Source organism: Hylaeus anthracinus, unplaced genomic scaffold (genome assembly GCF_026225885.1).
Source record: "Hylaeus anthracinus isolate JK02 unplaced genomic scaffold, UHH_iyHylAnth1.0_haploid 11982, whole genome shotgun sequence".
NCBI lineage: Eukaryota > Metazoa > Arthropoda > Insecta > Hymenoptera > Colletidae > Hylaeus > Hylaeus anthracinus.
Window position 1 is genome coordinate 1,983,689 of NW_026534330.1, and position 72,089 is coordinate 2,055,777.

At 42.7% G+C, this 72,089-nt stretch overlaps 1 protein-coding gene across 1 annotated transcript; it reads left to right on the plus strand.

Annotated features, from left to right (window-relative positions):
* Positions 1-11,564: 11,564 nt before the first annotated feature.
* LOC128885895 (uncharacterized) lies at positions 11,565-48,412 on the plus strand. The gene is made up of 7 exons (XM_054140229.1): positions 11,565-13,834; positions 14,383-14,613; positions 31,041-31,154; positions 32,071-32,157; positions 42,910-43,110; positions 43,328-43,522; positions 43,976-48,412. The coding sequence occupies exons 1-7, from the start codon at positions 13,525-13,527 to the stop codon at positions 44,689-44,691; spliced, it is 1,854 nt and encodes a 617-aa protein (XP_053996204.1). The 5' UTR covers positions 11,565-13,524; the 3' UTR covers positions 44,692-48,412.
* Positions 48,413-72,089: the final 23,677 nt, after the last annotated feature.

The following is a 72,089-nucleotide window of genomic DNA, read 5'->3' on the forward strand; positions in this document are numbered from 1 at the left end:
GGTACGTATACGGAACTGAGACGTTACGGATATGTGTAAATTAGACCTTAATTATGAAAAGTAAACGTCCACACATATGTGATCAAGGGCGTGAAAGGTTAAGAATACCCCGCTAACAAAAATCCCTAATTGATTGGTTAGTGTCATTTTACAGGGCCTCGAAAATCATGGAACGTGCAAGACCCATCCGTTCGTAATGGGTCGTCGTGCCTGCCTATTTCTTCAAATGATGCAACCTTATAATACATAGATTTTATCCGTTCGTTTTCCTATGGTGAATATTAAATCTGGCCCGACGATCGAAATCTTTCAACTGTACCAACGTCTTTTCAGTAGCCGTACTCATTTGCTTCGAGGGTAGTAGTCGTCGTCGTTGCTTGGTGACCTCGTAGATTAAAGACGAGCAGCAAGTGCGACGGTCCCAGGCGTCCCTTTATGTTGAGCCACGTTTCTACGGTGCTTGAACTATATAGATGAAAAGGGGAAGAGGGCGTGGGAGGAAAGGAGGTCGCCAGGCTGAAGATAGGAAGGCGACGTCGACGGCTGGATGGAAGGAGGAAAGGTGGTAAGACTCACGGCGGGATGGCGGTTGGTTGGAGGTTTCAAGGTGGAGCCCGGACTGCTGTCGTGGCTCTAATAAGCTACCCCCAACCTCGATCCACCGTACGACCCTTACATCCCTTTAGGGGCACACGGGGCAGCCCTGCAATTTGATAAACTGTCACCAGTGTAAGACCTTGCCATCCGAAACTGGCCGAAAAGCTGCGTGTGTTTCTTGGCTATCGTGTTTCTTCTGAACCATGTCTTGGCAAACATGTACGTGATGCGACGCAGCATCGATTGCTAATGCCTGTGACTAACCGACTACCGTGTGAACATGATAGTGAAACAGTCTATAACATCGTTTGGACTTGGCACTTTTTAGAACGAATAGATCCTAATTTAATTATGTAGATTCTGAAAAAAGAGCAGAGACGATTCTCGCAGAGATGAATGATGGTCCACGATATATAGATCACTGTAAGGGGAGTCTGAGCAGTGTTGAAACGTTCTGATGAGGTACGTTCTTTTCGTACCGTTTTATTAACATTCTCGAAACGAAACGAGCCCGGCTTTGGAGTCCCCCCATTTCCATGCAAATCGACAGACCATAATTCCAACACGCGGGATCTGGGAAAAAGATTACATCATCGGTAGTTAGTTCCGCCCTGAAGGATACATCCGACGAAGCCACCGGCGAGTACCACCCAAGACCGACCCTTTGTGTCGTCTGCAGTCGGTATGAAGCATAGGTTTCAACAATGGGGAAACTGTGTCCGGAACAATTTCATTATCAGCGATGGCTTCTATTGCGAGCGGTGCTCGGTTCCCGTACGCGTATATTGATCCTTACAACTCTACTGAACTGTACTCGATGAAGCGAGAGGCCAGCTGTGCCACAGAACCTTCAAGTCCAGCGGATCCCCGGCCTCTTGGGAAATGATACCACTTTGCTAGGAGCGAATGGAAATGACCCTAGGATCGCCTCCGGCTCGGCTCTCTCTTGGGTCGTTCTTGGTCAGAGACGATGACGATTGCGAGGGATAGGGTAACGAAACTACCCTGATTAAGGAGCGGTTGTGTTCCGGTGATTCCTGCGTCAGTTACTTTCTACATGCGGTGTCTCGACTCTTTGTAATTGCTGGCCGAAGTGTCCTTTAAAATCCCGGTCGGGCTACCCTCAAGAGACCTACGTACTCGCAAAATTGATACTGTGCCGTTTCTCTGTTACACTGGGTAACCCAAACGTTAGTCCCATACTCTTTTCTGAATAACTTGTAAGGGGGCGAATAGATTTAGGACTACGTTTCTTTAGTGATTTTTATGAATTATTTTTAGCAAGAAAGGAATGTATATAATTTAATGAAACCTTGACTACATTTTATACACGTATTCAATTGAGCATTGTAATTTTTTGGATGTATTTCCTCGAAAAATATGGAAGATATCAGCTGCCACCCATCGGTGCTCACCATCAAACGTAGCTGTTTTGCGTACATTCTGGAGGCCACAGTTTTCAGTGGAAATCAATAGGGATTTAATTTACTTTGAAGGCATGTCTTTCTCCTATAAGAACCTACATTCGGAGTAAAATAAAATATCATTGTTTAAAGTATCTTTTTATTGCAAAAGAACGTACAAAAATGGCAAAAAATGATGCTCTCATTTAAACACATCTAGAAATGCAATATTCAATTTTTTACGGAGGAATGTAGGTTCATGTAGAAGAAAGACATGTCTTTAAAGTAAATTTAAATCCCTATTGATTTCAGGTGCAAACTGGGGCCTCCAAAATGTTCGTAAAACAGCTACGTTTGATGGTGAGCTCCGATAGGTGGCAGCTGATATCTTTCACATTTTCCAAGGAAATACTTCCAAGAAGTTACAATGTTTATTTGAATATATATAATTTACTCAAGGTTCCAGTAAATTATATATATTCCTTTTTTGCTGAAAAAAATTCATGAAAATCACTAAAAAAACCTTTTGATTGTTTTATTTCATATATTTGAAGAAATCATCACTTCTACAGATAAGGATTCTTTTTCAATCGTCATCTCAGTCAGCGCCATCGATAAAATCATTAATCAATGAAATATGAAATAAAATTGTTGTTTGTTAATCTTATTGATGCTCAAATAAAGTGCAACTTTTACTTTGTGTAAGATACTTTTACTAAAAATAAATCTAAAAATTAATTCTTTTTTTTTTTCAAATTCTTAGGAGAGGGTACCCTTAAAACATCTGGCGTTCACGATGATTCGCCAGTGCCATATTTGAGACATCGAGACTTTCGCGTAACCAGAGTAATCGGAGGTTGCTCGGTGAAAGTTAGGTGGCGTTAGCCAAGGGTTGGAGTGCACCCCTCGTGTGACGAGTCGTTTCTTGACACTAACGGACCCTCGTCTCTGCAGCTTGTGTCCAAGACGACGTTACCGTCGTCTGGAAGACGTTTTCATCGTGGATCATCCGGGATATATTCGTCTCACTGTTAGAAACTCGGGTTTCTAATCAACGAAGGAGGTCTCTGTAATATTTAGTGGCGAAACAGTTTCTCTAAGCTCACTTACCAACAATTAGTTTTATAATAACCGTTACATTAATCGAGTTAGTACAATTTAATAAAATATTTCAATTCTTATAATTTTGATATTCATCTAGAGATATATTTGACTCGTATCATCACAAATTTTATTTTGTATATTATTAAAAAATTTCGTTGTTTCTGAATTGAATGTAATTTCAAGTCGTAAGCCTCGCTTTCAATATTTTTTATATTCTTGCATACTGTGTGCATTTTGTAGTTTGCAGTTTTGTAGTTTGTAGTTGAACATTTAAATTTCCTACAAAAGCATAAAAATCCGCAGTCTAGTTATAACTCATCAAACGACATTGTCAATCGAATTGGTTAGTATGACCTCTCGATTTTAAAAAAAGGTTTCATGGTACAACAGTTTCCCTTCGGAAGTGCATCCAGGCTCGGACTATTAATAGTCTTGAATACAGCCTAGAGAAGAACATCGAACGCCTAGCGTGGGAGGATTAGCGCGATCGAAGGACTCGAATGGGAAAGTTGTGTTTCCGTCACGAGGCTCACTGGCCGGATTCCACTGGCAAAACGTCCTTTTAATTATCCTAAGTAACGTTTTTCGTAGACGCGTCCTCGAAGATTGCGCTGGTCATAATATTTAATCACTACTCGTTCCTTCCTCCCGCTTGCAAGAAGTTTCGTAGTTGAAGGCTGCAAACGAATCGTCTTCGTCGCCGAGAGCGTGTTTTCTGTAAACGGTACCCGTTTAAACGGTGAGTGCCATTTTTTCACGAACAACCGAGATCGTTGAAATTTGGTTCTCGTGGTTAGTTTCATTCGAATTTGTCGGTTTCGTCGATCGAACTAATTGCGTAGCACATAATCGAGCTTGACAATAGATTCCCAGCACTTCGGGAGCCTCGAACCCTTCCGATCTTAAAGATTACGAAACAAACAAGAGCGCGAAGCCGGCAAATGGGGTGACGATGCAGGGGTGGAACAATTCTATCCCCTTCGGCTTCGTCCCTACCGATGGTTCCGTGGGAGACAGCGATTTTCTGTAATAAGCTGGCTGCGGAATTGATTACTTCTAGAAAATTTCTGTGCGAATTCCATCGCTGTCAACGGAGAAAGTTATCACTTTCCCTTCTTCGCATATATAAACATAATTACTGTAAAATTATTGAAATTGTCTTGCCGGTGTAATCGATACAATCTTTTATCAAGCCTCCAGGCAGTGGTTCGCGAAGGAAAAGCCATCTGCAGTCCCTCCGCCCGCGAAGAACCGTCCGAATCCAACTCTGTTACAACTTCAACCCCTCCCGCCCTTTCGTAACTTACCGTGACCTCATCCCACAGTCCTTGCACCGTGGCTAGGGCGGGCACGGAACGCGGTGGGGTGGCGTTTCATTTTTTGACACCCGGTGTATTTGATTCCACCCTTGTAATAAACCCCAGGGGTTGCCAGCCGTAGGTCCCTTGTCTCCCTACATGTCATATCGACACCTCACCCCGAGGGGTAGGTGACTGCTAGGTAATTTGCTTTCTTATTTTCTCTGCGACGAGGAGTCCTTCTTTCTTCTCGCTTCTTCCCGCACCCCCACGACCCGGCACCACCGTCTCGGTTGCAACCCCTATCAAAAAATGAGCCCCCTCCTTCTCCCTCCTCCCCACCCCCCCTGCGCCACACCCGCGGCATTTCCCCTTGCCAATTTTCCTCCGGATACACGGCCAAGGACCTCTGCAGAGACATATCGGGACGAAATCTCGCGTGTTTTGGGAAACATTGGCGAACAGGTGGGAGTCTAGTTAATGGTTCCGGTCTGTTTTCTATTTTTATGGACGCTGATCGGTTAACTGACTCTTGGCTAACACAATAAATTTGTTAGAGACATTATAAAGGGTTTAGGATTTTCTTTGTTCTGTTTTCAATACAAGTTTGGAGTTCCATCGACTATTGTTGCGGTTATTAACGGCTTAACTTCGGTTAACGTTAAACCTTGTTAAATAAATTGGCGTGTTTCAGAAAGATAATAATTTTCCTGTTTTAAACTTCTTTAGCGTGGACAGTAAGTTAAGGGTACCGTCGCGTCGTCAGTTTGTCGAGTCGTTTTACGAGAAACATCGATGATTAGACGATGCAGTTTCTCGCAGAAACGCAACGTCCGCTGGTAGCTGTCGAGAAGCCTCGATTACGCGCCTGACTGCTAATCTGATTTCAGCCGCCTCCAGACCGACAACTCCTTAGCGCTACTCCTTTGGTTTCTCTCGACAATCTTGTTACGTAGGATCGACGTGGACTTAGAGACGCGAGACCTCGTGCCGATGATACTTACACAAGATCCCCTGGCTGGCTGACTAACCCCTTACACATGGAACCTTCTCCGAGACCGACCGTTGGAAACAATTCTCAGGCTACAATTTGATTATTTACAGCAGTTTTAGCGTAAAAACGACCATCATTGACGAACTGCAAAAAAATTGTTTTCCGTCATAATAACGTTGGACGGAGCACAACAAGGATAACAAAAAAAAAAAAAAAAAGATGTAATTGGAACGTTTTATCACATCATTCATGCGTTTTGGATCTCGCACTAAGTGATTAAGCCACCTATTTTAATCACTGCAACATTTTTCAACCAGAAAATATCCGATAATATGAAACACGTAAAATCAGTACTAAATGAAAATGTACTAAAGCGAGTACACTCGTCACGACGCAAAATACTGCCTTTTCTCAATGACGAGTATACTCGTCGATCACAGCTGACTGGTTAAGGGACGACCTGATAACAAGTAAAAATTCGAAATCTTCAAACAATGGGTTACAATAGCCGAGCAGAAAATTCTGAATTGGCGGATTATTCGATTAATCTCAATTCCTCGAGACAGTTCCAAGGTTGTATCTCTAAGAAGAACTACCGGTTGGAAAGTTTCCATGGTTAATAAATTCGATCGCAGAGATCGGCTGCAAAAAGGCTCGAGCCGCCACGCCGGAGGTTTACCGAGACTGTCGTCGTCCGCAAGCATCGTGTCGCCGCGGCGGTACAACCCTTTGGTAATCGGCGCGAAGCCAGCCACGGTGTCCCAGTGTGCCACCCCCGTCGGCGGGGGAGTGCGCCACGTCGGAGGCTGAAGGTAGGGGACAAAACTCACCCTAAGAAGCCTTTAAGAACGTCAAGGCGGCGGCAACGTTGGTGGGGTATAAAAGTAGCCGCATGCGCAAACTCGTGAAAAACTGCGACCCGCCTCTGGCACCGCCTCTACCGTCTCCAGCCCCTTTCCAACCCCCGCGATGGTCCTCTCACCTAGAGACAGACCCCCCAGTCCCCCCCCAAGACGCGGTCGTCTTGGAGGACGAGCTGCGGCCTTTTTCGAGAATTCGCCCCGGCTAACACGTGCTAACCGTGTGTGATTACCTCCGGTTCTGGAACGCAACCCCTTCGTCGCCCACCCCCTTTTCGATACGGTTCCGCGAGCAGACGTTTCGCGCCCGCGAAAATCAAAGTGTCGTGAACGCGTACACGAGATATCACGGGTGATCGTTTCGAATATCTTGAATTTTTCACGGTACGGATTCGTCGTCTTAACTGCACGCGTGGACCTGCATCGGCACCTGGGCGAAGAAGCAACGGGTAATTGGCGAACGGACGGTTCATTTCCAGTGTGAGTCGTTCATCGAAATCCTTCGATGGTCGTATCTAGTTGGCACGTTCTTACTTCCTTTAATTTTTTCGGTGGAAAAATGTGCACTTTACAGTGTCCAGTAGCGAGTTCCTCCGATTTCCCAACTTTTCAATTTACTATTATCTCGGCATTGTTACTTCCCAGTTTCTGTAATCACAAATGCTTGGATGGCGAGTTTCGCAAATTTTCCAAGTTCTCGATCTTTCATCTTCCTCGTTTCCTCGTGTTCTTCGATTTTTCGATCGTGGAATTTCTTAATCTCTTAATTTCTCAATTTACTGTGTAAATATTTCAGTTCTCCTATCTCGTAGCTTATCGGTTAACGATTCTTCTAGTTACCGAGTTCGTCGATTTTAATTTCCGAACTAACCAATTTATTTCTCAGCTACCGCGTTCTTTCATTTTCCAGTTTCTAAATTTCCCAATTTCTCAGTTTATCAATTTTCTGTCTTTACAGTTTTCACATTTCCTACGTTATCGATTCGTAAACATTGGAAATCATGGACAATCGGTACTTGTTTCGAATCGTTACGAATTTGCTATTTGTAAACCGGAATTAGCAATTAACCTCTTCATGAAGAACAAAAATTTAATAATGGCAAAAGAAAAGAAGATCGTCCGTGAAGAGGTTAAGCAACGGATAATTGGCAAAGAGAGTATTCGTTCCAGTGGGATTATACGACAGAGATCCTCTAACGTTTGCATTAAATTTTTATATTTTTCTTTACAAATTGTCAGTCGGAAACTAATCACCTTTTCCTTTAGCAGTTTCAGATTTCTCTAAATTTCAAGCTTCACAGTTTCTCAACTACACGTTTCAAAAATATTTCAGTCAGTTTTCATTACACAATTCCTTATTATCCATTATTCCTTGTTATACATTATCCTACTGTACCATATATTAGCCGTAAAGTTTCTCAATTTTCCTTGTTACCGCATTATTAAATGTAGCAATTTCCATATATTACATCTTTTTACAAATATACTTTCTCATTGGTGTTACGATATTCCACAGTTCCTCATTGTCCCAGCAACCCCGTTTCGTAACACCATAGGTCTTTAATTTCTTTACTATATAAATTCTTTAGTTACGGAGTGTTCCAATTCCGAAATTGTAAAATTTAAAAACGTTCATTACTATCGTGTTCTTCAATATCCCAGATTCATAATCTCCCAATTTCATAGCTATTTTATTTTTTCAGCTTTAATACACAATTCCTCAACAGTACAATTTTTTAATTTCCTACTTTCACAGCCATGTTTCCTGTTTTGATAGAAAATACTCTAATCTTCCAATTTTCAATTGGTCGCCTTTCTATTATTCCAAGATACTGCCTTTTTAACATTCGAGTCTCGCAATCTGTCAACTTTTCAGTTTACAAATGTCCCAATTTTCTCGACAGTTGTCGGAAACAGGAAATCACGGATTATCGGAGGACGTTTTTGGAGTCGTGAATTTCGTCTCGTTTCGAGTTCCTCGTCGATGAAAACGTATCGGTGCCTCGCGAAGGAGCAAATGATAATTGACGAACGGAGGGTTCAGTTCACCGTGAAACGTTGATCGAGTCCTTGGATGTTCGTATCAGTTTTGCAGATTTTTGTTTTAATTTTTCGGTGTAAACGGGTCGGCTCCTCTTTTTTCCGGGGGGCGATTTTATTCACGGTTTTTGGCGTTCGGGTGAGCGGAGAACGCGAGCACCAATTATTTCTTGCCGGGCAACGCGGGAAACAACGGCCAGCGTTGATCTAATTGGTCGCCAGTAGGTAATTGTTCGGTCCCGATAATTGGGCCAATTAATTCGTACGGAAAAGTGCGTCGATAATCGTTCAGCATTCACCGCCGCGATACCGATTATGTGGACCGTGTCGGATGCGGGTTATGGAATATCGTTACCGTCGAAAGGGCGTTCGACAGACCAGGGGTAGAAAATAAAAAAAAAAAAAAAAGAGAAGCGAGGGGAAAATAGTTGGCGATTGCGAATCGCAGCCCTGGCACGCGTAATCGAATATATTTTTCTTTTAATTGAAAAATATCGTCGCCGCGTTTCGGCCTGGTAATTTTATGGCGACAGGATTTAATTACACAAAATCACGTCGAACCGGACGATATAATTAAATACCTATTTCCATCGTGAAAAACTGTCACGCTTGGAACACGGGGTTGATTTCTACCCGAGTATTTCAAAATTACTCGACGCGTGCACCTTGAATATTCGCTACCGTTCTTTTTTTTTCCCGACTTTTTAACCCCACTCGTTGCGTTGAAGCAATTTTCTTATATTCCTTTTTATTCTCTGCGCATTAGACGCGCAAAGCATCGGACATATCTTTCGATTTTTGGCAATCGAAGAACGACGTCTTGGCTCTTCTGAATGTTTTTAGAACGATACTTAAACGACAGTAAATTCGATCGTAGCTTAAATTTCTACGCTCGACACGAGTGACACCAAAAATTTCAATAAAACACGCTCGTGAATAATTTCACGCTCTCATCAGTGGAACAAATAACGATCACAGAATTATTACATTCCTTTTATTCGAGGCCGTATATGGAGTGGACGTGTCGCAGTGTGTCGAAACCGGGGGCGAAAAAATGGAGGAACACAAAAAAAGGCGATGTATCGCCGGAGGGTCCGATGTATGACGAAATGCATCTCGGGGAACTCGACATTTAGGGACGCGGAGGCGTTGCATTGTTACCCATAGGGGTGCAGGATTATATGGGGTGACTCCTCTCGTTCAGGGATCCTCGTAACTTGGTACAGATCCGTCATGATCGATAGTGTTCCGTCGTCTGTCGAAAGAGAAACGCGATGCCGCGTCGTGGCCCGCACTTAATTTCGGAAGTCGAGATTGCCATTTCGGCTCGAATCGGCGATCGATTGTCGCGTATTTGGTCAGTGAACATACGGAATTGGTTTTGATATTTAGGTTCGCTTCGAACTCTTCTTCAGGAAATTTAACAAGTTCGCGGTATTTCAAGTCGAGAAGTTTTCTGACGTATCGAGATTATCCGAGATTCCTCTTTGATTATCTCAGAAAATAAATATCTACACGTGTAACTTGATTAGCATCAAAAGCAATACCAAATGCAGTAGAAAAAAGAGCGTGTAATATTGTTTTCGATATATCGGTCCTAAAGTAGGCTCGCTCCGGGAAACTATAAAATAATTCTACAAATAAATAAAATAAAGAATGCGTACACGTCATAGTGGTGTAAGTAACGGAAAATAAAAAATTAAGTTACGCATGGTTTTACACATCTTATAGTTACAGACTGAAATCGTGGTGTATTATAATTGTCCTGTCTTTTATTTATACTATCGTAATTTTCAATTGTTCGCAATAGTCTCGAGGCTAAAACATCCTAAGAATCATTAAACATCTTTTTTTCCACGTTATATTTTTATTGCGTCTATAATTAATGAAGTTGAATGTATCCATATTAATTGCTATCATACGACTACCAACAGTCGTTACAAGTTTTCTCACGAAACGCCTTCGATGACGTTAACTTGTACGTTTTCTCGATGTCGCCGCTCTCGCAACCCCAAAGAGTCGTTTAACCGTGGCGTCGCGTCGCGTCGCAATAACGATAATTGTGACCACTCGAAGGAACTCCACCCTCGCAATTTGGAAAGATTCGTTCCTGGATGTGTTCGGCAGCCAGGTCCGCACGTATGACGAGGCATTAAGACAAAGTATTCCCCTCTTTCTCCGAGCGTGGCGATCTCCGTTCACCCTCGCGCCGTCTCTTTTGGTCTTGTGCACCCTAGTAGAGCCCCCAAGCATCGCGCAACCCCCGTATTCCTCGGTGCTAAACGCAACTACACGAGGGACCTTTCTGCCGTCTTTGTTTTCCCTTTCTTCCCAGTGTCGTTTTGCAGTCTCGCGCGGGGAGGTCGTTGAACGACGGAAGCAGGAAGGACTCGACGAGTGAGCCGCCGAAAGAAAAAAGAAAGGAAGACGATCCAATGAGTGGTGTCGAAAGGAGGCAAAGGTCAAGCTCGTTATCGGCGTGCCGAGGCGACCGCAACGTGGAAACGATCAGTACGGGCCGTTAATTACAGGACAGAGGATTCTTTTTTACGCGGTGGAAGCTGCGGTGGATCGCATCACCTTGACGTCGCATCGCGGAGAAGACTACTGCGACGGAACCGATCCCTGAAGCGGACGGTTGGTTTATGCTACGAGAACCAACGAGTGTGACCGTGGCTATTTTTAGAGGGCATGTGTTCAGCAGCGCAAAAAGCCAAACTATCGGTGAAGTGACGTCCTCGTCGTGGATCTGAGTAGAAAAATGTTTAGGAGAAGAATGGGTACCTCGGTCGTCGAGATTCTTGGCTCGCGCAAAAGTCGATTACTGCCCGAGGCGTCTCTCCCGACTCGGTCGATCCACTGTTCGAGATTCATGAATCTCGATGAACACGAGGCGTCCGAATGACAACAAGAACCGTGGTCATGTTCAGTGCTCGTTCATCGCAGTGGAGTGTTTCTAACTTTCGATCAACGGGATCGAAGTGTTCGCGATCCGTGCCGAAGTTAAACGAAGCGGAATCGTAAGATAGCGTGGCAGAATGTTACTTCTTTGACAAGATTAGCGCGTGCATCGTCAACATTCCGAAGACACGATCTGGTAGCCGGTCACGGAGCCTCGAATTATCGGGATTCTGTGAAAGAAATTCCAGGCTGAAAGACATTCCGCGATTTTTCCGTTCCCGCGGCAGCGGCGCGGAGGGGGGTGGGGTGGGGTGAGAGAGCGAGAGAGAGAGAGAGAGAGAGAGAGAGAGAGAGTGAGAGAGAGAGAGAGAGAGAGATAAGCGCGGGTGTTGTCATCGGGTAGTTGCGATCAGCAGGAGTAGCATCAGGATCGCGGATCGCGGAAGAGGGTGCAGCAGGAGAGAGAGATTTTTCCCCACCGCTTGGAAAAACCAACCCCCACCAAGCGGCCGGCACGGCCAGGCGGCGGTGGCGGCGGCGTGGAAGAGAGGCACGGAGGGGGGTAGGTTACCCAGGGTGGTCTCGGTGGTGGCTGGGGGCGGCAGCCTCAAAAATACACCGCAACCACACCGCGCGGCTCCACCGCAGAAGCCGCCATCTTCCACCGCCGAACCGAAACGAGACCGCGCGAGTTAAACACCCTATCCTACTTCCCCGTGGAAGTTGCCGCTGCCGCCCGCCAAAGCAGCAGCCGCGAAGAAACATCCACTGTCGTTTGGTCCGGAACTGGACGACTGTCAGTGAACAGAACCGAAAGAAATTAGTGCTTTCGTCGTCGCGCGCGTGTCTTCGCCGAATATCGCTCAACATCGATGGGACAACCGACAACCGGTTGAGTAACGCGACATCCGGTCACGGGGGACCAGTTGTCGTCGACCTGGACCAGCTTTGGACCAATCGTGGTGACGTTGATTCCGGAACGTTACGTGTCTGGTGGTTGGATCTGTCATCGGTGATTCCGTCAGTTCCTACGAGCTAACCGATTATGATTTAGTGGTGTTCAACCGGACTGTCGTCCCCGAGGATAATAATGTGCGTAGTTTGTGCTGTCGCTGGAGGGTACGACGAGGATTCCCTATGCGGGGTTAACACCTGTTAGAGGGTCGCTTCGAAGTGTCGATGTGATGTTAATGGAGAGCTACTTCGATTGGCGAGGGGACGTCGGGGTGAGATTTTAGAACGGTGTACCGCGGGAATTGTTGTTGCCGCGTGCGGGATTTCGAAATCCGTGTCTGGTGATCGCTGACATCCGTCGTATCGAAGCGGAGTGGGGCGGCCGATCAAAGAAACGAAAGAAACGAGGGGAGACGTCGATTCCAATAAAACGAATTTTCCCCGCGACTTGGCAATCGAGACGAAGAATTTGCAAACGGATACTCTTACCTCGGCTCCGTCGCGGGATAATGAAATAAGGATCAAAGGATCCTGGGCCGCGTGGAGCCAACCGGACGTGGAACCAAACGGAGAACCCGGACCACTTTATTCATCATGATCGTCATCGATCTGTTATGGAATCAGAACTGATCCGCGCTTGGACCTTGTCGTCCCACTATCGCTTTATTGGTTAAATCAAGATGTACCATGAGATAGGAAGCTTGTCCAATTTGGAATTTATCTTTCGCGAAAGTGTCGCATGAGCTCTCTAGCTCGGAGCCTGGACACTGCTGCGATAGTGTTCGCTCGGGTTTGGTTCGAACAGCAGAGTCGCTCTATCAGGATAAGAGAACTTATTGGTTAGATGAAGATATGGTATGAGATAGAAAGCCTGTCTTTTTCTAAACACCCATCGCGAAAGTGTCGCATGAGCCCTATTTTAGATCAGGGACATTTTTCCGATAGTTTTCACTCGGTACAAACAACGAAATCACCTAGATACTATTCGTTAGACGAGGGTTCATCGAATAGAAAGCCTGATCAGTTTGAAACTCATCCATAACGCTATTGCCGTATGAACTGTTTGGATCTAATCTCAACCTAAGCCGGCCTCATAGTGTTTAGTCGGGTTTGGCGCGAGGATCGTAGTCACTCGCAAGGACAAACAACTCGGTTGACTAAACACAAGTGCATCGTAAAATAAAGAGCCTGTTCGTTTTTAAAGCCGTCTATCGCAAAAGCGTCGTATGAGAATTTGTCTAGAGTCTGGGCACCGGTCTGATAGTGTTCGATCGAGTTCGGTGTAAGGGGCGAAGAAGATTGAGCCGAATCCTTCGCAAGAATTCGTCAGCGAGGAGAATATTCCACGAAAAGAGTCCGATGATCCAGGTCTCATGACGAATCCTTTACGAGATGCGCGCCCCGAGGAGCGGCCTCCAGGCTTAGACTATCCAGATCCGAGATTGATTCGGAACGGCCATCAGATTCATCAAGGGAACTCGGTGCATCAGATCGGTGGGACGAGAATCAGAAGAACTAGGACTTCGTCCTTGAGGAGAAGAATGCACCTGGCCAACGAGGTCCCTCCACAAGGTTCGGCTGGCGCGAATAATTTGTCGGACTACGCTCTCACCGCGGACCTGCTCGCTGAGAGGACTTTGGACGGACTGTTCGCCGAACATCCTGGGGAACTCATCAGAACAGGTAAGACGTCTTTTGATGACAATTTCTCCATCAATGAGCTTCTGTACTAACTTATCTAGTTCTTATCTAAGATCAAAACGTAAAGGATCGTTCTACAATCTGTATATCTGTATTAGATCAACCGTTGAAAGTAACTTGTAAGTAACCGTGAAACATTACATAGATGTTTCCTACATTTTTCGTCCAATAAACTGATTCGGATAGTGATCAATTATTTTCGAGGCCTTCTTCAACACTGCTCCTACAGTAGATTAGTATTATAGATTCTTTTCCATTTCTGGGACGGTATCCCAAGTGGAACCATCTGGCTTGAGAAATATGTCTAATCTTTTCGTTTAAAAAAATGATTTTGAAAAGCAATGGTAGAATAGTAGTTTATTCACGGTTGCACCTTTCCGGATTAGTATAAATCCATACACCGCGCGCAACGCACATCTCTAGCGGCTATAATTTACGCGCTGGATATAACGAATCGTCGTTTATTTTTCGATTTAACGGGTAATTCAACGTGGATAGGTTGACAGTTTGGCGTTGATCGTTGTCAACAGGCTCCCCACACGTGGTCTGCACGGTGTTACCAGCACATTGGCGGTCGAACAAGACTCTTCCAGTGGCGTTCAAGGTGGTTGCACTGGGCGATGTTGGTGACGGGACCCTGGTGACGGTACGAGCTGGCAACGACGAGAATTGCTGCGCGGAATTGCGGAATTCTACCGCGGTGATGAAGAACCAAGTCGCGAAATTCAACGACCTCAGGTTCGTCGGGAGAAGCGGTAGAGGTAAGACATTCTTATATTTTTACAAACCACACGAATAACTGGAAGAAACGATCTGGGACCTGACTTTATTGTCCAACAAGTTTACGTAGTATCTGATGCGTTTCCGAAGAGTGCTGCCTATTTCACTATTAAATTCGGTACTACTTGCAAACATCTCATAACAATTTTTTCGAATAATTTGATATTACTTCTTAAAGCCTAGTGTCAAGTTTTCTGACAATTTGTTGCATTTTTTTTTTACATATTTGCGACGTCAATTCTATAGGCTGTAACATTTCCGGGGTGTCCTGAATTTTGCAACTATTCGCCTAAAAGTCGCGAGTGCCAGTTTTTACGGAGGCTCGTTTTCATTTTGTTCATGTTCCGATCGTAACTATAAGTCTGGAGTAATTGGACTTATAAGAAATTTTCGATCAAAATATTCTTTTAAAAAATTCTGATACAACAGGAAATTTGTTCGTTTGTTTGTAGGAGGTAATCTCCGGAACTACTGAACCGACTTTAAAAATTTGTTCAGTAATAGAAAGCTACACTATCCCTAAGTAACTTAGGTTAATACAAAAACACACTTTCAATTTGAAATCTCCAAATGTTGTAAATCAAATCTGAAGAAAAGCATCGCTTGATGTTGTACGAATACTTTTTACACTGACTGTATGTGAAAAAAGTGAATATCATTCGCGCTGGGGCAAATTGTCTCTTTTCATTCAATTAGAGCCTTTGATATAACCAACCCTAGTTTAATACAATTAATTTTTAAAAGAGAAACGAATAGAATACAGAAAAAAGTCGGGTTGAAAGGATTAAACATAATCATTTACGTTCAATGAGATCTTCCATTCAAAATAAAAGACGCGAGTATATTCTGATTCCTAAACATTTTAAAGTTCCTTTTGGAAAGTTTTTACAAACAAGTATTCTTATATTGCGTGAAACATAAAATTTTCTTTTCGATGTCTTCGAAACAGAAAGTTCAATGTCGGTTACCACGGGCCCCTGAAATATCCACTATTTTCGTTACGTCTCGACATCGCCTCGACGTTGAACGAAGTCTCAGGCAAACTAGACAATTAGGGAAGGGTCTCGGGCATGGCAATTGAAAAAAACTCGATCAACTCGCGAGCCGATCCAAGAAAGCTTTCTCCCCAGGGCTGCGTCTTAAATCATTCAGTGGTCGGTACATTAAGTCGGCTCACCGACTGATGGCCTCGTTTTTCCTAGGAACGAGAGGCGAGCGCGGACCCGGCCGCCACCTGGCCCCTCGTTTCTTCCTCATTTTTAATTCATCCAGCAAATACCGTCGCGAACTCGATATCTCGGCCAGCAGTCGCCCGAGATTTTTTTAATTCCCGCCTTCGCGTTTCAATAATTCAACGTTCCTTCGGTCTGAGCTTTTCGGAGGAACCGTAGGGAACCCAGGGGGTGGAAAAATCGAGGGGCCCTAGGTCACTGAATAATGCGCACCGATGATCGCTGCCATTACGGGACGCTTAATGCGAGCGTTCGTCCTAGAACTCGGCTCGCGGAGGAACGGAGATCTTCCCTACGAAGATCGTCCCTTCTTTTCTGTGACTCGTTCTTTTTTTTCTCTCCCTCACGGCCAAGAGGGTGTCGAGGATCGGAGAGATACGAGTAACGAGGCGCCCTTTAATTCCTTTAATTCGACCGAGTTGCAACCGGCGCGGGCGTCCCTTCTCTTCTGGGAAAGACGCGAGCGACTTTCAACGGAGCAGTCACGAACGCAGTCGGTTAACGAGGGGCGGCTGGCCGACTTGTTTATGGCAAATTGGAAAAGGAAATTGCGGGGTCTGCGATATCGACGCTCTGCCTTCGACAGCCCCGCGCCACTCGAGACGGGGGCGACTCTTAAACGGTCGGTGGTTTAAATGCCAGCTTTTTTTTTTTTTTTATGGATCACCCTAACGCCGCGCTGTCCGCCACCGAGGCACGTAAATTTTCAAATATTTTCGCTCTCTTCCCTGCGCCGGCTACTTTACTCGATCGAGTCTTTTTTCGCATCGTGAAACGCGGCCCGCGAGTACGTTGGCGAGAGGGTGTAATGTTGGAGTGTAACAGGAAGAATTACGCATTTCGAAACCTTGACATACGAGGGTGGTACGTTTTATTAGAGAGACGTAATGTTGCGTGTAAATGCAGAAGTGATTTAAAGAAACAGTACGCATCACAAAAATACGGTTTTCATTTACTCGAAAGAAACATACCTTTACTATACTTATGTGCAAGGTAAGAAAAATATATCATCCATGAAACGTGACTTTTCATTTCTGTCAACCTAGCACTGAAAGAGAAAGTAATATTTTTTTAATTTTCAATGTCATGTGTTTTTAATATCAATCCAAATTCTATTTAGATCAACTTATTCGCATGTTATTGCAATTCATCAGATATGCAGATTATGCATATTAATCAGATTTTATCATCTTAAATAGTAATCTTCGTACCAAGGAGAACTCGAAATATAGAGTTTAAAATCTGATTAGTATAAAAATGTTTTAATTACCAATGTCTGATTTACTGTTCAAAATATATTATATTCGTGGCAATCGCATAAAAATTCTTTCGTTATTTCGGCTGTACTATATTCCATGGAATTTCTCCGGCAATCAGGCTTGAGATAGGTCGTGTTGCAGCCAGGGTAAATTAGGGCTGTCGTACTGTTTAATCTAGGCCAGGGGTGTAGAACCTTTTGGCATTAGTATGTCGCATGTCACTTCACGAATTCATTATAAATAGTCTGCGGATCTTTATGCAAAATAAAATCTTTGCAAACGTATCTACAAAAATTGAACGTGAATAGAAATTTATTTTATTTTGTAAATATTGTAATATGAATTTTAACTTCAGTACTTTTTTATATTATTGCATATGTGAGGATTTTGTAATTCCTTGCACATTCAAATTTCTTCTAAATGCATAAAAATCCGCAGTCTAACTATACAGTTGTACACATCGTGGCATAGACAGTTTTGCCGAAATTATAAAGAGTTAAATCTAAAATTAAATAAAATAATAAGAATAAAATCTTTTTATGAGTATTCAGAACTAAATGATTTTCCAGCATTCGACAAGCACGTGTGTTCTCTCATGAAGTATTCTTGTTTCATTTCGTGTGCCATGAAATATGAAAAACGAGAAAAGACATTTGCGGTGTGTGGTTCTATATTTCTCTAAGAATGTCATCAGTCTTAAGGATCTTAGAATATCATAAGCCGGAAATAGTCTGGAAGATTCTAGAACGTAGCGGTCGACTAGCCTGATAAATGAAGCGTAGGTAGAGGAAGGAGATTCGGAGTTTTAGCAGGATTTTGTGAAGGATATTTTATTTTATTGGTAAGATGTCAATCGGAAGTAACGTTTCAGTATATATTAAACTTTGTTTTCAAATTTAAACAACATGATACCTTTTGAAAAGCAAGCCTTAAGGCTGCAACTCCCTTAAAATTAATCATGCCATCAAGCTTATTCTGTTACTGTTCAACTTCAGCAAATTTTAAATTTGCGAATCTTATGTTTCGAAGAAGAACCTCTACGCTTTTCCATTTCGTATGGTTGATCTTCTCTTGAATTTAAAAAAAAAAAAAAAAAAAAAAGCTCTGAAATCGTCGAGGAACAACGAAGTCCCCGTGAACGGTTTTCACAATTTTTTCGCGAAACTCGTCGGACGAGGAGGATATCGTGGATATATAGAGAATCGCAGAATAGAACGGCGAGCGCGGGGGTGTGGGCGACGGGGGGGGGGGGGGGGGGGGGGGTGGTTGGGAGTAGAGTGGTTGGCTGTAAGCGGCTTTGGTTTCCATGGCAGTAAGCCCTCATTACTGTATTACGGGCAGCCCCTAACTACCAGCCGTACGCAACGATTTGCCTCTAGAACCTCTATGGGGGTGACGGATCATGCAAGATTGTTTTCCGCGTGTCCGGGAAACGCCGATACTCCAATCCGTTGGAAATATTTTATTGTGACGCTATTCGCGACGAGACTGTTCAGGGTGCGGCCTGGAGATCATGATACGGGAAAGAAACCCGTTCGGGAAAGATACGTGGAAAATCGTAGAAAATGGTGGATAACTATCTCCTTGGTGCTTACGTTGACTACGATTGTTGGACGGGGGGCTACATTGGGAGGACAAGAATTAAGCGTTTCTGGGGATAATTTTCTTACCGAAAAGGATTTACGCAAAGCTTTTTAACTTTGGCAATATTTTTAGGTACGTTTTGAAGTACATTTAGTAATTATTACAATTCGCGTATTTTTCGAAACTATGTAGTATGAATACAGTATATATTTTATAAATACTTTTATTTTTTTCCACTACCATTTTCCACTTATAATAAAAACGCAAAATATTCTGTTAATTTTACGTTAAAACGTGTATATTGCGTGATTCTGTATGATATATGTAGGAGTCTAAACGAAAGATAAGGCACGGGGATTCGAAGCCACGATCCTCGGATCCACAGAGTCGACCGCTTTACCTACAAGACCAATCCCGTACCCTACGTTTCGTGTTCTTATTTGACTCCTTATTGTTGGGTATGGGAGGCGCGGATACTAAATATAATACCACATAATTATTTAAATTGTTAATATTTTTATTCTAAAATTTGATTCGTTATCATTGGGAACATTAAAATGCGAAAGAGAGGTGATTTCAGTGGAAAACGTTTCGCGAAGCTTGTCAAAATCATCTCACGTTAAACATATATTCTGCGACGGTAAATATTGAGCGCTACAAACATTTAGTACGAATAATAATAACGTGAAGGTAAGATTTTGCAGAGGTCAAATGATACACTGACATAGTATTAACATCTTACCCAATGGTAATGGTCTTTCCCAATGATATTGGGAAAATTACGATTGTTCACATTAAAAAGCTTTATATCAGGAATTTCATAAGCATGGATTCGTTTTATTAGAAGAAGAAATGGTTTAGGTGGTCCATGTTATAAAAAAGATATAATTCCACGCAGGTACGTTAAAAAGAAATTTGTAGGACCCAGTAAACAAAAAGTTGTGAGAATTTAACAAAATCGTTTTTTTAAGTTACATATGAAGATGCAGACTGCAACGTTTGCGAAACGTCGGCAAATAGGTGAAACCAATCGCGGCAACCTTCCGGAAGTCATGAGTATTTAAGTATAGAAAGACCGTGCCGATAATAGTGGTTCCAGTGTAACTGAATATTGCGATTTGTCGCTTGTATCAATTTTCAGTGATCTATCGAGGATTTCCTATTGTAGACGACTATTGAATGTTGTAATCGTTGCAAACAGAAATCGTAAATAATAGAACAACGAGTCAGTTATTTGTCCAACACGACACACGTGTCTTTACGTAATACACTAGTCAGAATAATTAGAGAATCACCTACTCGAGTGACTTTGTCATTTACCAAGGTAATCAATAGGTTTAAAAGCATCAACGTGCCATTTTGCGTCAGATATTCAGCAGAAATATTATCACGCTGCACACACAGAGTCTTTGTCCCTGATATTTGGTTTGTTCGGGTAGTCCAAACAAGCATTGAATTTAATCAAGCGTTTCAGCCCTATTGTTGGCTCCTCAGTTATTCGTCCATTTTTTTATACTACTAGGTTCTTTGACAAAATGAACGAACACATGAGAAATATAATTAATCAAAAAGAAGCTGTTCCCTCCATTTTACAATGAATGTAAGTTATCAATTAAATAAATTTGCTGGTGTTGAAAACAATTTATGACAAACGCCAATGTGGAAGAAATCAAAGAAACTAAAGTAATTTACGAAAAGCGTTGAAATTATCAAAAAATTAATTCGATCAAGACTTAAAATCTGTTTCATTAATATTATCAAATTAATATAGCACAACGAAGAAAAAAGTTTATATTATATTTATATTGTATTTGTTTCTGCAACATCACTGGATATTTGTTCTTTTTTCCAGAGATAAATGAAGCAACGTTATATTCGATGTATTGGAATACAGTATAAATATTGAGGAAAAACAAAACGGTATTCTTTGAAAGCTCGTCGAAAATACGCAAAAACCATAGAGGTCAGGGAAAAATGGTGCAAATTCGAAATTAGAGAACATTTTTAACCTAGAGTTGAATATAGATGATGCAAAATTGAAAGAAAATTCGTCCTTAAAAGCTTCTAGAAAGATGTCACGAGGTTCTATGCAATGATATCATGTTATTAAATCTTACACTAAAGCAATTGTAAAAGTTTTAGAATTTCAGAAAATCATGTGAAAATTCTACAGCTCAGGAGAAGCTTAAGACGTTCTATGTGTCGTGAAAAATATGTGAAAATTTTATATCACAGACAATTTTTCTGAAAATTCATTGTTCGTGAAAGACTAGTAAACACTTTTTATTAAATAAATTTTCTGAAATATTGTCGACAAATCTTAAATGTAGCATGTATGCAACAAGTATCAGAGGATTTATGCACGATTATGTTATTAAGAAACGATATCTTAAAGCTTCTTTTAGAAAACACTTTGTATAATATAATCCTTTTGCGTAATCAATAAACTGTTAAAATTCTTTAGAAAGAAAGAATCGTTCGAGTTGTCATTTGGATAAAAATTCGCTCGATGTTGTTTTCGTATCGCAACTCTACGTTATAAAAGTACTTCGAGTCCCGCGGATGGGAAACGTGCAACGCACGCGATTCACCGCTGCCGATCACCGATAACACGGCCAATCGTTATCGTCTACGGAGGCGGGCAAACAGATTTGCTAAATAAATCGAAAATTTATGATGTTTGCCGGCGAGTCATGTCGTGTATCGCGCATAATACCACGGAGACGAGTAGCCGCTGCGCGTGGCCGCTTCATATACGGATTCCGTGTACATTTTTCCCCCGTTTTTTCGCCTCCGTTATTTTGCACGCGGCTCCGCGCGCACTGACCATTTTGGGGCAAATATTTGTTCCATACCAATTTAATATTGCGAATAAGGATGAGGAATGATTTTACTCTAGACGAACGCTGTTCGTAAAATTGAAATGAACTGCCCTAGCTGCGATTTCCGCTGTCCTCGTGCTCTTCTTCGGTGCCTTCTAATCGTAGATTGAATGAATTATCATTACGTCAAAACACTTTTTGTGGTTGTTACTTGATCGAATAAGGAAAAAGCGAAAGTAATATTAGACTAGTTTCATTTCAGTGATAGATGAAAATAAAAGGAAAAGATAAGCCTATTGGGAAGAAGCTTGATGACATGTATACCGTCGTTGAACATGAAAAAAGAACAAAACAATAGCTATATCAAAGTTGGAAATAAACAGAAGACATCAACTCGTCGACAACATTTTATAGATCATGGAAACTTCATCATCATGATACAGCAGACAACTCGATGCAACTCGAGATCAACATGATGCAGCTTATGAAAAATGTGTAAAAATGCTACATCAGAGGAACGATTCGGAGGGACTATAAAAATTCTGCCAGGAAAGCATTTCCAGATATTCTACAAGTTTTTACATCAAAAAACATTTTCTACCCCATTGCATAGGATTTGCCAGAAGAGGCTTCAGAATTTTGTTCGTTAATAAAATATAAATATTATTGAATATATCTGACTGTTTTATTTTCAATTGAACATAAGCGAACTCGCGCATATGAAGAATCTATAGCAAAGCAAATCTTACCAAATATTCAGATCACGACGTCTGAAAAAGAAGAAAATTTCTAAGAATCCCAATTTCGTGGAGAAATCATAAGGAACCTAAAACAAAACGAGTTACTAAAGATCCTCGTGTAAGAATTCCAATTCAGGGTGAGGGTTTCTTTCAACAGGGTTTCCTTCAACCCAAAACCAAGATGGTCAAACCAAAAGTCCCAGAACTGGTATCCCGAGGCTGAGGAAAGCGTCCTCGTTGGTTGCAGCTGCAACCGGCGCGGAAAAGTCGTATTCGCGAAACAAAAGGGTGGCCCTGGGAGGTGTGGGGTTGGGAGAAGAGGGGATATTATCATAGCGGCGCAGAGGCGTATATCACTCGGCCACCCCTTTCGTGCCCGACAGGGATTAGCGTCAAGCTCCGACTGCTAGGAGTCACGAGGCAGCGGCGAGACGCGCGAGCTTGTGCGCGCGTATGTAGCTTCGGCTGCGCTGGAAACCGGTGGCCAGCGACGGGCGTAAAAACGACGGACATAAATACCGGAGTTACCTATGTTTTATGACGTGCCCGCTCCCGAGGCATAGGCGGCAAGAGAGCGCGGGAGAATCCGAGGTAAAGCTCGAACTATCGACAGCCAGATCCTGACCGATGTCCTCGCGCAATGGATTCGCGTCTCACGACCCCTCCCCCTCTTATACCATACAGGTGGAACGCAGGCCAGTTTCAGGTCGTGATTCACGCGATTTTCTTCTCCTCCTTCTGCTACCGATTCCTCGTCGATCTTTAGATCTTCGAGCTTGTTTACCCGGCTGATGGGAGATGACTCGTAGCGAACCGTGGGCCAGTTTTTCTTGAACGGTACTATGCGAACCCTTGGGAAGTCCTCGAATGCATTCATTTGCTGTCCGTAAATTCCTAAAAGAAAAAGAACTCTTGTTGTATTAACCTTTCCTTGCTCGTACTTCATTGCAATGATGACTCATTCTATTAATTCATGGTTTGTTTTTTCGCGAATTCGGTCAAATTGTTGATTAGCTTAAAATTCTAATTATTACAGCGTTGCAATACGAAATCTTACTGATTATGGTAAGGAAGGGTGCACCGAACTAAAAGAATAATCTTTGAAAAGAAATCGTACAGATGATATTGTAATAATAATGTAAATTGTCAGTATAGAAAGAATCATCATAGAAGAGACTAGCACCTAAATAATATGAAAGTTGAAAACTTTCTCAACAGCTGAAGCATTTTCTATTGTTTTATCGACACTGGTTTGTACCACTAGCGTATTCGTCACTTTTAATCCTGTTTGTGTGAAAAATAATAGACGAGAAGAAATTTTGTTTCCTTCGGAAAGTTAAATCCTCTTACATGCTGATTTTGTACATACAATTGGAATATTGATTAGTTCTTAAAATAACTCTCAACTACACCAAAATAAATAATACGTTGCTTGAGACCATGCAGCATCGTTTCCTTATACGGTTTTGTTTCGATACATGCACCACCTGAAGTACGAAATTAAACACTTTCGCGAAGCACTTTTCTTTCCCCTCCTTGTATCCTTCCTTTGATCTTCCAAGACTCGCCAGTGAGTGGACTTAGAAGTGCTCGGAAAATGATTTAATAAGTCGTAAAGGCACGTCGACGTTGAAGAGGGTCGTCGCTCTTTTTCATGGACCTCTAAAACGGCACCCCACTTGCCGGTTGCGGGGAACAGCTGTTGCGATCCTCGTCGGCTCCCGAAATTTCGCTTCGATCGCGCGTGACTTACGCGAAACTGTACCCTCCGCTTTAATTAATTGGCGCGTGCGAAGATTGCACCCCCGTGGCGAATCAATTTCCTCGAGTCTTAATATGACGAGATATTTCGTCACGTACAACAATTATCACGAATATGTGCACTAAGGTGAAGCAAATCTATGTGAAATTTCTATTGTCTTTAGATTTCTAATACGAAACAAGTGCTTAAAGTTACTTGTACGATATTATAGTACTGTTCTTGTAAATAATAATAGGTACAAGAACTATGCAGTGTAACTAATCATCCTTTAACCTGCAAATAAAGGTTTTAGAATTTTAAATATATGATAAACGTTGCTTCAAAAATCAGCTTTTATTCGCCTTTAAACCTTTCACCTTCGTTGCTTAATGAAACTTAACTGGTTTTTTCATTGTGACTAAAAGTACAGGTAAAAGGTGATTTCGTTTAAATTTAAAAAATGTTTACAATATAATTCTGAAGTCCCTTTAAAAAAAACCTTTTATTGCCAGATTCAGAGTCGACACCTCAAAATCTGCAGAAATCTCTGAAGTACGCTTGGTGTACAATTTCATGGTATTCACGATGTTCAAGGTACTCAACCGAACGAAAAATAAATTTTTCCTCCGCGAGATCTGAATGCAGTATTTCGGAATTTTCCCAAAAAGTGGAATCGTAACAACATCATCGGGAGCGAGACGTAATATTCGTCGCGCAGTACGCAAGGAATCGACGGCCTCGGAGGAAAGCGCAGAGATCCGTCGTTGAAATCCACGCACAGATATCCGTCGACCACCTCGGCGACGTTTTTTCCCAATTAAAAATTAAAAAATCCCGGTCCTCTCTCAAGTAAAGGATCGCGCAGGAGACGAGCTGCGCTCAGAAGGGATGGGCAGCGGAGCCAAGGGAGGGAGCAGTTCTACGGCGGATGACTGCACCCGAGATTTTCTACCGATTAAACATTATTTTTCGTGCTGGTCTCCGGTCGTCTCGCGTACCCAGCCGCTCTGTTTCTTTTTAGATATATTAATTCCACGCTCTCCACGTTTTTCCTTGCCCTTTTCGACACGTGTCGTGCTCGTCCGCGAACGCTCCAATGAATCCACGGCTTCGATGGCGACGCGTTCGTCGTGCATGAAAGATTTCTCGCTCGCTATCGATGCTTCGATCAGCCGTGAACCGAGAAGAGGTTCTGTGCTTCGTTCTATTCTCCCATCGATATGTTCTGTTGTGTCGTGATCTATTCTCCACGGGATACTTTTCTGGTGTGGATTTGCAAACAAAGGTACACGATTGTTTCTAAGAAACTATGCTAGTTTAGCGACCGAAAAATGAGGTGACCTTTGGAACTTCTTGTACGAATAACTATGCTACGGATTGTTCTAAAACTTTGTGTGTCTATTAATTAATGCGAGAACGGTAAGCAGAATTTTTTTCGAGTAAAAATGATGTTTCATTAGTGACTCACAGTGCGATTACGAGAGAGCGTTAAAACAAAGTGCCGTCTATGACTGCCATGATATAAACAATTGTTTAGTTCTCTAAACGAAAAGAAGCAAAGATATTATCAACCTATATGGATGTGGTTATTGCTTAAACTAGGACAATTTAAAAACATTGAGAAATGATAAAGTGACAGCCTCTGAAATTAAAATTTCGTTTACTACGTCAAAAAACGAATTTTCTATGTTTCAAAAATATCTTAGTACTCAAGCTCAATGTACCAGCTTTGCCAAGGGAAACTAATGACGATCTCAAGTAAATAATTGTTTATTATAAAAGAAGATACCTAGTATACTGTAAAGCACTCTAATTAACTGTTAAGATTATTACTAGAACTATTGTCGCGAGCGATTTGTTACAAATTTCTGATGATTTCGTTGAAGAATCGTACCTCGTGCAGATCCCTCCCACCACCTAGTGCCTTTGTAGCGGGGTGTCGATATCGTGGTGCCAAGTTTCCTGAAACGGCATGCGAAAATATTTAGGCGTATATTTTGCTACCCCGAAATTTGCTTATGGGGTAGCAGACGGTGTTTCGTTGAAACTGCGGCATGGCTGCGTACGTTACGTTCCGTTGGTTATCGCAAGATTTATGACAGTTGGTATTGTAGAATATTGTGACGTGCTTGAATAAGTAGGTTCAAGATTAACCCTGTGCACTATGAAATCATCTTTGGCGTGCTAAAACTATTTGTTCCCAGAATTCTCAAGTTGCCTTCGACATAAAGCTTCTTACAGTAGAAAAAAAAAATTAGCGGGACACGATTTTATTAAAAGAGCGCTTCGGAAATATGCGTATGTACCATAAATGTCTGGTATGCTAGGGTGAAGCGATAACTTGTTCCATCTTGAATACGTTCGTTTGTTGTAGTGCTATGAAAAATGTTGGGGAAATGAGGAAAATGAACTCTATGTGATATTAATATTTATTCAATCTTCTCAAACGACATCATCCTAAACAACCAATCATCATGACCACAGAATTCGATGTTCGATTACTAAACATTATCGAATGCCGACCTATAAATGATATAAAACAGAATAAATTCAGCTAGCATCGTGACACGTTTCAAATATTTATTCTAGCCTTGAAAAGCGACCTACAATAAGAATAGTATTCAACACGGGTGAAACCGTGGGATGCAGTTTGTTTGTTGTATTGTCTCTCGTTCGGTAAGCAATCATCTCGAAGCTACCGCAATAACGTCTGAATTGATTCATCTCTAACAAAAGTTCAAGGGTTTTTATATGAAAATCACCATTTCTGGCCATAATGCGACGTCGATAGGAGAGTACACGTCGTTTCATTCCGCCACGATTCGGCCAGTCAAAACGTCAGAATCTTAAAACACGACAAACACTCTGAAATAACGATCCAAGCCACCCTCGCGCTCGCTTCGCCGGCAAACAGGGGAGTTTTTAACACTGCATGATCCCTGGGCAAACTTAGGGTGTACGCGAGCGCTCTCGTGTCTTCTCGCGGTGTGCAAATCCTTGTCGTGCAAATGGACGCGGACTATCGCGAGCCCATAAACGCTCAAGCGTTATATCTTTTTGCGCGCGGAAAAACCGTTCGTCGCGGAGACATTTAAACCAGCGCGACCAGCAACTGAACACGGAGTCTTGATTAACACTTTGACTGCCAGAGTAAAACTCGTAAAAATTTCTACAAGATTACCATTTTGTCTCGACGCTATTGAAGATCAGATTATTCAACATTTATCCTAGTATTTAATTTTTGTTATCCTTCCAAATTCACGAATCCTGTTCAGATTTATTTTTATTATCATCCCACCTTTGGAATTAAGCTTCTTGATCCTTAACGAAAGTCCTGTTGCCCTTTCGCAAAAGTCTCAACTTTCAATTTATATTCGTACAAGTGAATGTATAAGTAATTAAATAAAGTGTATCTGGAGAGATTGTATATTCTTCTTTGATGGTTACCTCTACACTTTGAAAAATCGATCAGATTTGAAGTGTATCACTTAAATTGAGAAATTATGTGAGAATTCGGTACGAAACACGGATGAATATATTTCGAGCGCAGATTGATGCCTCGAAAGCTGGCGTTTAGCACGCAACGAATTACGATTTCGGGAAGCGTAGGCAGGTGGAGGGCAGCAGACCTCAAGGGGGAGGATCGTTCTTCCAGCGAGTTACACATAATGCCTCATAAACACCCTCAAAACGCTTGCTATCACCCTCGATTCGCACCCGTGCCGCCATCACGGAATCTGACACCGCACTGGCAATAAACTTTGGCCTCGTTAGTTCCCCGCATCCTGCTTTAAAATCCCCGCGTTCCATTTCAATTTCGTTTTTTTTTTCACAGTTTTCACCTTCAACCATTCAGTTGCTTATTAGTGTTGGATAGTTTTGATTAGACCGCTTTACATGATTGATTTTACAGAAACATATAAATGTAAAGTAAAATATTTCGCATCGTTTAAAACAAAGATTCAGATATATTTCAAATCGCCTGTGTTTTATCAACACTAGATTTACAGAGCACCTTGTAGAAACTGTTTATATCTTTCGTCAACTATTTATACTGATTTCTATCCATACAAATAATTAATTAATTTTACTAAATCGACGTCACTTACCGAAGTATTTCTTCAGTAATCAAAATCTGATAAGAAGTTTGAGTAAATTTAGTGTTAAAAAAAACAAATTCTTTAAGCCTCTGTTGATAAACTATTTAGTTTCGCTATCTATAATGTCTAAAGAATAATGATTACTTTACGTCTCCAAGGTAGTGTAACTTCTTAATTGAATTCCTTAGAGGAATGCAAGCATTAATCTTTGTTTTTGAAACGATGCTCGCATAACAGCGCACAGTTCCCTCGGTGACGTTTAAAGTCAGGGGTTGAATATTTCGCTCGACGCGGCGGTAAGCCGGTTAAATGTCGTGGTTCACCGTAAAAACCCGGTCGTTTGCCGTCCGAGGCGCGCCACCATAAAATAAAACTACGCAACCGCGTGCATATACGCACGTCGACCCCATTATAAGCCGTATAACTTCATGGTCGTAGCGCGAAAACGCGCCTAAGTGCCAACCTCCACTTTTCTCTTCCACCCTTGTAAAGTATTTTACTACTCGATGTGTCGTAGAAAGCAAGTTCGATTCAACGAAGTTTCGCTATCAAAGTTATCGAACTTGGTATAGCAAATTGAAACGTTACCATGACCTTGTATCGATCTTTTATTTTTCCGAAGGTTGATTTTGTTTCCAGAATAACTGCTGAATTAAGTAATGTGTTTCTCACTTTCGTTAATAACTTTTTCATTTATTCTTTAAGTGAAAATATTGCTTAATTAACAAATAAGCACCATCGTGTACGTATGTAACATCGTTAAAAGAGTTTTTAATTAATTAAGGCCGATTCTACAAAATAGTAGAGATTGATTTAAAAAAGTAGAGATTAAAGAAATAAATATTCTGAATTATTCAATAAAATGAATAAATTTAAATCATTCTACTCCGAACCGATCGGATTAATCTGTTGTAGCAAACAAAAATTATTCGTTTGTGTTATTTATCGTCAAATTTATTCAAAATCTTCGATCCTCGTTGAAAAAATCTTTGCTAGTCGGTTCCGTTGCTAACAACATTTCTCAACTGACATTCTTCGACATAAATTCTTCTCGAAAATCTAACGGATGCGTAACCCTACCGTTTCATTACAAATGAGAGAAAAGGTATATCTCTTTGAAGGTTGGATTTATTTCACGACAAAAACACCAAACCGAGTTTGGCTTGTTAGCAGATTCCCACTTTGAGTAGCAGACAAATTTCAGCGCCAATATAATTCGTTAGCGCACCCTCTTTGAAGTAACACGAATCATGTTACCTACGTACAAAAGATCCATCGACAGGTGAAATTGCGGAAAGTGGTTGTTGCTGAAGGGGTTAGATGGGTTTTGGGGGCCAAAAAGAAAGCACATTTTCTATACATTTTTTCGAACAATCTAAACGAATTATATTATTTTAATTTATGTTGCCCGAAAGAGTAACATTCGAACAATATTTCATAAATTTTGTATAAAACAATACTAAAAAATAAGCCGATGAGAGCTGGTTTTCGAGAAAAAACTATTCTTGCGGTGGTCAAGAAAAGTCACGGTAGCTTCATCTAAAATCAAAAATACTTTCTTGCTTACTTTCTTGCGCCCTACAAATTACATTTTCCCAGCAAATTATTATTATTGACTTAAATTTACGTTATAGCGTAAATCTATTTTTACAGAAAATATTGCTCGGATTACGGAGAACACACTTTGTTGACTTTTATTAGACAATTTACATAGAAAAAGATACAAGATTAAATTCTGAGAAATAATGCTTGTTGCGATACTTCTTTCCGCGACTGTATGTAGGAAAAAAGAAATACCAAAAAAAATTACGAAATTACGAAAGAACTACTACGTGCGTTATCGGAACTTGACACGGCGAAAAGTAAAACGACAAAATCGCGCGTGACAAGCGACCGCGCATATTTCTGCAAGGGAGACCCTGCGTTTAGCGTTCCCGACATTAACATATTCCGCCCGATTCAGGCCAAACATCGACGCGCCGGCGCCACTCGTTCAACCCCCTTACTTCCGGCACATTTGTGTTTTGTTTCCAGCGGGTGCACCCCCTCTCCTACGCGGGTCGTCGTTTCGCTCGCGCGAACAGTTGGCCACGTTTTTCGCGAAAAACCAGAAAGGAAAAGACATTTGTCGGAAAGCAGCTGCAGGGGTGGACGATGATTGGGGGTTGCTCGCCACGCGAAAGCATTTAAGAACTTTCCGTTTCTCTATTGATTTATCGCTCGCTAGGAATTCGGTTTATCTAGGTGTCATGTTCTAGAAGGAAACGTTCGATAATCGTAACTGTTAACGGAAACTGACAGGGCCAGGATCGATCCTCTATTGAATGATGCAATTTAAAATAGTTACATATCGGTATGCTCATCGCAACTAAGACAAAATGATCGATGCTGAATAATAGGAATTTCTTAAAACCATTTCTATGGTGTTTATTATAATATCGGAACAAGCTGCTAGAATATTTGTTTAATTCATTTCATTATCAATCACTTTATGTTTATCATCGAATAATTTCTTCTGCGAACATTGCTTTTCTTTTATTTACGGAATCATTAACTTTCCATATTTACTGGATAGTTTTGATCTTTCTTTTTTCTAATTCTATCAAATTCTATCATAGATGATGTCTTGGAAAATTTTGCGATACACCTACTTCTTTCGAAATTGATCCCTCCTTTTTTGCCATATCTAGTCATTATTCAAACTCTCGCCAATAGTATTGAAGCGATCGTTGTAAAGGGCAGATATCTCGACAAGGTTAGTCGGATTGATACAGAATAATAGAAATCTTCCTAAAACCACTTGTATGATATTTAATACTGGAACAAGCTACTAGAAAATGTGTAGTTAGCACGATGGTAGCACTTCGTTTTACCACCTGGCGATAATTCCAGCCACGAACCCGTGCTCTGACTCTGCGTTTTCATTCTAGGGAAGAGCTTCACCTTGACGATCATGCTGCAGACGTCGCCGCCTCAGGTAGCCACTCTGTCCAAAGCGATCAAGGTCACCGTCGATGGACCCAGGGAACCCAGGTCCAAGACAAGTGAGTGTCGGCGGAATTTTACCAACAGTAGGTAACTCCGCGCGGAAGAAATTCCGGCGAACGTCGCTTAAAACGTTCGCGAATTACTTTTCATGGATCTTTGTTCGTAGGCATAGGGATTCCATGTCAACCCTTTCAAGGATTGATATTGTCCAACGTGGAAATTACGTTGAAGCTTTTGAGAGTTTAGATATGTTTACAAATATTTATGCATAATAACGTATAAGATACGTGAATTTCGAGTAAAGATCCTACTAAGATCCATTTTCCGAAAATTCACAGCTTTCAGACAAATCGAATCTGCCAATCTATACTACTATTACAAAGAGGTAAAGTTTGTTTGTTTATTTGTTCGTATGTAAGAAGTAATCTCCGGAACTACCGAATCGATTTTAAAAATGTTTTCAGTTACGAAAAGCTACACTGTTCCGGAGTGTAACAGGCTAATATAAAAATACGTTTTTAGCAGCTTGATATACGTGAAAATAATATAATACAAAAATATTGGTTATCATCAGACCTAAAAAAAAAATCAGCGACACGATATACCTAGCTCTTATATCTAAACCACAATGACGTTTCTTATATTGAAAATGAATTGAAAATTATTAGGGTACTTATTAGGTGTCATATATTAATCTTGATAAAAAAATAATCATTTTATCTTCTGGGAAATTTCATGATGATAAAATCCCTTGCCCTTTACAGCATACAGTGTACTTACAGTGATTTGGTCGCTTAGTTTAGGAGATAATGAAAACTGAAAATGATTCACAGAGAAATGAATCATAGGTCATTCAAGTGGCTATTGCTGTGGTATTTCTGGGTCAGGTTAGGAAATTTGGGTGGTAGGGAGATTTCTATAAAAAAAATAAATACAACCACGGTTACTTACGGAGTCCCCGTTACGTTTCAGGACACCAGGCCTTTCATCCGTACCACTTCGGGCCCAGGCCGTTCCCTTTCGTGCACCCGCAGGATCCGCTGGGATTCAAACTGTCCGGTAAGTGTCCATGGTGTCTCTAATCGAACACGTGTTTCCTCGTCGTTGGTCCGTGTCTACCTGCTCCCTTACGACGCACCTTCGGCTTGCTACGTCTCCTCGCGCCAACGGATAACTAAGTTTCGAACCCTGTGACGCGTCCCCTTCCTCTTCTAGCCACGAAGGCAAGCCAGGCGGCTGGCATCGCGGCTACGAAGGGTGTCAAAATTGAGCGTCGGCAGGCACCGTACTCAAAATTGAGTTTTGCCGCCGGGCGTCTAAGTGGAGAAGACTCTGATTAAGCTCCGAGCCGCTCTGCCTTTTCGCTCGTCGACGCTTCTACTCGCGTTCGCTCCTCCTGGGAAACTTTGGATCTCGGTTGTCGCACAGGGCCAGAATCCTACAAAACTTGGCCAAAATTAAAGAGAGTTTTCAGATTTACGTTCGAGGGTTTGTGGAACCCTATATTACGAGTCTGATATCAGATATGAGAAATTTTAAATGGCGAAAAGTATTCATTGATGTGAACAATATTTGGAAAGCATTTTTTAGTAACATCGATGGCCAGTCGATCCGGCTTCATAAGGGATCAACCGAAGTATTGCGTGTCACCATTAAGAAATAACCTGGTTATTTGAGTCACTGTACGCCATTAAGTGCAGTAGTTGAGCGAAGCAGTCCAAAACAGAGCCAACAGATGCAGTAAAGAAGATTTGGTTGGTTTTGCTCGATGTACAACAACGAATCAATCGATCATGTTAAAAAATAGAATGATCCAAAAAATTCCACTCGCGTCAGGAGTTATCAGCCTTTGAGCCATGCGATCCTCCGAACAGTTTACAGGATTACCGTTACAGACCCAGTTTTTCAACTTTTTAAACATTTCCGATCCTGCACGCTGTGCTACAACTTTCTCTGATGTGATTCCGCACCATCCGCTTTCGATCGATGTAAGTTTCACTCGGCTTGCAGGCCAAGAAGCCATAATTTTTCCAAGCTTCTCCCTTGTAGTTACGCCTAACGTAAATTAGATTAAAATTACATTTTTATCAATTCACAGTCATAGTCGAGTGACGTTACAGTTTAATTTTCAGACGTGTTTCTCGTGGCAATAATCTTCTTTCAATGGAGTATGATCGAAATTTCATTACTAACCAATACCGTTGACGTACAAAGTGACGTCTTATTACTACATGAACCTTGTTATCTCGTGCCAACGTGACTGGGTATTTACACCGATCGGAGCCCAGGAGATTCGTCTTTCATGGAATGCGACTCCTACGGGCGGAATGTTTCGCTAATGTACTTCGCTAATGCTTAGTCATCCATTGATCGTGATGAAGTTTGAGTCTCGTCCATCGAGGTTTTCGTAGCTGCTAAAAAAGCAATATGACACCAGGTGATCGCGTTTAATATAAAAAAAAAAAAAAGTCGTAGAAAATTCTACTCCCTTCAGATATGATTAATCTTTGTACTGCCCGATTGTTCTTGGCGAAGTCTTTGTTGTACTATCTTTACATCTATTTTTCAAACTTTTTAAACAAACTATCGATATACCTCTGCGCCATCCACTATCCATCGACGAAAGATTTCACACGTCTCGCTGTCCAAGAAGCCATAATCGTCGACGGTTTTCGCTGATAGCCACGCCTAACGGCATGGACCAGCCGGAGTTCCATTTTTATCAAATCACGATCGTAACCGAGTGACGTCGCAGGCGAATTTCCAAAGGGTTTTCTCGTGGCGTAGCATCGACGGGCTAGTTCGGCGGCACGGATTCCAATTCAAATTCGTTCGAAGCTCGAAATTTTGATGGGACTAGCCTCGAGCAGCGAGGGTCGGGTACTGATACTGGTGCACCGACAGTGTATTGTTTCGGCATGATAAGCGGCTTAACGGAGCTTCTCTCCCTGCCGCCCCCGGGGGTAGTGTGGAGTAGCAGTCCTGCCGTCGATTTCTCGTCCCTCCCTTCGCTCGCCCCTCACCTCTCACACCGTCGCCCTTTCCCATCCCCCGTGGTCTACTCAATCAAGGACCAACGGCTGCCGCGCCCGGTTTCTCTTCCGACTTCTCTCTTCTTTCCTTCAGATTTCCATCGTAATTTCAGCTAACGAGGACGGACGCAACAATTTCCAAGCCGCCTGCATAAAATTCTTCCACGGTAATCACGAACGGAACCGTCGCAGCCCGTGTCGTAACGTGGCTCTGCAAGTCTGGTAAATCGAATTACCGAGGAACGCGAGTTCTCGTCGCGATGGGAGCACCGCGCAGGAAATTCTGCGGAAAGGAACGCGCATGTGGATGCAATAGAAAGACGTTTAACGCGAAATTTTCAAGGATCGAAGTCACGTGCCCACTCTGCCTTCTTGCCAACAGTTCTTGACCCTCTGAACCAGACCCTCCGGATACATCGAATACCGTCACTTTCGTACCCTACCAGTTCATATTACGACTTACCTTTTTATTAGGCTGTTACTGATGAAATTATTGAATTCGTGATCACGATTTAATAATAATAATTTTAGTGAAAATATTTTGTATTAATCAAAATATCATTTAAGAAATTTGATCCGTCTCGATCATCGCGAAAAGTAAGCTCACTTATGACTTTATGAAATAAATATTCCTTTACGGAATATTTATCGTCTTTAATTCAAGCAACTTACGGTTTAGATTAATCTGACAGCGGTTCTTACATAGTTAGAAGTCGGCGATGTCGTCTGTAAGAAACCTAACACTTTTGGTTATATATACATGTGTACGTGTAATTGCACTCGTAACTGGAAATTCCACGTGACTTCAGGGAACTCCTCGCTTAGAAACTCCCTATCATTCGTCGTCATGAACAGTCACTTGATCCGCTCTGTGTCTCGTCGTAAAGTCTCTTGATCTGCACTGTATTATACGGCGAAGTTGCTCGTCTGTCGTATCCATCTGATTCGCAATGTACTGCAACACTTATCACCACCTTACAAGTATCGACAAGTTTCTATCTCGTTACTTCCAACCCCTTCAAGGATACACGAGACGCGACACGTTTTTAATTAGTGCAGAAATGGTTAAAGTTTGACAAAGTTAAATACATTCAGTTTCTCTTTTTTCTTCTCCTAATGTGAAATAGAATAACGAAGGTGGGTAGCAAAGTAACCGTCAGTTAACCAGAATGCCAAACGTATTTCAATTAGGGCTTTGTATCTTCGTCAGCTTAGCGAATATTGACTTAAAATGTTTCCAGGACGTTGGACAAGCATCGATCTTTGGCAAACAAATGGGAAAGTTGTCAATTTCATTTTATCTTCGTAAATGTTAATACATGCCCTCTGAACCTTGCGTCTTTCAACGTTATTTATATATACTTTGTCTTTTTAAATAATTAACTTATACTTAATTTAATAATAATTATGATTCAACATCTATTGTGAAAAATTAAGGGTACAAGACATGCAAATATCATAATATCGTTAAAGAAATGAAAATTAATTTAATCGTAATGTGTTATCTAATAAATTAATATACTGTTTGCAGGTAATAATCTCCACCAATAAATTAATCATTCGGCAACAAAAAATTGTAAATTTATTTTACTGTTCTCGATATGTTTTTAACAAATTTCTCGTATACATCGTGGAACATTGATTCCGTAAAATAGTTACGTATATTTAATATGACATTGCTCGTCGATCTACGATTCTTTCTAGAAAGAAAGACTAGAAAATATATCGATATAATTCAGACTTAGCATCGTACTTCTTTTATAGATATTACAAATTCGTATAAATCATACAAATAAAAAAAATGTTTTCAACAGAATAAAATAAAACTTTTGTTGAATGCACCAAGTAAATTAAAACTTATTCAAATCATTTCTCAAACACTTTCTACATTTGAATTGGATAAAATATATGTTCGAGAGGAGTCTCAAATGACCTCAGAAGTTAAATTGGTAAAGCATAAGTGATTTTAGGGCTAAAGGAGACGCGCGTGCACACGTGAAACTGGGTCGTGCAGCTTGTTGCAGTCGCGACCGACATCACCTGCATATCGATTGGTTTATTCCCAAACGATGTCCGCCACTTTTTCAACCCTTTCACTGGTAGTTCATCGTTCCGCGCACAGGTTGCGCCTCCGTCCAGTTCGCCGCGGGGTCAGTCGGCCAGCTTTTGAACTTTCGCCACCCCTCGCTGGGGCGGTGTATCGCTGCTCGGATAAAGATGTGTTTCAAGTGCTGGTTTATTAGATATCCGCACCGGTGGGGTTGATAAGAAGAGGGGTGGAAAGCGTCGAGAGACGGCTGGCTACCCGAGCAGGGGTTGTTAAGGTGCCCATTGAGGTGTAACTAGGGGGATGTTATTAAATTTCGTTCGGGCCTACCTCGAGGGGACGGTTGAATTTTATGGTCTCACCGACAAAGTCGAAGTTCGGCGCGTCGGGTGTCTTCGCGGCTATTCTGCTCGCATTGTTCTGGTTCCTTTGCCGTGTATAGAATGCAACACATTTGCTCGACAAAAACGTAATTGGCTTAGATATTTCTGTTGAATTTTGTATCAAACCAGGAGCAGCAGAGGGTTGCAAGGTATATTATTAGACTTGTGTATCTTGAAAGACTTGCGTAAAGTTGAAATATTTACTGTATATGCAACTCTACTAAAATAGTAAAATTGTATAAAACTTTGACGTTGCTTTCTTTCAAGATTTAGAGGATAGTTTCTCACTTACCTTAGTGAAAAATTTGAAGCTTCGTAACAAATTTTTATTCTTAAATTTCTTGGACAACAATTAAATATTAACAAATAAAATGTTTACATTGGGAGCTTTCTTCGGGTAGTTACTCTCCATTCCGTTTCGCCTACATCAATCGATTATCAATGGTCGATGTTTTCATTCCACCCAATTGGATAATCCCGCCGATTTTTTGTGCGAGATTTCTTCAATTTGCAAGTATCGATCTTGTCCCCTTACCTGCTGTCATCGCAATAACAGTCGATAACACAGGTTACGTTGTCTCGCGTTTCTACGATTCAATTTACATAAGCATGGATTGAGAGAAGTATAAAGGGGAAAGGGACTTTGGCGCGTGACGTCTTTTAACGCGAAGAAAATTAATGTACTCGGTGACTGGCAATACACGAAAGATCCTCGCTGAGATTGTCCAAGAACGAAAACACCCTGATCACGTGTCTCCCGAGAGGCCGTCTTTGTCAGTCTGGCTAAGGGGATGAAAAATCGCAAGACCCGGGATTCGAGTTAACAAGAACAGCTCGCGCAGCTCGATTCTCTACCACCCTCCTCCCACCCTCCAGTGTCAATTAACCGCCTACCAGGGGTTGGGGGAGTACCGGAAAAATCGCAACCCCTGTTTCAATAAGGTGGCCTTTACCTCATTTGGGGGAGATTGTTAGGAACGTTCAGTTTAAAACTTTCGCTTCGTTCTTGAATCGTTTCTCAGTAAATTCGCGACCTTTTTAAACAGAACCCTCCCTCCCTTCGTTATTCCTGTCAATGATCAATCTACTTTCTCCATTTCATGGATATTTATTGCAAACTTTATCTACACTATAATATTTAAAAATTGATCAATAACTTTAGGGTGAGTTGTAGAATTGTACCGCATTCAGTTTTGAGTAACTTACGTTTAACTTTCATCAATGAAGCACCATCCAATCGAAAATTCAAGAGGAATCGACTTCCTCGAGCAACGATTTCTCGCGTTCTCTTCGAATGTTATGCTTTAAAGCACGGAGAATTGAACGAAGTTCTTGAAAGTCAGAGAAATTTTATTTATATTTAAGAAATTTGCGGACATAGGATAAATTAGTTGGTAATATCTCACGTGAAACGTTCGCGAGAGAAACGTCTTTGGATTGAATAGACGAGGGGGTTGGTTTTCAGAGAAGACGAACTCTCCGGTTGCCCGTAAAGGACCTTTTCAGGTACACGGAAAACCAAGTAACCCTTCACGAGTGCGGTGCTGGATCCTTAAAGGTTCCCTTTTTAAGGGCTGGTCTTGTCCACCCCTGCGTCAAATCACGGCGGATCCTTTAAATTCGCGTCACATTTCACCCTCCTGCGTGTCTTGCAAGGGTGTCCCAGGGTGCCCCGTCTTTTAATCAGCTTCGGTGACCAGAACCTTTCGGCGGAGACGACGGTAACTAATGATACCCTGCGCCGTTCTTCTTCATCCCCCTGTTCGTGTCGTCTTCTCTCCTATCCGTGACACAAAAACCCATAAAGACGGTGGAGATGGATAAATACGGTGAACTTACATGCGGTGGCATTGATTTGTAATTTCTTTCCGCTATCGAGTAGCGAGAGGTGATCCTTTTTTTTTTTAATTCGATTGTTCAACCCATGTTTTTTTTTCTTCAAGACAACAGCAACATGATGAGACCACTATAAGATCTCACGAAAAAGGTCTTTTAATTTTTAATTTTTATTTTTGAAACTAAACGTCCTATAAATAAACTGTAAATATAAAAGGTTCCGTCTTATCATTCCCTGTAAGCTGATACTTTTTTTAATTTCACACCTCTACGCCTCTTAGAATTTCCAGCAAAGATCGTCCCGCGGTTAAATAGTTAGTCAGTTACGAATAGTTGTATGTTTGAGATAATTATTCTTTATATTCTCAAATCTATTTAAACGAATCTGAATTAGTTCCGTCACAGTGTTCGAATGAAAAATTATTATCCGATTTTATATAATTGATTTGGTCAATTCAATGCGTCTGTCTTAAAAGAAATCATAAATAGAGAATGAAAACGGTAATAATTTCATTTAATTATAACGTTTAAAGGATACATGAAAATTATGCATTCTATCCACTCGAATACCAATGAAGACGCAGGGTGGACATTCTTTCGCCATTCTATAAGATTTATTCTCATTCTTGTGAAATGAACGGAAAATATTTCGACGATTGTCGTCGCAGAAATTCCAAGACGAGTCTCGTCAATTTTTAATTCCACGTACGCAATCGTGTCAGAGGTGTGAAGAAGAAAGGTGTGCACACGGAGACGTGACCCGGGGAGAATAGCGAGCGTACAATGAGCGTTTCGAAAAAGTTCTTCGTTTTTATCCGCGTCCGTAACTTCAAAGAGGATGCAAGCGTAAATAAGAGAAGATAGGAGGGTGGGGGCGAGCGTGGCAAGGGGCATGAAACGCGGTGGCGCGAGAGGGAGCAAGAGAGAGACAGCAATTTTCTCGTCCTTTCTCGAAATATCTCCTCGTAGAGCTTAGATCGGTGCCAGGGACCTTTCCAGGGTGGCATTTTAGGGGTTGCTGCGACGCGATAATGAGAACGGGCGCAAAGGGTGGGTGTGCAAAGACATCCAACCGACGGTAGTGAGAGGCTAGAACGGCGGTAAGGGGGCTGAGGGGGATGGGAGAGGTGGTGGCACCGGGACGAAGGACGGGGGTTAGAGAAGAAGCTGAAAAGAGGGGGAGGGTGTGCAGGCTCCACAAGGGTTAACGCCTTAGGAGTAAGAAGGGCGTTTTAACTCCTGTTTTGCATAGATTTGAATAGATAAGGAGGACAGGAAAATACGCGAATTAATTTATTATGTATCTCCGCGCCGTCGGAGCGGAGGGATTTTAAGCGAGCAACCCCGAACGACCGGCTTTACTCTTTACTTTCGGGGGTGCCCGTCAGACTTTGGCCCAACGTCTTTAAACGCCCCTTAAGTTGCCCTGCCGACGCCGACGGCCCTCTCGTAGGCGTGACAGACGTAACTCGCTTCTGTTTCTTGACGGCGCGGAATTTCTGTCTGTTCCGAAGCAAGAACAAAAGGTTCTTGGGGGTAGGTGTTGTTTATTCTTCTGCATCCCTAGTATTTTTGTCGTATCGCATTTTACTCGACGAAGGGAGAAATGAGCATAGTTCAGTTTCTGTAAAGACCGGGCTCCCTATCTCGAACAAGGCATTACGTAAAAGTGGTAATTTATCAATTTTGCGTACAATGGGGAACATATATTTTCTCATTCGATTGCAGACTTTGTAATTAATTAATATTATTGGCGTCGAGTAAATTTAAGGAAGTCGCCATACATTTTTAGCAAGTGTCCGTAATGTTAATTTAACGCCAATTGTTCCAACGTAAATCCATGTAACATCCAAGGTTTTTTATTTACAGTTGTTCACCTTCCGCGAATATTGTTCGAAATATGGTGTCAGGATAATATAATTAACTCGTTTGTTATCAACTTTACGAGTAGATCTAGACTCGTGTTACTTTCTATACTGTTTCTTCGTCGTTTCAACCTATATTTCTCTTTTGTATCGTTCTTTTCCCTCGAAGCTTTTCCTGGACACGGTAGCGCGAATGGTTAATTAATTTTCAAAGTCTTTCGTGGAGGTTCATTATTAGACTCATCGAGTATCGAGACGTAACGTTAACCAGGACCCAATGTGACGCCAGCTAAAATACCGGAGCACATTTTGAACACGCTGCTCGATAATACATCATCCCTTAAAGCTTCGGTACCCCAACGGAAGGCACACATAAAGGCAACTAACCCTAGGGCCGTAACGTTTAAGCTTAACATTTCTCACCCTTTAAAGGGTAGCAGCTCCTTGAACCCTTTCAGCTCTCTCCGGGCCTTCCGTCTCTTTCTCTCCGACTCTTTCAGAGATCTCGCCAGGTTCTCCCCTCATTAGTCTTCATTTGTTTTCGGAATTATCGCCCGCCACCCTCCCCGTCCCGGCACGCGAGCGCCGTTGTAAGAGGGTGCTAGGCATTTTGGGGGTTTATTAAATTGAAAGTATGTTACGAGCAGTTTGAAATAGATTCGCGCTCACCGTTAAACACCGAGACCTCGCGACTAAACGCGAAAGCTCTCCGAGTTGACGACGATTAGAAAAGACGGAATAACCCCTAACAGTATGCAAATTATTTCCATAACTCGATGTGACGAAGATTCGTCGGAAACCAATTATCGAAATAGCGAACGATGCGACGTTCATTTTTCCGCTTCGAGAAAGCGGGGAAGATCGAGCGAGGATTTTCTGAGAAAACAGTCAGAGCAGACTCTCCGCTTACGGCGCATCAGGTACACGGAAACCCTTGGCCTCTTTAAGCTCGCTGGCAGCGCAGCTTTCGCGCGCCTCTTATCGTTTTCTTAATCCCCTCATAAAGTAGCTGCAGCTACAAGCTCTCTTACTCTCTCTCTCTCTCTCGCTCTCGTCGTGTCTCCCTCTTTCTCCATGCGAGCTTCCAGCTGGGCTGCTCGGCGTTCCGCGCTGGTGTGGTAGAACGCGAGATAGTGGTGTCCTCTCTGGCAAGCGCGGCTTAAAGAGAGCTTAAAAATCACCCCTTCGGCCCCTACCGAGCTTTTTCCATCCCCGCTGCTGGGTGTCGCGCGACTGGTGGGGACCACAGCTCCTCGAATCCGCGCAACTGCAGCCACCGACCGCCACGCCCACGTTCCAGTGACCAGACAACCCTCCCCACCCGACGTCGAACCTCCCCTACCTGCCGCGCTGCCGAGATCCCCTACCCACCATACCGGTGGCTTCGGAGCTTTTACGGAATTTTTAAACTGCCCCGCACAGATGACGGTATAATCTGCTATTGATCAAGGTGTTTCGAAAAACCGATACCGTACCCGATGACTACGGGCTTCACTTTTACTCCTCCTTCGACCCACACCCTCGTGCCATTCAACACGAACGAGCCGTGGTTTTCTAACTCCTTTCATTAGTCGTTTCTCTTTCGTTCTGTCGTTTGAAATTTTTATCGCGCACAAGACGTTCTTTTCTTTACCGGTGGGTCATCCCGTTCGTCGGACAGACGCCTCGAGATATCGCAGGGAAAAGGGGAAGGACAGTTCTGGAGTACGGGGAATATGGTATTACTATGGTACGAGTAAGTAGAACGTAGATAACGGCGAGAAACTTTTTCTACGATTGCCACCCATAACGTCTCGCCACGATATGTCTCCGCGAGAAGGTGATTTTTCTCTACGGAATACTTGGCTTGTCGGAATTTCGTTCGCCTTTTCCGCTCGGAGGAAGAAACGAGAGTAGGGAGACCGTGACCAGTGTAATCGCGCTCGAACAGATTAATTCTTCCGATGTCGTGGATTTAATTGCATACCTGCACACGCGAACCCGATCCCATGGTCGAGCGCGGTATTGGCTACCCATTGAAAAAAGGTGATCGATCGTTCCTCTATTCTCTGTTGGATAAATTTAACTGTCCATCCACGTCAAACTGCTCGCTACGTCAAAGGGAAACGTTTCTGTAGTTCTGTCCGTCACTCGGCGATCGCTTATCGGTCTGACGTTATATAACGTTTCCAGATCACCTCGGGAAACACGTTTCTTTTCTAACGAGTCCGACGTGGGTTATGTATCGCCGACCTCTTTTGCGCAATCGTTTCAGCCACGTTTGTCGCGATTATTGCGTTCTCGCGATTGATCCTTCCTTTAAGAACGTCGACAAACTCTACTCTCTCGAGATCGTTTTCGCCTTTTTGATTGCATAACTTGAACGTTACTTTTTGCGTATAATTTCCTAAAATCACAAAGCTATCTTGAAAAGCTAAGATAAACGGATCTACAAATATTTTATATTGTTTATCCATCCAATACAAATATTTGAATACTCGATAGAATCTACACCACTTGGCACTCCGAGGAACTAATTTTTCCTCGCAGCTCCTGTTAGTATAGAAGAAGTAGAAGAGTTTCCGTTTGAACAATACCTACCGATTCTCTACCAGCTAAAACTTCGAACCATCCAACAGACATAATTTTAAATCTCTTCGATTGCACAGGTTTGCAACACCTGAGTCTGGAGCAGGGAGCAGGCCAGGGATGGGGTGGCTTACCTCGAGGGTCTTTGCCGTCGCACTGTCTTCCACCACCTCCTGGTCACCACTCGCACACGCATCCTCCGACAGCTGGTGCGTCGGCCTTCAATCCCTTCCACCACAGCATCGAGCAGAGATCACCTAGATTACCTGGACCTAATAACGGTAAGAACTCCACCTAGCATTCTTACCAACTTCCCGATTCTTATGTTTGCGACATCGTTGACGCAGTAGCGTAGAATCCGAGGGTCTAATCTGTCGTAGTCAGTCTCAGCTTCTTTTCGAGAAGAATGTCGTAACCTAGTAGCAGTATCGAAAGATCGAACGATTTTCAGTTACAGTTCGTTCGTTATTGAGAGAACACGAATTGGTATTTTTAAAGAGTCGTCCAGGAACGATTTGGGTCCGATCAGCGTCTCCGTGAGGGAGGTGACGCCGACGTCGTCACCTGGAAATCCTGGGCCAGGGTTGCTTACGACGGCCGCTGTGGCGGCGCCCACACCGCCGGCAGAGTCGACGACGATCACAACGACGACAACGACCCCCAGCCCGTCCGGACATCATTCTCACTTCCAAGGTATCGTTGGTTACATTTCACGACGCAAACTTTATTTTACTAACACACTGTTTTATTGCTCGCACAAAATAATGGTATACGCATTTGTTTGTTGCTGCCTTTGCAATTTTGTCAAAGTTCAATTGGTAGATGCACATCATATTCCAACGTATTCCTAACACGCAATAGATACAGTTTTGAGTTATGGCGTTAACCCTTTATTTACTGGCGCGTCTTACAAGTCCCGTCAATTTTCTCGCGATACTGTATTAATTAAACGCTTTGAAACCTTTCGCGAAGATCAAGACGGGCGCCTAGATTTTAAAAACTTTCGAAAAATTCAGTAAATAAACGATTAAGTAACGCAAAAGATCCACGTATATCAACTCTAACCATTATTTTTTCATACACGTTTCGGTCTCGAACCAAATTTCTTAATATCCCTTGACCAATTATTCGTTGTTCTAATGGTAGGTCTTCAACTTCTGGGAGCCACAGGGTCCATCTTCGGATCGATATTCGCCCCGCTGCTGCCGCAGTCTTCCTGGCTCTACAATCCTCTCTACCATACGCAGCAGTACATCCTGGAGCCCGAGTGGCACGCTCTGGCACTCAGGATGGCCCAGCAGCGATTGCAGAGGCCCGATCAGGCCAGGTTGGAAGAATTGAGGAAGCTTCGAAGCAGCAGCAACAGCCCCGAAACTGGCGTGAAAGAAGAAAAACAGCGGGACGACGATCAGGACGTTCTAGGTAGATCCGGCTTGGACAGTCCTGACGGAAGCATAGAAGTCGACGACAGGAACGAATGCGATCAGAACAGGGATCGCGTGAGAAGCGACGAGTCTCTACCCGAGCAAGACTCCCCGAGGATTTCACCGGTCAGAAGCGACGCGGACGACGCCGACGCCACGTTCCAGGACGCCACTGTTCATCTCAGGCCTAGCATGGAGAACTCCAACGATCAAGAAGCGTCCGGCGACGAGCAGATCCCTCGTCGGGGAGACATCGCGGTGAAGATCCGTTTGGAAGGCACCGTGGATCTCAGCACGAAGAAGGGACAGGACAAGGAAAACGTAGGGCAGGACCTGACCACCAGGAAGAAGGATGATGATACTGACGTTGAGAGGGATGAAGTCAGGCCCAGAAGAGAGAGAACCCCTAAACCCAGGCACGTTTGGAGACCTTACTAGAGATTCGCATGAAATTCTCGACTCGAAGGATTTCTGGCTGCAGAGGTCCTCGAGCGTCCTGTAAATTCGCTGGGATCTCCATCGACGTAGATCGTCTCGGTTATCGTTAGCGTTTGTGCGTCGCGTTCCGGCCTAGTTTCTGAGGAGGGAATCTGTAATCGCTCCGACCGAATGTACACGATCCTGAATCAGGGTTCAGCCGTGAAATGCTTAGCGCCTGGTGCACCGGCCAGGAACTATCAAGGACTCGAGGACTAACCAGGGTTTACGTTCGTATAATATGTAAATATAACCGGCGTCCAATTATTACCTAGGTTACCGTTACGTGTTAAGCACTACCCATTGTCATTTCGAGTGAGACTAATCGATCTTAACGACCCACGCCACACCGAGACCGATGATCGTAAAGAATCAGTCTGCCGTGGCTCTACACTGTAGAGTCTACAGAGTTCTGTACAGAGAACTGTTCGACGCGAGAGACAAGCTAGACCGGCTGTCGATCGGCTGTTGATTCAAAAAAAGTTTAACCATCCGTGCGTGTCGGGGGTCGTTCGAAGCTTCTTCCTCAAGAATGGGGTACACTCGTGCCGTTGTAAATATAACAGTCCCGATGATTCCGAGTCCAGATTGCGTCACATCCCTGTACGCTGCTCCTTCTTTTTTTACGAGAAACATTAATCGGCCGCGACAGAGCAGATCGACGAGCGTTAGCATGACTGGGCTCGAGACCGAAATCTTTCACTGTTTAATAAGTACGTCATCAAATAAAGGTAATATCATCCGTTCCACGAATACCACACCTTCTTACGCAGCGTTGTCTTTGACGAATCCCGGAAACCTGGACCCAATCATCGACCAGTAAGTACATACTATAACGCTGTTATATTAAGCACTTAGACTGTTTGTTTCCCTGAAATCTTCGGGATTCATTTCTAGCGAGTTAGCAGTCGTTGGTGACGAGAAACCTCGCTCGCTCGAGTGACCTAACTTATTGGTATTAATATTAACCCTTTCGACGCTGGGGCACTTGGCACGTGTCGTGTGCAGAGTTCTTACAGTCGTTTTTATTAAGCGTGTTCGACGAATGACCATATTCGTTCAACGCATTCACTATATCGATCGTCTAGTAATTATCCACAGTGCCATAGGAACAATACATTATGCGACAAAATTAAAGATTTGCAAGTTACTGATCTTAAAAAGTGTGCTATTTGAAAGAAAATGGCCGTGTAACGATATCGAGAAATGCATTTCGAAGCTTACAGTCTTAAATTGTATGTCCTATCGAGCGATTAACATGGAGGTGGTTTTTCTTATGAATGTTACTACCAGGATCCACCATGTCAAATTTTTGGAAACTTTTATACTTTTATGGAATTTATCAAATTTTCTCTTAAACGTTTATCAACGTAACGTTAACCTATGGAATTTAACGTTGATTTTGGTCGTTTCTGGACGAAACTACGATATTCGTCATAGAGTTATCGGGAATAAAAGCAAACCTCGAATTCGGGTCTTTTGATACCAAATCGGATCTGTGATATTGTCACCAGGCTTATCTAAGGTGTACCACGAAAAGGTTGGATGATCGTAGTTGCATTTCGCGAATAATGTGTTTCGGATTAGTGTGAGATGCGAGCAAAAGGAAGGAGTATGCGTGGAATTTGTATAGCGAGGAAATTCACCCATCGCTAGAAAGTGCTACAAAATATTAATGTTAATTGCACATTTTCAAAATTGCATATGTACTCTACGTAAATGTCGGACTTACTCCTCGCCTTCTCCACATATTTCACACTTGTTCTACACTTTATTAACGCATATCGCACGCATCCTATTCTAATTTCAGACATTCTTCACTTATTCTACGCTCATTCCTGACTTTCTTGACACGTTCCACCCTTACTCCATACGTGCCACACACATTTCACATACATCCCACGCACATTTAACGATGACTTTATATTTTATACATTACACACCTCTGCAATCATTCCGAACATTTTCGATATACTCCAAACATATTTTTTAGATTTTAGATAGATTCTGCATTCATTCTACACGTGTTCTAACCTTTTTCTATATATTTCACGGATAACGAAAGTATGCTTACTGCACACTTTCTCTTCGCGATCCACTCTTATTATAGACGCGTTTTCATGATTCACACTAAACGTTTACACATGCCACGCTTATTCTGCATTACACTTTTTTGACAGATTTTTTCCACAAATTCCACTCAAATCGCTCTCGCATGCTATGCGCATTCCACCCTCTTTTCACACATTCCACGTTTATGTAACGTCGATGAAATGGATAAAATTTTGGACAATACAGTACGATATACAGGCTTTGCTTCAAATGCTTTTTATCGATTTGGTAACCATCGGTTTAGGAGTGAACCCACTTCTTAAAAAATCATAGCTGGGTTAATCGTTCAAAGGGGGTTGATTTTAAAGTAATCCTGTACTTTTATTACAAAGTAAAGAGATTTCCAAAAGAACTTTAGGATTTTCTTTTTTAATCAAACACAAGTATCATAGAATAAATTCGATTTTTTAATTTGATTTAAATGGTACTGCAATTAAACGTAAACGATGATGTCCTTTAGCGTACAACACGATTACTCTGACAAGTGAATTTTGTTATCGAATGAAAAAGGTTCCAGAAACAAAAAGCTCCTTTATGGAAAGCATTGAGAAATCGTTAAGATTGATTATGTATTCGCAAAAGATAATTGTAAGCTTTTACAGAAATATTTACCGCGTCTCGTGATGGAAAATCGTCCCTGGGAAGTCGCGGCAGCGCGTGCGAACTAACCCAACCTAATCCGCGCAGACGAGATGCAGCAGATTCAATAATTCGCCGCGATTGCAATCGAGCGGGATGCACCGCACGCAAAAACGGGCAGGCCCGATATCCGGTCGGTGAAAAGGTCCGCGTGATTGATGGGACACACAAAGCATACACCAACCACCCTCTCTCTCTCTCTCTTTCGTGCTTTTTCTCCCTCTCTCCAGCTCTCGTCCCATCCGCTTGTTCTCCTGTCACAGTGTCAGCCGTCACGTCTCTGAAATCGAGATAAAAAGACCGCAAAACAATTTTCTACATTATTTTGCGATGCGCGGCCGATCAAATGAGCAATAATGCCGGCGCACCGCCTCTCCATGAATCTTTCAAGCGACGCATTCAACCGTGGTCCGTATGCATCGGTGCGTTCACCGATGAAAATGTGTTCCGTCGACGCCGCTAATTACGATTGGCGAATATTCCCGCTACAAATCGTTGATAAGAAAAGTAAAAATCTGATCGTGCGGACGGGAGAATAGTAAACAACAGGGATGGATCTACCGCGATGCTGACGAAGCTAAGAAGAGACCACGAACAACTCTTTATTTTATTATTTATTTATTTATCGTAATTACTTTTAAGAAGCATTGACGGACGTTCTTTTTAGTTTTTTAGACATGGTGTGGGACATATAAATAAGTGTCTAATTTCTTTCTTATAAGTGTTTTATATTTAACAAGTGCAAACGAAGGAGGAAGAATTTTTTTGGGGGATTGTTTTCCCACGTAAATATCGACGAAAAAAAGTAAACATGACATTGGAACTTTTTAATTATTTGATTTCTACTGAACCCTCCGAAAAATGCATTCCGAGTATGTAAATAAATTGGAATGAAAAGATGATTTAAATGCACAAAGATCCCCTATATGTGGTAAATCAAAGGACGAGTTCGTGAAACAGAAACTGTGTTTGTTAAAAAAAAATTGTTATACCAATTCGACAATATATTAATTTTTATCATCTTTCATATTTTTACTTCTCTATAATTATTTGACTTTGGTATTTTTCTATCTACTTATAATTGCACATAAATGGTATGCTTCATTCAGGTCAGTTTTGTATATCATGTAAATTTTTACTTTATTTTAATTATTGTACGTACGTAAATGTTCGGTGCGGAGTCCATGTAAGATGACCAAAACGTCGTTTCCGAAGGCTTCGTACTCCATTACTTGACTCTTACGAGTCTATTATTGCTTTCGTATATTAACCACAAAATAGAATAGGTATTTCTCTATAACGATCATAATTTTACTTTCTAAGAGCAATTACGTTTATTATGTTTAAGAAAGGAAATATCAACGATTTTCGTATTCTCAAGCATCTAATATCCGTTAAATTCGTGACTCTTCGTTTCTCGAATAGTCCTAGAAAGAAAGGGCTGAGAAATTCGAGACACTGCAAAAGACTTCTTCGATTTACCATGTTACTTTCGCCGAATCGAAATGTCACCATTGATTCCAAAAGAATCGATCAAACGGGGTTCGCAAGACATCACCTCGGATTTTCAGTCCCGCAGAATCGCCTGAAAGAGAAAAAAATAACGGACTAACAGGCTCGGGGCGAGCATCACCGGTCAGCGGTCTCTTTTTTTTTCTGGGGAAACCCGTACACGTCCATGCTGGTCGGGTTATCGCAACAAACTACCCCAATGACGACACGATTAAAATTTCACGGGGGTTGCGTGGCCCGGGCGTGTTCTCTCTCGGAACAAACCGTCTCTGTATGATCCCTCTCTCCACCGTGACTGCCCCCGTCCATCCAGCCGCCCCAGACCACCTTTCGACCCCCCCATCCCCGTCGGGTGATTGGTACGCGACCGCAGCCACCCCCGCCTTTTTAATACACCCGCACCTGCATACTCTACACCCGCAACCGGTGAGCTGCTGTCGTATATATGCGAGAGGGTGCATCCAAACCCTCCCGCGAATCCCTACCACCCTCCTTGACCGTCATCCCTTGTCGACTATCCTCGTCCCGTTCCGTCGTTCGCCGAGTTTCTCGCTCTTTTCCTCTGTCTCTCTCCGTTTGTCCCGGTTGGCGCTCTCATTCCGCGTCAACGTCAACGGTGCACGTCGAGTGATTCATCGATCGAACTCGTATTCGTGTCCCCGGCTCGTTCATCCCCCAAAATAGCGACAAAGACTGGCCCTCTCCTCTGGCGGTGTGTGCAGGTTCGTATGAAGCCATGCCCGAAACCGCCGCCACGGCGTCCGGCACAGAAGCCAGAGAGACGGAAAATGCATTTCCAGGGGATGATTGGGGGGCCGTTCTTTCAATCGCGGTGGCGGCCTGTGGCTCGATCTCTTTTTCACCGATCTCGATGGAATCGATGGCCCGTGGTTTCGGAACTTCTCCTCGATACAAGGATTCATTTTACGCGGGCCCTGTGGACGCGCGTACGCGCGAAATGTGCACGGGCTTCACATTGCATAATCGTGGTGGAAAATTATTAATTTTCAAAATAATCGACTTACTGTTAACTGGTATTCGAATTTTTAATTTCACCTCGATCGGGAGGTTCATAATCGACGAAACGGTAGACGAACTGGAAAGGTAGAGATAAGAAACGCGAGAGAAGCATCGACTAGGGGTTTAAGAACACGACGGAGATTCAGGGGTTGAAGCGAGACGGTGTGCACCCCTTTACCGCCCCGCGGAAAGAAGAACACACCGGGGGTCGCAGGCGTTGAAGCACGGAGGAAAATAACTCTGGCGTGAATAAATGATAGGAGCCGAAAAAAGTTGGCCAACATCTCCTGCTAGCGAGTTCCGGGCGACGCTCGCAAGAGAAGCTTCGAGGTATCCTTTAATACTTTTTGTCTTTGCGACCCCCGCCGCCACCCGTGCGCTGGTACCCTCCGCGTTGCTGTCAGAAGGCTCTCGGGGCCGAGGGTGCCATGTTCTTTTTATTTTTTCTGTTTCTTTTTTTATTCCCCAGCCGCTGGCAGCCGAGCACTTTAGATAATAAGGCCAGGACGCTCGGCAACGGACGAAAGGGTAAATTGGGTATTCGTCCCAGGAATTATCTCTCTAATTTCTTTAACGTACCAGTCTCTCGCCTTCCTCTTATGTAACGTGTATAGAATTTTCATCGTCGCGGATCGGGGCTTGCTCGAACCCCATCAGCGGACTTGATGCTCTCTCCTGAGGATGAAAGGGTTCATCTACCTGATGGAAAAGATCAGAAGACGGTCGGGCCAGCTTTAAATAATTTGCGGCCCCCAACCCTCTCTCTCTCTCTCTCTCTCTCTCTCTCTCTCTCTCTCTCTCTCTCTCTCTCTCTCTCTCTCTCTCCCACCACTTTGATCAGCTACACCTGTCTCGCGGATATTTCGAATCCGTGGAGTCTTAATTCGTGACAGGAAGAGGTGAATTCTGGGATTGCGGCCGAGCCAAAAATAGTGTATCCTGGTCGTCGAGAAATACAATTATTCCCTGATTCCAAGTGACAATTTTTACACAGGATTAATGGTAGGTATTATTTCTTTAAGAAATGGATTTCAAAAATGTACAGAAAGTAGTGGTTACCAATTTCAAAACATTCCATAGTATTCTATTATTATACATTTAACTATTACATTTAAATATAATTAATATGTAATTTTTCTATCCCGATTGTTGGTGGATTGGTGGTTTCGCAACTTGAAAGCGGTGAGTTACCGCGGATCGGAATAGAAAACTCATCAGTGATTTTCGTTTCTTTGCCACGATTCAATTCCGTTCTTCATTGTCTGAACACTGACTGGAGCATTCCCCTGAAACGGTCTCGTGGCCAATTGCATTATGCAGCGAACAGTGGGGCAACGTCGCAACATCTTCCGTGGAATCTACGAAGGATTAATCGAGCATCCTTTCGAGGTAGTATCACGGAACCTTGGGTTCGATGCTAATAATAATAAACGATCTCCAATATAAGGGCTGGGGTGATGTAATTCGTACAAATGATAGTTCACGGCCATCGGTCTGGGAGGGTAAGAAAGGCTCGTATACATCGTAATGGCCCTAAAATTAGATCCCACCCTTGGCGCGGGTCCGAGTTCGACAAATTCGGTTAGGTCGATGAAAAATGAATCGCTGTTACCGTCGGGGTGGTCGGTTTGCATCTTCGATTTTTATCGACGGGCACGACGTTAATTTATCGACGTATAATTTATCGGAGGTTGGAGTCTGTCCTCGGTGTTTTTGGGAAGAAAAGGATCGAGCAGCCACGTCGCGTTACCATCGGATAAAATCGATGGCAGTCGTTGAAAGTTTGCGTACGTTAAAGTTCTGCGCGTTTCGATTGTTTTTGATTTAGCGTGCGCCGGTTTTCGTTTTTACGCCGGACGATGCGATGTAGCGTCGTGTTCAGTCTGTACTACTTGCTCACCACACGCCAGCCAAAATTTATTTTTTTTTTCGTCCTGAATAAACTATCGGAGCTTTTAGGTTTCGGATATGACTTGTGACATTGACTCTGTGTATGTCATAGTGTTCCTGCATCTTGGATTATTGTCTAATACAAAATAATTTACCTATTGAGATTGACAATATTTTTATTCTGAAGTGTGATGTGCGTAGTACAAAATGTTGTATTCATTCTTTGCATAAATTTATATTATATTTATGTTACATTGTTATTTAATTAGCACTTGTATCGTTTATAATAGATCGTTTTAAACCTTTCAGATTGTAATATAAATAATTTGTTTTTTGAATAAGATCTCAAAGGCAGGCCAAAAGTGCATTGTACTTAATAGTTCGCAACCTGTGTTCTTTATATTATCGATGATATTACAGATCAAACAAAATAATATACGTTACTGTTATTAAATCTCTTCTTTAGCGATTTTGCGGTACTTGTTCGACGTCTATTCAAAAAATTTCTTCGGCAAGGATTAACGTCTACGCAGGAATAACTATAAGAGAGAAGGTTTGTTTCACGCATAGCCTGGAGCGTTCGTTATATTATGTTTGCCGCTGGTGTTTACAGCTGCTCGTAGCCCGGATGACAATCTCGAACGAAGGGTGGCTCGACGATAAGACAGACATGTACGCGTATTTGTTTTCAAGCTGACTGCTCGAAATGTTTAATAGAGGGAAGTATCGGATGACGTTGAAATTTTATCTGGACTTTGCGAATTTTCAAGTAATTTCCGGTCAAGAGAAAAGAAGAAACTTAAAATGACGAATAAAGGGATCCGGTAATCCTTAAAACGCACGAAGAAACACAGAATAATTGACAAAGTGTTATTCGAGTTCTTAAAATTTAAGACGAAGATTAGAATAAGTAATAAAGTGTTTTTTAGTTTAAAGGTAAAAAGTGAAGTTTTAACCTAGAAACGCACGCGTTAAAAGAAGATTCCAATGCCATGGACTTTTTGGGTCTTCCCAAAACTGCGATTTGCGTTCCCAGTCAACGTCTCTCGTGCACCTTTCGAATCGTCAGGAGCATCTTCGCTGCCGGCGCACGAATCCAGCTCGACGAAAGAAGGGAGGAAAACGGTCCGGGCAACAGCGGCGAACTTTGCCAAAGACAATATAAAAGTTGGGAGGGTCTCGCAGGATTGGAAGTCGTAAATATCATCTGCTAAATAAAGCTTCATCCTCGAGTAGGATTCAAGCGGCGGTGAAAACCCCTTTGCACCGGCGACAGGGGCGGAGGGGAGGGAGTGACTCGGAGACAAAGGCTCGTAACGCTGGCTGACATTAAGGTATTGAAAGAAAGGGAGAAGGGCGGTTGTAAACGGTGTCTCTGTTCACCCTTGCGAACGATCATCGTTTCGCTGCGTCCCGGCGAGGAGGAAATCGACGCTGACGTCTTAACTGTCATACAACGTAACGAAATTTTTTCACTCGATGTCGAATGCACTGCATTGATTCAACTGATGTCCTTGAAGTGTTTTCCTTGCAGAAGAAGTTGAGAATGACAGGAATCTAAATTTACGAGGTGAGGAAACAATTGTTGTTGATACTGCAAAGATTAGAGTTTCATTTGCCAGAGAGCGACGATTCCGTTAGCTGAAAGTGCAATACCCATAACATTCGAAGAAGAAGCCTGGAATGTCTTATAGATGCCGGACGAACGTCGAATGTGATCGAATCGGGACAGACATTGAAAAAATATTTTTCAGTCATCCTTTTCTCGGCGCATCGCCGATTTTTCATTAACTTCTCGAGACCGCCGTTAAAGAAACTCGATTCTTCGGAAGGGGGTGGGAGGTGATAGAATGGACGATCGAGATTTGACTGGACGAAGGGGAAGAAGAGGTCGGAGAGGACACAAAGCTACTTTAAATAAAGGAGCGCTCCATCCATTGAACCTATTGTCAACCTCTGACGTTGACTGAGCGAACGGCAGGTCCGCCGAATCCATCATCTCCATAGAAAACCTTAATTATTTTCTGATGAAAGAAACCCCCTCGGCTCGAATCGCTCTTTTGCTTCCGTCTCCTCATCTTCTTTTCGAACAGTCGGCGATGCTCCTCGACCGTAACTCGAGCGAACTGAGCGATGGGACGCACAGTGTGTTATTCCAAGTGTGTTTACGGACATTATAAATCAATAATAGAATGTCCATTTCATCAGAAAACGTAAATATTATTCCAAAAAACAAGGTATAACTAATTATTAATAGACGCGTATCGTTCGCTTGACTTCCATTCACAACTCCATTGCGCCAGTATTCCTTAATGACCTCTTTAATTACACAACTAATCTGAACATAAGTTTGATATGTAGTGATGCGCACGAGACGAGACGAGACGAGATTTCTACGATCTCGATCTTGATCTCGAAAAACTTCGAAACATGCATACCACTGAATGATAATTATATGCATCCCAAATGTTTACTTATGTCGGAGATATTAAGTTTTAATTGTTCCAATCAATAGATATTAAAACATAGAAAAATACCTCACGATTACTTACTTAAATTTGATTCTCAACTTTTCATGTCCGGAAATGTTACCTTCTAATAGTAACATTCGATCTTCGATTAAATATTAACGAGTATCATGGTTCAGAATAAGTACTGTCTATAACGTAAAAAAATTGTCCGTGTAACAACTAGCTTTTCCTTCTCCAACCTAAATGTATGCCCTACACGTGAACATTTTTTTTCCTCCAACGAGTGCCAAAAATGGCTACTTTTCTACATTGTTCCCTTCTTTCAGTTTTCAGAGACGCGACGGAAGTTATTAACGAAAATTTCTGAATGGGAAACAGTTTCCGCGGGTGGATGCGTCTCTGGAAAAGTTTAAGGTCCCGTCGTGCCCGAAGTGTTTTCGGTAGCACAGGCCGGTCCGTAGGTGGCACGACAAAGCGGAGATGAAAGAGCGCTCAGCCCCTTTCCGGTGGCATTCAAATGTGGCCTTTCTAACCATGCAACCCCATATCTCCCGCATCCTTTCCCCCAGAGAACACGCGCCACCCCATGCCCACCCCGTTCGAACGGGCGCGGGCGCGGGCGACCAAAGACAACCGTACCAGAAGCCCATCCAGTCCGCCAAACAAATGACGCTTGAAACAAACGAAAGACGGCTACGGCGTTTGTCTTTTGTCCGTGCTGGCACGCACGGAATTCGACCACCCTCCGATCTGCTCGGGGCTGAATCGCTGCGAGGAGATGGCGGTGGGGCGATGGGGGTGGACGTGGAATAAAAAAATATCGTCGCCGGATTTTTGTCTCGGTTAGCCAAACGATTCTGCTTAATGGCTCGCGCAAAGCTTTCGAGAAGGGACGCCCAAATACACGCCATCTTCGAGCGGAAGAACGCGTTTCTCTTGGATCGCGCGTGGTCGCTTCCAATCCGTGTGGAGGAGGGTGTTAAAAATGTGCCGGGGTCTTCTTGCAGTTGAGTTTCTATCGGACGATGGGTAAATTTACTAAAAACAATTCGGGGGATTATCTCTAATCACTTTCGTGTTACAACCGCATAAGTAAACCGGGTGGTTCAGACAAAAGGGGGTAGTTTCTTCCTTGAAACGCAAAAATGGCACGTGAAAATGGCGCAAGTCATATAAAGGTCCCACAAACAAGTGCACAAAGCTTCATAAAAATCGGAGTGCAACAGTCACCCGTGTTTCTTTGTAAGTTCTTTCTCTGAAAATACAATACACCGATCATAGTAAGTACTAACACATTTACATTCCTAGCAAGATTGCCTTTTTGGCAAGATTGAATAAAACTCTCTAGATACAGTTCATACGCCTACATAGCTTAAATCAGTTCCAAGAAATCACCAGCATTCCTCAGAATCAGTTCATTTGTACATCCATTCCTCACAGATTAGTTCCAATGAATCAAGAGAGTTCATCAGTCGTCGTCCAAACACGCTTTCCCTTTGGATCAATGGCCAAAAGCCAATAGAATTCCTCAGAACTAGTTCCCATATTCCCTCTTCCCAAATCACTTGCCTAAATCCCACAGAATTCACGAGGGCTATTACATTGATCCAATCCTCCAGACTCATTTTCTCAAAACTACATAATAGGAAAAGGGGAGTAGACTCGACCATTTTTTTGTTTGTTTAGGATGTGTATTTAGGTAATTCACAATAAACAAAACCACGTTTAAACTTAACATAAAAGTACTCTAAAACGAGAAATTCAGTCATTCAGGAAAAGTAGGGGGTAGTTCCTGGAATCTACACCAAAAATGTATTCCTAGCAACCTGAAAAATAAAAATAAAAAGAATGGTGTACAGTCCCTATCTTCGTTCCCTTCAACTCTAATGTCGGAAACATCCAATACTCCTCAGGATCCTCTTCCGATTTCTTGGGAATCCGAGGCCGAAGGTGATCGGAACTCATCGAGACGATTCGTTGATCGATCTCGCGGCTCCTCCATGGTCGTTTAAAAGGAACGAAAACAAAGAAGATCGTTTAACGATATTGTCAGAATAAAGCCCCTCTAGGGCCAGCCACGGTTCCTCCGAGGTGAGCTTGAGGGGAACCAGTGCCGGATGTTGAACGTTGGGTGCCGGCCCGTTCGGCTGGCTGGTATTATTCCGAACCATTTGTCACTCGGGCGACCCGACAACCCCTTTCGTTTCTGCAACTCCCTCGCGCCACCCCTTTCTCGTGAGTTTTTATAGCCGCGAATCGTCGCAATATGCCGACAAGGGGCTTACGTTACTCAGCCGGCTCGAGGACAGATTAAGAGGGTGCAAGGAATTTTTTTTCCCTTCCGTTCACCGTCTTCCTTCGGCAAGTCGAACGGATTAAGCTCACCTAATCCAGATTTCGCGATTCGTCCTGGAGAAGAGCAACCCTTGTCCTTGCATGCCCTTCACTTGAAGGGTCCCGCGGAAAGAACGATAATTAATTCTCGAAGCCGGGGTGAAGTTTCTTGGCGAAGACCATTCTACGAACGGGGTGCTAAGTCCGTTTTAGACGGTCGCAGACTTTTATCGAGCTTCTGATTCGCGGCCACGTTTCACAGTGGGAAGAAGAGCAACGGGAGAATGTTCGTTGATTAGACACTGAATTCATTATCCTTGTTTCAGAAGTTCGCTTTTCGAGTGACATAGGTTAGAACTGTGTGAAACCTACGATTCTTTTAAGGGAGTGTTACCCTTGAAATCTCTTCAAGTAATGATTTCGAGTAAAAAATGGTTCCACCATAAAATATGCTCCTTCATACAGTGTAATTTTGCTCTATAGATTTTGTTCATGAAACCATAAATAATGAAGACATTTAACTGTTCCCTTGATAAGTGCTCCAACTTGTATAGAGCTACTGAACAGTTCTATAATAACGTCCGTGTTAAATAAAATTTAACGAAAGAAGTTAATACATACAATATTCTTAGTTACGTAGTGACTGCTGACGCTAATTTGTTACCATTACAAAAGGAAACCCCATTTCACTTATTCTGCTAGTCTAATATACTTGCCAGCAAAAACGTTCCAATCTGAACGAAACGAGTACATCCGATTCCTCATCCGATTTCGCGAAACACTTTCCGTCTCGCAAGAAAGGAACAACGTAAGACAAGACGTCCACCGTGAGAAGAGAACGGAACAATCTCGTGCAGTATTTTTCGTGGACTGAAAAAGAATCCCCAATGGTCGCAGCGACGACTTACGAAGCGGCCAAGCGAGCCGTGCGCGAAATCGCGGATCTAATCTGCTAAAAGTCTGCTTAATTATGAGCGGTAGATACGCGACAAGGGCGAGGGGGCGAAAACGTGGGCGGGGGAGGTCGGATGCGCCTCTGTTTTCGGACTTTTCCATTAGTCGAATGAATCGTTAGTCTTTTGTTGACTTTTATTAGGGGACGCCGGCTGGCACGGTCGTGTTGGTGCACGTCGGGTTATCTGTGCGATCAACCTGATTCGCGCTCTCTGGTCGCGATTAACGCCAAGCGAGGTTTCTTTATTCCCAACACACGGTTCCCATTGCGGCAAATGGAATTCTCATGTTTTCTTAACTCTCGGTCTGCACTTGAGTCGTCCAAGACCCGAGAGAAATTACCATCTTATATCTCTCCGGAATGAAAAACAAATGTGAAATCTGACTTATCGTTCTGTTTAAATTTTACGACTCATCGAATAATATTATTCCTCTTACGTATTCCAAGGGTCAGTACTTGTGCGTAAGGGCCGAACCTGACTCCACACGAAGTTGATAGATTCGTAAAACGACGAACGGGCGCCAAATAACATGATTATTTGTACCAGTACCACTGGTGAGGGTTCTTGTTCTAACGAACCCACCGTAAGCCGATCAAGAAAGAGAATGAAAAGACAAGGCCTCTCCATTTTTACACTTCATCGAAGCAAGTAAAGTTCTGGTCTCGATCAATTACAAACAAGATTACTCTTGTTTTCTACAGGGTGTTCGGTGACTGGTGGTACGAGCGAAAAGGGGGTGATTCACGAAAAAATAAATCGAAAATATGGAATAACAATTGTTCATGCGAGGCTTTGTTTTCAAGAAAATCGACCTTGACTTTTCACCAAGTTACCAAACCTCAACGGCAAGTCTTCCGACAGTCTGCTCTAGAAACTTTTCTAACGATGGAAGAAACTTGTATAATGTCGCTCTATTACGTTATTCCATCGAGTATCAGTTGAAACATCGCATCTCTTCCGCTCTCGTTACAACTAGGCTTTGAAAGTTCTAAACAGAGTCACTGATCCGAAGGACTTGAGCCCTTAAACTTGGGACCGTGGCGTTCGACCCGAGATTACTTTAAACCGAGGTCCTCGTTCGCCGAAGGGACAGCTGAGCGCTTTGCTTCGCCGGACAAACGATTTCATGATAGCCGGATTGAAGAAACCCCCGCGGGCCAAGTGGAAGGGGTGAGGGGACGGTGGTCGATAATTCAAAGGGAGAAAATTCATGGAAAGTGGGGAAAAAAAAGAGCCGTCCAACGAAGGCTTGACGCGAGTCAAGGTATCGGCCTGTTCCGGCGGTCCGGCTCCGTCCGATCGACTGGAGGGTTAATTTTCTGGTCAGTTGGTCGCTTCTGGCTCTCCAGGGTTATAGCGGCGATCTCGAGGCCCGTAACAACCCCTACTTTACCCCCTACATAAATATCCGGAATTAGCCATTTCTCCTGACCTCTCTCTCTCTTTCTGCCTCTCCTCCAGGCCTCACCCCTTGCCGTCGTTCCGCTGTCTTTCTCTCGCTGCGTCTCTGGTCTCTCTGTCGGTTAGCGGACAGGCAGTAGTCGGTTGTCGGGCGGAGTCTACGATCACTTGACCGATTAAGGACCGAACCAGAGGGCTTCGGGTTCGAGTAGTCGCTCCGTTACGCGGGGGGCTCGTGAGTGGATTGACGTAATTGAGGAGAAAACACGACGCGAGCCGTCATGTCACGGAATATTCGAGGAGCGCTTACACCCTCCGCGCATTTTCGTTCGCGATCAATCAGCTACGACTCGAGGACCGCGAACTTGTTTGTTGATCTTTCGAGCGTTGCGGTGGAGGACATCGGGTTACTTCCTTGGAGATGTTCGAGATTAGATGATGATACAATATGTTCTTTAGAACTGTTTCTTTCGAGTTTTACTAAACAAATATTGTTAATAACTAACGTAATAACTATCGTCAGAAATTAATTTTCAGTTACTCCAACTATAACAGATATAACGATATCGAAACATTTCTCACGATTACTGCGTTCGATGAATACTTATTCCGAACCGTGACTCTTATTAATATTTAATCGAAGACTGAACGTTACTATATGCATAGTGAATATTCAATCGATTCGGGGATGTACATATTTAATGCATTTTAAATTGTCAGATTATTATACCAATGTTTTTCGAGAAAGTAACATTGCTGAGCACGAAAAGTTGAGAAAACGTAATTGTGAGAAATTTGTCTGTATTTAATATCTATTGATTGGACCAACTAAATATCAATTTCTAACAATAGTTACATTAATTATTAACAAGATTTGTCATTTAAACAATGATGGGGAATATGACTTTGCTGTGATATCAATGTTTTACACTGTAATGTAGCACTGTCGTGCTCGAGAGTACTTAGGCCTTTACTCCATTACACTGGAATCTCTTCTCCCTAATGAAGCTTATCAATGACCAAATGATACAAAACTCGATGTTGCAAAGAGCAAGAGAGTTTTCGTAATTCCAATTACCGCACCTGATGTCCAATCCTCGTCCAGCGACAAGCAAGCAACTTCCCAACTTCTCAGTTCGTCCAAATCCGTGAACGACTTCGTGGCACCCTCAGGTTTACCAAGCGAACAACCGAGAAGAAAAATGATTAAGGAAACGCGCGCGATGGAGAGCGCTGTCAACTTCCGGCCTGATCCCCCAGCGCTGGCGTCACGGAATGAGAGGGATTTTCCCGCGAATCAAGGGTCAGGGGTGACTGCAGGGCTGGATCGCTTCATCTCGTTTTTACTCACTCTGGATTAAACGAAAGCTAAAGCTCCTTAAACTGCGGTCTCGGCTAAGCTGGATACATGCGAGGGTCCCGTGGATCCGGTCTCCGCGAGCCTCGCTCTTTTATCTGGATCGCGTGATCCTCTTTATTCCTCATGAACTCCTCCCGCGTGACAACAACTCGATGAGACTGAAAGCCCGGAGGACATTTATGTTTCGTTTACTTCGCGAAATCGTGGCCGGGTACCTCGTTCGAGTTATACCAACGGCGTTTCTGTTTAATTCAGTTCGTGCCTTTGTTCGCCAAGCGGATCGTCAACCTCTGTCACTGTCTCGGCTCTCGATCGTCGCGTGCTTAGGTATTCTTGTTATGGGGTAAATCAGACCTTTCGCGTTAAAAAATCTTATCCGGAAACGATTCTTGTTTATCTTCCGATTACAGAGATTAATTTTCCTTTTTTCAAACATTCCGTATCGAGCGAGAAATTATACACATGTGAGACGTGTTTATGTCCCTAACCATAGTATCACACGTATGACACCATTGTACGAGAATGGGTTCCGGAGGAAGTAAATTTCTATATTCTTTACGATACTTATAACTTTTGTATACATGCAAGAAATCAATTGAGAAATTTTTCAAATTACGAATGTTATATGGTATGTTATTAAAATACAAAAAATATATACACGTTCTTCACTAAAAATGTGCTATATTTATAACTTTACACTATTTCAACACAAATAGTTTACTGAGATTTGATAACATATTAAACTTTGATTAAGCTTACGTAACAATTGTGTAAAATAATCAACAGAAAACGTTCATCAATGGATTTTTACACGCAAGGACACGAAATCGTTAACTGTGTACCAATACGCGATGCAAGCTACACTTTCGAAGGAATTTATCAAAACGTCAAACGCGAGTATTCACCGCCGCCACGAGCTTCTGTTTATTATTTTATTCCACAAGAACGGTGGACAATCGATATGGCCCGATATCGCGGAAATCTATGTAGCGAGGGACAAGGGAAACGGTGGCTAGCACTGGACATCGGGACAGTTAGTTCCGGGAGGGTGGTGAGCAACAGAAAGGAGGGACCGGTGACATTTTTCTCCTAATATGAATTCCGTCGGTTCCGCGCTCGTGAATCACTCCGATATCTCTGTCTCTTAGCGCTTCGCTATGAATACAATATCGAATGGTAAGAAGAGAATGGGCACACCGGATGGGATAAAGTCGGAATTGCCGATAAAAACGCCCCGGCGAAACAGCCATCGGTGCTTTTCTTCATTTCCCCTTTTCCAAGCCTCGCTCGCCGCGTGTCCAGTAGGGCTGAGAATACTTGTCGAATTTTCCTGTACTCGAACGTTCGAACACTTCGGTGATTCAAATATTCGACGAAGAAAACTTGAATATTCTTCGATTTATTAAGGGAGAAAATCACATTGAAAGTCACATGTCAAGTGTTTTTCGTGAATGTAATTTACACAGAAGAATTTATTTAATTTTTGTTTAACTTTGAGAATATTTTAGGTGTTTTAAAATTTATCTGGTGATTCTTTCAATTCATTCCGTTCAAGACTACGTGACATTGAGAATACATTTTTGGAATTTTCAAATCAAAAAAGTTACACACCTTTGAGTTCCTTTATGGATTGAATTCTCTCTCTTTTTTTTTTTTTTATTAGCCTAGCATTACCGAATATAATTAAAAATCAGTTCTCATTTTTATTAAATTATCCCAGTTATGAAACAAAGGCTGCACCTTCGAGATTCTCTGTACACGCAAAACAATTTGTTAAGCGCGTCCAGGTTTCGAGTAACTTCAATTTTCACATTTCAGAGGGTCTAGCTGTCGCATTTGTCGGTATCCAGAGGCCAAACAACGAGCGGAGACGGGTTACGCTAGACCCGTGTGGGAAAATCCAAGTCGAGGCGACGGATCCTGGAACCCTCCCAACAAGACGAAAAGTTCTTCTTCTCCTGAGGCACACGGGATCGAGATCGGGATCGGGATCAGTTACGGAGAGGTCGAAGAAGGACTGATCCTGTATTTGAATACGAGACTCTCGGCGGACTACATGCATTTTAACTACCGTCCAGATGTCGTGGCTCTCACGCTGCCCTGTCGCCCAAGCATCGTCAAGTTTCTAAACTATCGTTACTTGGACCAAGGGCGGAGGGATTGTGAATTCTGAAGACACTCGTCAGTTTCCATTCACCCTTCTCCTCTTCATCCTTCCTATTTCGCCAGAAGAATTTTAATCATACGAACGCGTTTCCTATTTTTAAGAAAATATGCTGCACTTGGTGTACGATGATTATGCCTTGGGCATTGATATTGCCTAGGGAAATGAAATCTCTCGAGCATCATCGGTTGAAACAGTGTAATGAAATTCTGAAAGGATTCATCAGTCCCGCTTTCCTGCAATGCTAAATAAATCCTTAATCATAAGAGGATATGATGCGAGAGTGATAGCATACTCATGATTATGACTAGATGGAACAAAATAAAGAACATCAGTTTGTACTTTCTACGTAATATTTTCAGTTAAAAAAAAATCTAATCCCGATGTTCCTGACACGTCAAAGTCATGCTCCTCGCTGTATATTTTCGCCGTATTGAATGGTGACAAAATCAAATTAGTCCAACTGCAAACTTTCATCCACCAAAGTATCTTGGTAACATATTGGGTTTGCAATTTAAAAAAGAAAGTCCAACCGTTAAACGAGCACCGCGTTTAACGAGATTAACATCGTTCGATGATCAATGACGATATACCGCGATCGACATCGACTGTTCCGAGGTGACGAGATGCCAATGAAAGAGCTTGACGAAGTAAAGTTTGGCAAGCATCTTATCTAGCAGCCAGTGTGAACACGGAGGTTAGAGCAGATACATACGCATAGGAGTGCACTCACCTAGGAAGACAGAGACAGCGGATTGAGGGTGGCTCGAAGGCGAAGTAGTGCGCGAGTCAGAGAGAGAGAGAGAGAAAGAGAGAGAGAGAGAGAGTGTGTGTGTGTGTGAGAGAGAGAGAGAGTGAGAGAGAGAGAGAGAGAGAGAGAAAGAGAGAGAAAGAGAGAGAAAGAGAGAGAAAGAGAGAGAGAAAGAGAGAAAGAGAGAGAGAGAGCGAGAGTATGAGAGAGAGGAGTCAGGGTGGAATGTGGGGGAGGGGATTGGTGTTGTAGCCGAGTGGGTACCACCAGAGGTGGGTCTGGTTGGCCGCGGCGTCGGCGGCGGCGGCGTCGGCTGTCTTGGACAAAATCAATACTGTGGCCACCCATCCCTCGCCACCCCTTTGCCTCATCCCTAACCCCCTCCCAAATCCACCCACCAGCCCACCTAAGGTTGTGGAGTAAGTCGGAGGTGGAGGCAGAACTGGCGGACGGCAGGGTGGTGTGGGCTGGCTGCAGATGCCGCGTAATTACCACCCTCAAGACACGTGTGGCGCTCGCGCATCCCCCGCCTCCGCCAACCCCCTGGTCCAAGGCACACGGATCGGCGTTGGCGATGCTGAGGCTGCTGATGGTGGTGAATACTAGTGTCGGATAGCCGGATACCTCTTTATTAAAAGTATAACTCCCGATATCCTGGCCATCAGCATTGATCGCGGCTTCTTACCTTTTTTTTTTTCCAACCGGTTCCCGCCTCTTCCACCCTCTCGCCGTTCATGGCTAGTCTCAGCCGGTTCTTTTACGATTGTTCGCTGATACTGTTTTTATGCGTATCTGGTACGGCGCGGCCGGCTCGTTTTTGCTCGTTAGAAGACCCTGCCTTCTGGAAGGAATTAAACACTAGACGGTAGTTTTAATCGAGCATCTCGCCCCGGTTACCTGCGTCGCGTCGTTTCAAACCGTTCGGGAAGGTTTGAGCGGAATTGGATGGCCGATTTGGAAGCCCTGTTCTCTTTATGCATTTGTTTGCACGTCTATTTGGTTGCCCGGATATGCCACACTTTTTATTGTCAGACGCCAGCATCCTCTTTTGATCCAATGGTGTAAGATTGTTTGATCGTTTTGGACGATATTACTATTTTTAGAAATCACTGCTTCAACGCGGCTTGTTCATTCACTCTGTTTGTTTGAGTTTGCTGCTTATGCGAGTGTAACCCATCTAGAATGAAGGGATGAAATAGACGTGTAAAGTATATTGGCTGTGATCCAGGTATTTTTTAACATACGCTTTTTAATTTGCTTATGAACTGTTCTTTCCATCAGTGTAAAAGGGTTCAAAACATAAATGAATGGTTCGATCACAATGAAATTATAAATTTGAGTTATCTTGTCTGAACTGTCTATGAACTTTTAATCGATCGAGACTGTATTATTATTTCTGGTCGTCGTCACTTCTCCGGTGTTCCTTTCGGTCACCATTGATTTCCTATTATCATAGAATGGTATGTCCTTCTAACCACCTGCCGTTAAATTTGAACATTTCAGGAGTGAGAATCCGATAATTTTCTTTCTAACAAGCATTCGAAAATCGCAGGCACGAGCATTTCCCGTTCCCCAACGCGCCCTAATAAATTAGCATTCTCGTTCTAACAAGGTCCAGACTTCATCCCTCAGGGCCTACGCCGAGGACTATCTACAACATACCACCCTTGCCGGACATAGCGGGCATAGCTCTTGCCTGACCCCTTCCACGATTCCGCAGCACGCCAGGGCGGAAACTACCCTTATTAATATTATAAGACAAACCAACGGAGGGGAGTGGGAGTGAACTTATCCGTATGTAAATAACCGAAATGTTTATACGACGATATGCTTCTCTCCGTGTTTCTAGAGAGCCATGAACAAAATGTGAATCCTAAGCTTCAGTCAGAAATTGAAAACATTCATATATTTTTGCTAATATTTCTGAAATCACAAGAGATATTAAGGAAATGTTAAATAAGAAATATTATTTAGTTTCTAATGTTTTATAACACCGTGATGCAATCTTTTTAAATTAAGGGTATGATCTGGGAGAAATTATTTGAAAGGAATATCTTTTTCAGTGCTTGCGAAAACATAATTTTTCTCAAGAAATGCATTTGTATCATTTTTATAGCGAAAGGCTCATATATCCATCATAAACTTCTTCGGTGATATTTCTTTGAAATATTTTTTTTTAGGATATATGGTTAGAATCGGGTCTCGTTTGCACTAGGTCATTTCGACCCTCGAATCTTATACCCAGGGTCATAATAAGAATTTATTAGCGACCTGAACGCTTTTACTGGACATTGTAGACAGTGTTTTTATACGACATAACGTTCCATCTGACGGGGTGGAAGAAAGGCTTGTTTCTCGGGCGGAGAAACGCGCGGCGTTCAACCCCTAAATCAAGCAAACAATCCCCTCCCCCCGAGAACACGAGAGCCCGAGCAGTTACGCAGCCGGTTGGTCATTTGCGGTTCCGACAATGTCCAGGATTGCGATGTCGCGATTCCATGGTTTCTCTGTCGCCTAACTTTTCATATTCGCTGGCTGTACATTTATTCAAAATATCGCAGTCCTTCTAGTTTCCTGTTCGTGGAGTAAGATACAGATCAACGTAGATCAAGATACTGAAAGTGACGTTCGAGTCATCAAAAGGGAAGGTCGTAATATTTCGTGGAATAGGGAAAATTATATCGAGGACAAACGCGTAGCCTGTATTCCTTAAACCGAAACCAGCGCACGTATTCGACTAATCATACCGCCATTTCCTTTAATATCCGCAGATGGCCACCCTACCGAACCGTCCTGCGGCACTCTTGCGAGTCTTAGGAACGTCCGGTGAGATTATACCGTCGACGAGAGCCTCGCTTCCGGCACCTAAATGTTTCAACTCCTACGCTGCGCGGGCGGAAAGTCTGTGTCGATGGAAATCCGGGTGATAATATTTAACACATGCACCGCCATGTTCTTCATTCATGAACAATAATTTTCGACTGAAATAAATGGAATCCTAACTTATCAATTTTCAATGTGATCTTTTTTTCATTGTTTTCAACATTTTATCATTTCGAAATTTCTCATTGTTTTGTGAACACTCCAAGTTTTTGTTCAGCTCTATTCACAGAATAGAACTATACAGAATCAGAGATTCAGGGACAGAGTTCATTAAGGAAAAATCAATAATACTAACAAATTTTCATTTTCATTTAATTTTTACAAGTTACTCTATCAATAACGCAACCAAACATGGGACAAAGAAGAAGGTTATTCCGTTTCCCACGAAGGAGCTGAAATATTTTGTATAAATATTTACCGAACGTAGAACTACGTTAAAGAGCGTTCATAAATATAAACATGGAAATATCTTTCATCTTGATCCCTGCTTTCTTGTTTGCTTTTAATAAACAATAATACAAATTTGGCTCTTCTCATCTAAAATTTCTGATCGCGTCACTGCAATTTGTTCTTCGTTTTTTCACGGACAAATGTTCCTCGACTAGTGGTTCTATTTGAGCACACCTGCAGCTTGAAATCCTTTCCGAATCCTGAATTCAGAAGCGAACCACTTCGTCACGAACGTTTCTTCCGCCATTCTGTAGCAATAGGCTTTTTATTCGCTTAACACGATCCACGCACTAGCGTCCAGCATAGGCTACGTATCGATAGTCCGAGCAAGCCGTAATGACGTGCGTGTGCTGCGAGAGATTTGGCCAATAGAGGGTAGATCGAAAGGGTGCACGATGCGCGTGGTAGATTTAAATGAAAATGTCCACAAGGAGGATCATTCCTTCCCTTTTGAAATAACTTTGCATTCGATACGGTTCACTTCGATATACGGGGTGTCTTCGGTGATATAGTATGGGTCTATCAAAGCAGAAGATATTTCAAAATCACCTTGGTGTTTTCGTTTGCTTTGTTTCAATGAAACGTTCGATTTGCTTAGCACGGTAATAAATATTGAAAGTAAAAGTAACGTTTATCCGCGAACTAATAATATTCTAATCGAGTCTACAGACGTCTAATTTGAACTAGATATGAATTACAACTTTTGGATCTGGTAAAGTAGAATGTGACCGTCGATGTCAGACCAGTAATTTTTTGAACGCTGATCTAAAATTAATGGATAAAAATCAACTGCAGAATCATTTACTTTACATTTGTTTCAGTCGAATGCAGTACCGCTGAAATTCAGCGATAATTTGAAACAATTCATTAACATACAAAATGCACAGGATTTTGATTTTATGTGTACAACAGAATGTCAACAACTAAAGTACATGCATTAATCGAACGTGATCGCAGTGTTTCGCTGAAAATATAGAAGGAACGCATGCTCGATCAAATCGTTTACAAGCTCGATTAATTCCGCGTGGGAATTTTGATCCATTGAATTTCAAAGCATCGCGAGAACCGAGTTCCATCGACGAGCGGTCGACCGACACGGTCAAACTTTTAATTCAGATGTACACGAATATATTTTCCTCGTTTTCCCTTGCACGCGACTTTCCATCACAATTCATCTTTGAGTTTGAAATTGATAGTAGTTAAACTGCTAATTGATGTTTAGGAAGGACACCCATTATAAACAAAAAGTATTCAAATATCGACAAACGATTTTGAGGATTATGTTGGGATAATATGCAAACAAGGGTTTAGGATCTCTTAAGTATTGGAAGTTGGACCAAGATTTGGAGAGTTGAATTCTGAAAGGCTACAGCCATTCTTCAAGAATATTCCACATCTGTCATGCATACAGATTCTCAACAACTCTTCATCGTTTTTAAGATAAGCTTTGAATCAGGATTTAAGAACGATAGGACCTCCATTATATGAATATTCGTTATGAGAAGATTCTTTTATGTAAACCGTATATTTTCCGTGTCATCTAATAGCGCCGAAGCTCGAGTAAACCGTTTTCCTGAGCGTTTCTCTTTTTATCTCTAAGAGTTCTCTATCATCGGAACAACCTCCGAATGCCTTCGCCTTTCCATAACCAAACATCGATCCCGAACACACGTTTCCAATCTAACGAGCGCATTTACACGTCTAAACGGCCCCATCAAACTGAAACAAATCTTGCTTGGAATCCTGACTCGGTAATCCTCGACAGTACCTCGACCAGAAAGGAGTCACACAGAAGCGGAAGCTAGCTGGTGTGCGCGTACGAGTGTGGGTGTCTCGGGGCCTAGGAGAATCCGTAAAAGGGGTGGCCTGGGGTGAGGGTAGTTTGCGTGTATAGTTTCTCTCGGGGGTTGAAAATGTGACGACGACCCAGCCGGCCGAGATATTAAACTATAAATCCTTATCCCGCTACGTGGACCGCCAGGACCCAAACCACCCTACACTCGACCAGGATGCTATCCCGTGTGTCGCAGGAGTCGCGTGTTGTGCTAGATTCACGTGTTCCTCGTTGGCTCGCCGCGGACGCTCGTTTCGAGTCCCCTCTACATGGACTCTCTGACGTTTCGCTTGCCTTGTGAGCTTTCTTGCGTGATGGTTTAACCGAGACGTCATCAAACTCGTTAGCATACCGACGATCTGGAATTTGCGACGAAGATCGTCGACCTTCGGAGGAATCGCTCGCTTGGAATCGACGCTTGGAGTATTTCGCAGCGGTGATTATAAACTTTATGCTTCCGTTGAAAAATAATTTCAGAAAAATGTGTAGGAGTTAGGTTCTTTGTATCAGACCCAACTTTGAATGTTTCGGGGAACGTTGATTCAAATTTTACTGTGTTGTAACAGTTTTCAACCTGGCTGCAATCCTTGCAAAATATCGGAATATTTTTCTTAAAGGACATGCCGCAGAAAATAAAATCTTCGCGAACTTGCCTACAAAAATTGTACGTATATAAGAATTTATTTTATTCTGCAAATATTATAGCATTGAACTTTACCTTCAATTTTTTTTATACTCTTGCATATTGTTTGCATTTTGTAGTTTCTTGCATATTCAAATTTTCTACAAATCCATAAGGATCCGCAGTATAATTATTAATGAATCTCGAAATCTGGTTAAGTAGATAAACAGTGATATTTAAATTCGAAAATATTTTAGGACAAAGATCTGCTAATGTTGTTTCTTGAAACATTCTTATGGTTCCTTCACACATTAGACGACGCTGAAGGTTAGAGGTTCTGCGTTGACAGGTAATAAGTTTGCACGTCTTAGAACGTCCAGAGTGTCGCATAGGTAACGTGTTCCGTCTCTTTGTGGAACAAAGTCGTCCAGGTTGGACCTTCTCCACAGTGTCGTTTCATAGCCAAGGTGTATCGTTACTTCATGGCGCTTTGAGCCGGTGACAAGGGGTTGGGGGAGGTCGACAGGGACGGCGGAGATGCAAAGGGGGTTGCTCTTAGCCGCGTTAATGCCTTGAGAGGGGAGCGTTAATTAATAATTGCTGGAGGGTGCTGCCACCGGTCCTCAAGAGAGAAACGGAGAGAGATAGTTCGGAAGACGAGGATCATACATGTAGGAGACCGCTAGCAGGTGCTAGAGATCAGCGATCGCCATCGATCAACTTTTCTCACTTCGCCTCGAAGTCGTTAAACATTTCTTGCAAAAGCGAACAATCTATGGATTATTGATATTTTTCATGGTCATTCAAACCAGAGGAAATATATTCGGTATGTGGGTAGTTTTAAAGAAACAGTTGCAAGCATTTCTGACCTGTAACATTCATTTCGACAAAGAAAATAAATTTGGATTGGATTATTGGATTGGATTATTTGCAAGGAATCACCAAATATTCCAAGTATTTTTGACCGTTCTAACTGGTTGGTATACATAGAGTTATTCCTGTCTCCCGATAGTAGCGACAAATTCTATTCCCACACCTGCTACACTCCGCAGAGTGCAGGTCTAAAAAGGCAACAGACCAAACATCCCCTCAAATTTCACAAACTCTGTAGTCGCCCACTCTCTCCGAACGAAACGAAAGCATCCGAACGACCGTCCGAAATATCGGTTTATCGATCGTTTTATCGTCATCCGGGACCAGTTAGAGTGTATCAATAAAAGGGCATGCGGATAGGATAGGAAGCAACACCTACACACGTGTTGTCGAGTCGTACGTTGAGCGAAAGGGTTCCACCTCCCCCTTTGGGTAAGTCCAGGCACCTAGAACGTGTCGTGGCGGCTGAGGGGCTGAGGATTCGAAAGAGGAGGAAGACCGGGTAGAAAGGACGGGGTTAGCTGTCAGAGAGATAAATCGGTCTCGGCTTAATTAAATCTTCTTCCGTGCTACCCAGACCAGGCCGGTGCCTGCCGCCGGACACCATCCTTGGAGGGTCGAATTGTTTCGAGGATATCAACCCTGATTTAGGACCACGCGTATTCCCCAAGTACATCGCGAGTACTACCTGACTGGCACCCGTGATCCTTGCGTGTGTTCTACGGTTCGGGATCCTGGGAAAAATATCCCAAAGGCTACTGTCGCCTTCAACGACTCTTGACCACGTCATGTTTGACATGTACTTGGCAAGTACTCGATTCCGATTGCTCGAAAGTTTATTCTGCTTTGCGAAAGAAGCGTCGTGGTTTCGAGCAAAACGATATCATTCGAGAATGCGTTTCACGCTTTAAGAAAGTCGCGCGATAACGTGAAACGGTAGTAGTTGTTACAATCATGGATATAAAGTTGTCTAAACCTAGGCTAGTGACAGCAATACTCCTGCTCCAATCCCAAATTCCGAGATACCTACTTTCCGTCGTGTCAAACTAACCTACAGGAAATCCCTGATGTTCGGGAACGTACCCAGACGCTTCGTGCATCGCAAACCGTTGAGGGAAGCTAATTCACCCGTAGAGATCTCAATAATGCGTTTTCACGATAATACATCTCATCCTGCCGCATTTCCATTCGCCAATTCAAAGCTATTCTCGACACAAACCTGTGATTTCGGTGGGGACTTCGGTGTATTGCTACCGATCGTTCGATAGTCTCCCTTTCTTCTCCGGTTTTCGTCACTCCTTTGCACTGCTACATCGTCAATTAGTTTTTGCCAACAAATAAAGCACGTCACTTCGTTCTTTACGGAGTCAGATTCGTTAAAGTTAGAAATTCATTTCTTCAATTGCCTCGATCAATTTTACAATTTTTTAACCCACGAGTCGGTTAGAAATTCTGTTTATTGTGTTAAGTTCGTCTCTCTTTTTTTTCGCATGCTTCGAGATTAGGAAACTAACAGACTTCCTTACAAAATGTTAGTGCAGGTAAATACATGCTTATATAATATTAGACTCCACAAAGTTAGGTTTTGAAACTGCTTCAATTGCCTCAGCAAATAATTAATAAAAAGTCATACAAGGTTTTTCTCGCTACGTGAAGTGTAAAGCTATGAAGCTAATTCTTCAAATACTGAAGAATCGGATAAGTACACCTTAGTAATAGCATGTAATAATGAGTATATACTTATTACTGTCATTTTCACAGTTTCTTCGATTCGTGCCATATCCCTGGCTGCTATCGTCGGAAAACTAAAGGAGTTCATTTTTACATACACCTTAGTACTAACCAAGCTCCAGAATAACAAATTCTAATCCTTGAATCGTATCTGGCATCGACCGGCTCTGAAATACTTGAATAAAAAACGAACTTTGACCTCAATTCTTGGCAATGGCCCGTTGGTAAGCGATTAATTTGAAAACCTTGTTTCTAAGTCACCGTTTGATAGGAACTTGAGCGGCAGGTACTAATACGTCAAGCGTCTTGAATCCCCTACTGTCACAGCCTCGTTCTTCCTTACGTTTCTACAGTTT

Coding starts and splice junctions, on each gene's coding strand:
- LOC128885895 (XM_054140229.1), top strand. CDS start 13,525: ATGACGAATCCTTTACGAGATGCGCGCCCCGAGGAGCGGCCTCCAGGC. Junction 13,835..14,382: donor TGGGGAACTCATCAGAACAG/GTAAGACGTCTT, acceptor CGTTGTCAACAG/GCTCCCCACACGTGGTCTGC. Junction 43,111..43,327: donor ATTACCTGGACCTAATAACG/GTAAGAACTCCA, acceptor GTATTTTTAAAG/AGTCGTCCAGGAACGATTTG.